The sequence below is a fragment of the Aquarana catesbeiana genome, linkage group LG04, assembly GCF_042186555.1.
Source record: "Aquarana catesbeiana isolate 2022-GZ linkage group LG04, ASM4218655v1, whole genome shotgun sequence".
NCBI classification, from domain to species: domain Eukaryota; kingdom Metazoa; phylum Chordata; class Amphibia; order Anura; family Ranidae; genus Aquarana; species Aquarana catesbeiana.
The window spans coordinates 349,240,856-349,312,944 of record NC_133327.1 but is presented as its reverse complement, the minus strand read 5'-3'; the positions used below and the strand labels follow the sequence as shown (position 1 = coordinate 349,312,944).

Sequence of the window (72,089 nt, the reverse complement as noted above, 5' to 3'; positions counted from 1 at the left end):
TATCACTACCGCAGGCAGCTACATTATTTTAACGTTAGTGTAGTGTGTCCTCTGCACAGTGTTCAGCTAAAGCTATCTGTAGAAGGTTGGTGGTGTTTTCCTGATCCTATCACTACCACAGGCAGCTACATTATTTACACGTTAGTGTAGTGCGACCTCTGCACAGTGTTCACCTAAAGCTACCTGTAGAAGGTTGGTGGTGTTTTCCTGATCCTATTACTACCAGAGGCAGCTACATTATTTTAACGTTAGTGTAGTGCGTCCTCTGCACAGTGTTCAGCTAAAGGTATCTGTAGAAGGTTGGTGGTGTTTTCCTGATCCTATCACTACCGCAGGCAGCTACATTATTTACACGTTAGTGTAGTGCGACCTCTGCACAGTGTTCAGCTAAAGCTACCTGTAGAAGGTTGGTGGTGTTTTCCTGATCCTATCACTACCGCAGGCAGCTACATTATTTACACGTTAGTGTAGTGCGTCCTCTGCACAGTGTTCAGCTAAAGCTTCCTGTAGAAGGTTGGTGGTGTTCTCCTGATCCTATCACTACCGCAGTCAGCTACATTATTTACACGTTAGTCTAGTGCGACCTCTGCACAGTGTTCAGCTAAAGCTACCTGTAGAAGGTTGGTGGTGTTTTCCTGATCCTATCACTACCACAGGCAGTTACATTATTTTAACGCTGGTGTAATGCGTCCTCTGAACAGTGTTCAGCTAAAGCTGCAAGTTAGTGTGGTGCGACCTCTGCACAGTGTTTAGCTAAAGCTACATGTAGAAGGTTGGTGGTGTTTTCCTGATCCTATCACTACCGCAGGCAGCTACATTATTTAATCGTTAGTGTAGTGCGTTCTCTGCACAGTGTTTAGCTAAAGCTACCTGTAGAAGGTTGGTGGTGTTTTCCTGATCCTATCACTACCACAGGCAACTACATTATTTTAACGTTAGTGTAGTGCGTCATCTTCACAGTGTTCAGCTAAAGCTACCTGTAGAAGGTTGGTGGTGTTTTCCCGATCCTATCACTACCGCAGGCAGCTACATTATTTTAACGTTAGTGTAGTGTGTCCTCTGCACAGTGTTCAGCTAAAGCTATCTGTAGAAGGTTGGTGGTGTTTTCCTGATCCTATCACTACCACAGGCAGCTACATTATTTACACGTTAGTGTAGTGCGACCTCTGCACAGTGTTCACCTAAAGCTACCTGTAGAAGGTTGGTGGTGTTTTCCTGATCCTATTACTACCAGAGGCAGCTACATTATTTTAACGTTAGTGTAGTGCGTCCTCTGCACAGTGTTCAGCTAAAGGTATCTGTAGAAGGTTGGTGGTGTTTTCCTGATCCTATCACTACCGCAGGCAGCTACATTATTTACACGTTAGTGTAGTGCGACCTCTGCACAGTGTTCAGCTAAAGCTACCTGTAGAAGGTTGGTGGTGTTTTCCTGATCCTATCACTACCGCAGGCAGCTACATTATTTACACGTTAGTGTAGTGCGTCCTCTGCACAGTGTTCAGCTAAAGCTTCCTGTAGAAGGTTGGTGGTGTTCTCCTGATCCTATCACTACCGCAGTCAGCTACATTATTTACACGTTAGTCTAGTGCGACCTCTGCACAGTGTTCAGCTAAAGCTACCTGTAGAAGGTTGGTGGTGTTTTCCTGATCCTATCACTACCACAGGCAGTTACATTATTTTAACGCTGGTGTAGTGCGTCCTCTGCACAGTGTTCAGCTAAATCTACAAGTTAGTGTAGGGCGACCTCTGCACAGTGTTCATCTAAAGCTACCTGTAGAAGATTGGTGGTGTTCTCATACTACAGGCAGGCAGTTGATTTTGCTAGCTGCAGTATCAGTATAGATGTATATATATATATATATATATATATATATATATATATATATATATATATATATATATATATATATATATATCCCAGCTTAGTGCAGCTACATCTTACTGCAGGCCATTAGTATGTCTGGAAGGCCAACAAGGTGAGGCAGACAGTCACAAGCCAAAAAAGAGGGCAAGCAGGCTCTGTGTCTAGAGGCAACAGTGCTGGTCATGGAGATGGTGCATCCTCATCAGCACGTGGCCGTGGGACACGCTTGGCCTTTTTTTCGGCAGCTGGCAGTGTTGAGCCGCAACATGCGGAAGACTTGGTAGAGTGGATGACCAAGCCGTCCTCATCCTCTCTCACCCATGATCAGGGTACTTTGTCTGGCAACACAGCTGCCAACGCGGCCTCTTCCCTTGGCTCAATGTCATCAGTGACTCCTTCCCTAGCCCCACCATGTCCTCCTGAGGAGTCCCTCGAACTGTTAGACCACAGTGTTGGGTACATGCTCCAGGAGGATGCCCAGCGTTTAGAAGGCTCTGATGATGATACTGAGTTGGATGAAGGCAGTAACGTGAGCACAGACAGAGGGGGTGCCCAAGAAGGACAGCAATCTGGCAGTCATGCTCCCCCTGCTGCAGCATACTGCCAGGTTTGCTCATGTGATGAGGAGGGAGGGGATGATGAGGTCACTGACTCAACGTGGGTGCCTGATAGGAAAGAGGAGAAGGAGGAGGAGGCACATCACCAACGAGGCGGGATGCCCTCCAGGGGCCAGCCTAAGGGCAGCACACTGACTGCATCACACCGCAAAGCTCCACATGTGCAGGGCGCTGCTGTCTCTGTGCATTATTCCAAAAGTTCTTTGGTGTGGGCCTTTTTTGAGATGAGTGCATCAGATCACACCGCTGCTATTTGCGACATATGTCTCAAGCGTATCTTGCATGGCCAAAACATCTCCCACTTGGGCACCACATGCTTGACCAGACATATGTTGACCTGCCATGCAGTTCATTGGCAAGCGTATCTAAAAGACCCACACCAAAGAACAAAGAGGACCTCTCCTTGCTCCTCATCAGCTGAGATCTCCAACCCCACTATACCTTCAGTCCTCTCTGAGACCTGCTCTGAGAGGAATGAAGTTGTAGAATTAGGTGTGTCACAGCCAAGTACTTGTGGGCAATCTGCTTTCGATACACCGACGTCAGATTGTACCAGGCAAATTTCCCTGCCCCAGCTGCTGCACCGCTGAAAGAAGTTCGCTCCCAGCCTTCCACATGCCCAGTGGTTGAATGCTAGCTTGGCAAAATTGCTAGCACTTCAACTGCTACCTTTTCAGTTGGTAGACTCTGCCCCCTTCCGTGAGTTTGTGGAATGTGCGGTTCCTCAGTGGCAGATACCCAAACGCCACTTTTTCTCACGGAAAGCGATTCTGGCTCTCTACCGGCATGTGGAAGGCAATGTCCATGCCTCGCTGGACAGGGCGGTCAGCGGTAAGATGCATATTACCGCTGACTCATGGTCCAGCAGGCATGGACAGGGACATTACCTAAGTTTCACGTCGCATTGGGTGACTCTGCTGGCAGCTGGGAAGGATGCAGGACAAGGTGCAGTAGTGTTGGAGGTTGTTCCACCACCACACCTCCAAAATGTCACTACTAATGATTCTGACACACCTCTCTCCTCCACCCCCTCCTCTTCTTCTTCCTCCATGGCCTCTTCCTGTGCTTTGTCCTCGGAACCAGCGGTGCTCCGTAGGCGTTCAAGGGGCTACTCAAGTATGCAGGCCAAAAGATGCCATGCGGTGCTTGAGCTGGTGTGCTTGGGGGACAGGAGCCACACTGGGGCAGAGGTTCTGTCAGCTCTGCAGGGGCAGGTTCAGAGGTGGTTGACACCACGCAAACTTAAGGCATGAATGGTGGTTTGCGACAATGGCACCAACCTCCTCTCCGCCCTCTGACAGGGACGAATGACCCATGTGCCCTGTTTGGCTCACGTCCTTAACTTGGTGGTGCAGCGGTTCTTGGGCAGGTACCCGGGCTTACAGGATGTCCTGAGGCAGGCCAGGAAAGTCTGTGTGCATTTCCGCCGGTCATATAATGCCAGTGCTCGGCTGGCAGACCTCCAAAAGGAATTTAACATGCCCAAGAACCGCCTAATCTGTGACATGCCCACCAGGTGGAACTCAACGTTGGCCATGCTGCAGTGGCTGCACACACAGCTGAGGGCCATCAATGAGTAGCTGTGTGCGACTATGGCACCAGGACAGGGTCAGGGGAGCTTGTTTTTTTTCCCCACGCCAGTGGGCCATGATCAGGGATGCATGCACTGTCCTGTCACCATTTGAGGAGGCCACGAGGATGGTGAGCAGTGAGTGCATGCATCAGTGACACTGTCCCCCTTGTCCACCTGTTGGAGCACACGCTGCGTGGAATAATGGACCGGGCACTTGAGGCAGAACAGAGGCAGGAAGAGGAGGACTTCCTTAGCTCTCAAGGCCCCCTTTATCCAGACAGTGTTCCTGCATGCCCGCCGATCACACAGGAAGAGGACGAGGAGAAGGAGGAGGAGGATGATTGTGTCAGTATGGAGGTGGAGCCTGGCACTCAGCATCAGCAGCAGTCTTTAAGGGATCATTTATAGTCCCAAGAAACACATGGACTTGTACGTGGCTGGGAGGAGGTGGCTGTGGATCATGTCGTCCTTAGTGACCCAGAGGACTCCGGACCGAATGCCTCAGCAAACCTACACTGCATGGCCTCCCTGATCCTTCAAAGCCTTTGGAAGGATCCTCGTATTGGTGGTATCAAGGAGAAGGAATAATACTGGCTGGCAACCCTCCTTGATCCACTTTACAAGGGTAAGGTTGCGGACCTTATCTTGCCGTTGCAGAGGGAGCAGAGGATGAAATATCTTCGGGAGGCCTTGCAGAAAGGTCTGTGCAACGCGTTCCCAGAGACTGGGAGGTTACAAACTCCTGTTTCTGGACAATGTGTTGCTGAGGCTCCGGTCAGTCAAAGAAGGAGCGGCGGAGAAGGTCGCCGTCTGACCGATGCATTCAGACAATTTTTTAGTCCGCAGCCCCAAGGTATGATCGGTTCCAGCAGCCATCGCCAGCGTCTGTTTTACATAGTGCAGAAATACCTAGGGGCAAGATCTGACTTGGACACCTTTCCCACCGAAAATCCTCTGGGTTACTGGGTCTTGAGGATGGATCACTGGCCAGAGCTTGCACAGTATGCAATTGAGCTACTGGCCTGTCCTGCATCCAGCGTTTTTTCGGAATGCACATTCAGTGCTGCTGGAGGCTTTGTAACTGATCACAGGGTGCGCCTGTCCACCGACTTGGTTGATCGACTGACCTTCATAAAAATGAATCAGTCTTGGATCACCACCAACTACCAAGCACCTGATGCTGATGTAACCGAATACATTTTTTTGAAATGTCAGATCCCTTCAAAGACTGCCTATGCTGATGCTGAGTGACTATCCTGTTATACTGAGTAATTATCCTCTTCCTCCTCAATGATCACGATGATAGCTTGTAAGAACATTTTTGGTTCTGGGCGCCGCCAGTCCTGCCACCAGTCTATCTGTGAGGGGTTGCAGTGTTGTGGCACCAGCACCAGTGCCTAAGGTCCAATTTTTCAGCCCCTCTTTAACAGATGCGTGTAATTACAATTTTTGATGCAATATTTTGCAGCAGGGCTAGTTCCTGCGCTCCAACTAGAGTATCTGTGAGGGGTTGCAGTGTTGTGGCACCAGCACTAGTGCCTAAGGCCCAATTTTTCAGCCCCTGTTTAACAGGGGCGTGTAATTACAATTTTTGATGCAATTCTTTGCAGCAGGGCTAGTTCCTGTGCTCCAACTAGAGTATCTGTGAGGGGTTGCAGTGTTGTGGCACCAGCACCAGTGCCTAAGGCCCAATTTTTCAGCCCCTGTTCAACAGGGACATGTAATTAGAATTCTTGATCTAATATTTCACAGCAGGGCCTGTTTCTGCGCCCACCAAGAGTATCTGTGAGGACTTAGCACCAGCACCACCACCACCACCAAAAGCCCAATTTTTCTGCCCCTGTTCAACAGGGGCATGTAATTACAATTCTAATCTAATATTTCACAGCAGGGCCCTGTGAGGACTTACAGTGTTGTGGCCACAACAACACCTAAGGCCCACATTTCTGCTGAGTATATAGGGCAGGCCCCTACTTTCAAACATCCAACTTACAAACGATTCCTACTTGCAAACGGAAGGAGACAACAGGAAGTGATATGAAATCTACCCCTAGGAAGGGAAATTCTCTCCTGTAAGAGTTAATATGGGAAAAACTTTTCTCCTTTCCACTGATGCTTTATCACCAATCCTTGTTTCACAAAAAAACCCACATTTTCAAAAAACATTTGTCATTGGGACAAAAAGTGAGGTGAAATCTTCTGAAGAGGAGCACAGACAGCAAAACAAATGTCACAGGGGTAATAACCCTTCCCTAGGTTTTCCAAAAAGCTTAAAATAGATTTTTTGGCTGGAGCTAAACACGTTAAAAATGTACCAGTTCAAAATTACAAACAGATTCTACTTAACAACAAACCTACAGTCCCTGTCTTGTTTGCACCGCCTGTATACTGCTGTTCAGAGTATATATGGCCTGGGGGCCCCACACCTTTCCTTTTTTTAATTTGGGTGCTGGGTTCCCCTTAATATCCATACAAGACCCAAAGGGCCTGGTAATGGACTGGGGGGTACCCATGCTGTTTGTCTCACTGATTTTCATCCATATAGCCAGGACCCGACATTACATTAAAGCCGCAAGCAGTTTTAAATGACTTTTTTTCCTTTAAAAATGACATTTTGTGCAGGGACTGTTCTAAGCACGGGAAACACGCGCCACTTTACAGGCATACTATAGACACCCCCCAGGTACGATATTTAAAGGAATATTTAACTTTTTTTTACTTTAAGCATTATTAAAATCACTGCTCCTGAAAAAACGGCCATTTTTAAAAGTTTTTTTTGCATTGATACATGTCCCCTGGGGCAGGACCCAGGTCCCCAAACCCTTTTTAGGACAATACCATGCAAATTAGCCTTTAAAATGAACACTTTTGATTTTGAACATTTGAGTCCCATAGACGTCAATGGGGTTCTAATGTTCGTGCGAATTTTCGGTCCGTTCGCAGGTTCTGGTGCGAACCGAACCGGGGGGTGTTCGGCTCATCCCTAGTGGTCAGTGTCGGCGCCTTTCTTATATTTGTGGTCAGTGCCTGTACTCCCTTACACTGATAGTCAATGTCTGTGGCCCTTACAATGTTGGTAAATGTCTTTAAACCCTTAAATTGGTGGTCAGTGTCTGTGCCCCCTTACATTAGTACTGCATGTCTGTGCCCCCTGATATTGGTGGTTAGTGTCTGCACCCTCCTAACATTGGTGGTCAGTGTCTGTGCCCCATCCCCCTACATTGGTGCCCAGTGTGTTTTATTTATGGTCAATATGCTCCTTGTGTACCTCTTGCTGGTCAGTAGTGGTCAGTGTGCCCCTCCTTGCTGCTCAGTGTGAACCCCTTTTGTTGATGATCCGTGGGAGAAGTGACCCACAGGAGAAGCAGAGTGCCCAAAGAGGAGGAAGGAAAAGGATCACTGCAGAGGAGGAAGGGGAGGGTTGTGCAAATGTAAACACAGGAGTGTTTTCATTTGTGATTGCTGTGATTGGTCATCACAGTGATCACAAGCCACAGAGCCTCTCTGTCTCTTTTTTTGCATGTGATCTGCACTGTCTAATGCATACTCATAGGCACTGTGTGAGCAGTTGAAAGCCAAGGCACCCAGTAGGATATGTGGGCCACTTGACCTGGGCCTCCGACGCTAATGCCCTTGGCTGGCAATAGCTATCCATGGTGCTGAAATCTATAAATTTATGAAAATTGTACAGTTTCAGCACTAAGAGAGATAACAATTTATTTATTTTTTATTTTTTTATGTTAAAATTAAATAAATAAAATAATAACCCTGTGTGCTCCACATTCTAGAACTTATCATCCCTGAATACTAGGCATGTTGACTGGTATCCACATAGCAAGAGAATTGCAAGCATGCAGCCCCCTGCTATGCTGAGCAAGGGGGCAAGTGGGTGATTGCTTCCTTTCCAGTGAACTGGTTTTAGGGGTCCCTAAGATACCCAACCAGTTCACCATGCATGTTGGTGAGCAAAGAATGTAAACACCACACTAAAAATATATTTTAATACATTATTTAGCAATATGTAGCTTTCTAGGTTCCCGCGATGTTCAAAGACGCCCTGGAGTGTCTATGCAGCATCGGCAGGTTAGGTGTAGTGGAACACAGGTCCCCCCTATCTCACTGCCCAAACCCTGATTGACTCATGAAGTTCCAATACTTGGCATGTTTTTATGTACCAAGGGAACTCTGAGAAGGAGTTCCCTGTGACATCATTACCTACAGTATATTCAGACTGATGTACGCTTTTCCAAAGTTCTTTGAGTACATAAAACCATACCAAACATTGGAGTTTGAACAGAGAGCAGGGAGGACCCCTTTCTATACATAGCAGGGGACTGCTTGCTTGCTGGTCCCTTACTTTGGGGATACCAGCTAGCATGCCTGGACTGTCAGAATGGTTAGCTCTGGGTAGGGGAGGAGGGCGACCCCCCAGTTTTTTTTTTTTTGAAAAATTAAACATGGAAGTGTTTAAGCTGTTAACAGGTTCACACTCACCATAGAAATTCATTGCACGTGCAGTAGAAAAACGGGTTTAGGAAATGTCAGGTGAAAGTGTAAGAAAGATAGCAGTCGTTTTTATTACATAGTATGAATATTACAGTAAAGACCTTTTCCTACTGAAAAAAAGCTGAATGTTGGGAAATATAATTTTCATTGCATGAATCTTGAGTGAATTACCACTAATTTGCTTTGGTTCAAAGAATGAATGTACACCATTGAATTTTGGGTGAATCGTCATTGAATGTCAATTGATTGTACCATACTTGTTACCTACCAGCTACTCCTTGTGAAAACAAATGTTCTAGGAAAAATACTACGAAGGGTTTATTTTGAATGTAAAAATATATATATATAATATGATTTTTGCTTTTCAGGAAATGCTTTTCACTAAAAATTATTCAGAAATAACTTCCCCACTATTTTTTTTTGTTTTTTTTTTGTTAACAGATCAGTTTCACTCAGCTATAGCCAGCAGGCTACTAAACACAGGTATGCATAAGCAGGCAAGCATGCATCAATTTGCTGAGAGAGGGAGGGCACTGTTCATTCTCTCTAGCTGAGCTTAAAAAATCCAGTCAAATTATAAACTGACACACTTATGGCCCAAACACACTGTCCGAATATCGTACGAAAACGGTTGTCCGAGGAAGAATCGTATGATTTTCGGATCGTGTGTACACTACTTTCGACAGCAGATCACAACCGTCCATCTGATCTTATTCGATTGGGCATGCACGAAAATTTTCCTCGTACGATTCCAGATTGTACGATTTTCGGTTAGTCGGTATAGTTGTCGTCCGAAAATTCAATACAAATACATTACAACACATGACATCACTTCCGATCTTTTTTTCTGCCGTACGAGAATTTTCGTGACTTTATTTAGCTATTCAATTTCTACTTGCGACTTTTAAGCGAAATCGGCCGTACGATCAGTCGTACGATATTCAGGTCGTGTGTACGGGCCATTACAGTATATTAATGGCCTTCATCATTTTCCACATGTAGGTATTTTGAAGTTCTGTAAGTTACAGAGAGGTCTGAATATGTAAGAACTGTGACCTGTCTCCTTACAGCTTTGTTATAGAGACCTCATTTAGGTCAAAGTGCAAAATGACAGGTTTCCTGTGAGAAGAAGAACCCATACCACCCACTGAGGCACACCTTTACTATAATAATGGAGCTTACAAAGGGCTACTTTCTTTCTCCTCTACCTTAAGTGACTTTGAAGTCTAAACACAGCATCCTGGTAGGAGGTCACATGTTCACCCATGCCTGGAAAAAACAGGTATTTACCGAATGCTCAGACTGAGCAACAGACTGGCAAGGGAATGAGACAAGGGTCAATTTCAGCAGATTCTCTTCAAAGGAAATGAATAGTACAGGCAAATGTGAAAAAAATTGTGAATATTAAGAAAGCTTTCAAAAATAAAACTATTAGGCCAACCATAAACGGCTTGAATATCAGCTGGTTCAGCAGGAACAGACCAAGATTCGAACCGTGTGTGAGCAGGCTGAATGTATTAAGTTGGTTGAATGAACAACTTGGGTAAACCAGCCTGAAATATTCTCTTGTGATTAACGCTAGCGGCTGTTATAGCTGCTAGCAATAATCACTATCTTCTCCTGGCAAGGACGGCTTCCCAAACTTGCCTCCCACCCCCCTACCCCGCTTCCCTGCTGGGAGGGAGGGATTGCCATGTGTGTGGATGTAGGCTGCCTCAAATCCTTCTTTCTCTTCATGTAATCCAAGGTAGACTTGGTGATGGGCTTTGTGAAGGTCAAACTATCACTTCCAAGTTATTTTTTACGCTGAAGATAGTTCTTGATGATATTGGCTGCATGTTTGAGGTTGTTGTCCTGCTGCAGAATTCATTTGGCCAATCACATGCTTTCCTGATGGTATGGCATGATGAATAACTATCCTCCTGTATTTCTATGCATTGAGGACATCATTGATCCTATAAATCTCCAATCTCCGTTTGCTGTGCTCAGTTCAACTTGATGTGGGTGAGTAAAATATTTTTCTTTTATCATTGAACTGCGATAAGTGAAGTTCAAACAGGGATGTGATTCATTATTGGTCCTAAAAAGGTCAATGTGGGAACATTCTATCAATATTGTTCAGATCCCACTAATCCACTCTATATGATGCTGCCTTTATGGTATGATGGTAAGGGGAAGCTGTTAAATTCTGGAATTAGGGGGTACTTATCTCTAGGAATAGACCAATGCTTTTTATTGATGTTATGTACTCAGAGTGGGGATGCTAATGTGAAACAAAAGGTAATATTCTTTCTGTTCCTTCTGTCCGACAGCTACATCTCTTTCCTATTCATCTGCATGGGGTAACCCATCTGTATAATGGGGTGGGGTGAAAAATTCCATAATATAATAACTCATTTGTGATTCGTGGGTTTTGTGTAAAGATCACTGGAAATCACACCATCTTTAATCATTAAGCATGTATCTAAGAACAGAATCTTGTCCTGACTCCTGCTAGTATTAAATTCCAAACCAAGTACCAGATAGTTTAAAAACGCATGAAACAATAGTAGTGTATCATCATGTATCATGTATCATGTCTCCCTCCTATACTGCAAACACATTGTCAATAAAGCGAAACCAGCACCTACAATTTTCTTTAAAGAGAACATTACCATAAAAGAAAGAGTTTTCTATCATATTCATAAATGTGTTTGCATATGGGGGGTGGAGACATTAGAACCCATCCCTGCACCCCTGAATTTCAAATAATTAGTCTCTTTAAACAAAAAAAATTCTCTAATACAATTTTCAATAGCTGCAACAGAAAGGTCATATGTGCATTAAAAAATAATCCTGAAGCAACCAGAGGGCAGCGACAGGCTTTCAATCCTAATTCATGCAAAATCACTGTATATAAAATGGACATACAGAATCACAACTTATTTATGGTCATTGATGAAATACCACATAATAGACGTGAAGGAAATTGAGAATTGAGTCTACAAAAGTTCAATGGACACATCTACAGTTCAATGTATACATCATTTGGATACTTTACAGCCAAGGGGATAGAACTGTGATTTCTATTTACATCTTTTTTCTATAAAAAAATGATCTATTTATTTGTAGAAGGATTATTTATTGAATTTTGTATAAATGAATGATGTGTAAAAGATTTGCAGGGGTATTAGGTGTCACTCTTTGTTTTTTTTTTTTTGTTTCTGTACATGTTTTTTTGTAGTTTGTTAATTAATTATTTATATTCTTTTACCTTTTTGATGATAGGTAAATACTGGAATGTTTGCTATAAGATGATGGAGAGTGAACACATCTTGTTTAGCCTTCACTCTGACTCAGCCACTCTAATGCCCCGTACACACGGTCGGACTTTGTTCGGACATTCCGACAACGAAATCCTAGGATTTTTTCCGACAGATGTTGGCTCAAACTTGTCTTGCATACACACGGTCACACAAAGTTGTTGGAAAATACGGTCGTTCTAAACGCGGTGACGTAAAACATGTCGGGACTATAAATGGGGCAGTGGCCAATAGCTTTCATCTCTTTATTTATTCTGAGCATGCGTGGCACTTTGTCCATCGGATCTGTGTACACACGATCTGAATTTCTGACAACGGATTTTGTTGTCGGAAAATTTTATATCCTGCTCTCAAACTTTGTGTGTCGGAAAATCCGATGGAAAATGTGTGATGGAGCCTACACACGGTCAGAATTTCCGACAACAAGGTCCTATCACACATTTTTCATCGGAAAATCCGACCGTGTGTACAGGGCATTAGCCTTCACTCTGACTCAATATTTACATATATAGATGGTAAATGTTTGTCATTTATTCATGTTTCTACCTGAGGAAGGATGTGGACACTTTAGCCCGAAACTCTTGTAAATGGAACATCTTGCATTTTTTTAAAGATTAATTTGTATATTTTGTATATTTCCTTTTTTTGAATACACTTTAAGTTCAGCAATCCTGGTCCATGGATGAAAAGTAACATTTAAAAATCTTTTTTAAAAATTTTCTTAGTAAAGTTTACATTTGCATATTACGATTTTGTATTTTCATAGGCAGTCAAGCAGGTGGAGCCATTGACACATGATTTCCAGGCTTTTCTTTTGTGATTTCTTAAAAAAATTTAGGACTTGATACTGAGCTCAATAGCTCCAGCTGACGTGACTCAAAGCAGTGTCTTGTTTCCCTTTCTCCTCGTTTTCAGATAATTCAGTACTGGAATTCCATCAAACCAAATGGAGAACTAAAATGATAAGGAAACTAGCCTAATTGTATCCTTCTTTGCTATCCTCCTTGTGTTTGCATACATAAACACAATCCTCAGACTAGAGTTTGTGCAGTCATCAGCACTGCAGCTGAAGCAGGTGCCTGAGCAGCACCTATCATTGCCAAGTAAACTGTTAGCTGTACAGTAGTGTACAGAGACATGGCCTGTCCAAAGACGTATTAGGCTGAGATTTATCTCCGAATTGTTCTAAAATTCTGTTTATGTATAGAAGTGTAGTGAGGAGGGCGAGAAGGAGGGGTGCATTTTGGGGATAGCTTCTATTTAAATTTCAGTATTTCTTTATGCTATACTGTTCTGATGAACAAAATACCGCTTTCTCCTAATAATTTGAAACTTGATGTCCACACCATAGACTGTGGTGTATTATGTTTCATAATTAAATCTGGCTGTCACTAAGTGTTTAAATTTCATTTAAAGTTTATTAAAATTGATCCTAATGGAAAGTCTTCAGCACATTACATTAATTGAGCCCTCTGTGCTTCCGATTATATTTTAAATCAACTTTTCACAGCATTAAAAGTGACAAAAATAACTATTATATAGATTATGTTAAAATCTAAATGATCAAGAATGACATTTGTTGAAATATACTACACTTAAGCCTGACATAAAAATAACCTTATTAGGGAAAGTAAAGGATAGTGTAATTTATGGAGCAGGATGGGTCTCAGCCAATAAAGATTATCAGCAAGGTTGAGGAAGCTTCCGAATGACACACATTCCTTACAAGGACACAGAATTGTTATAAGAACTGCTGCTAGCAACTCCTTAAAAGCAATATAAAGACAATGTGTAGTACACATGAGCAGGCCAAGCACAGAGACTATATATTTACTAGAAATGAAGCGCTCATATTCATTAACTGCATTTTTAGAACGCTGGCAGATATAGTAATAATTGCTAGAAGCCATTTTAAAGCTTTCATTATTTTATAATGTAATACATGCAATTTGATTTGGTGACAAATATACAACAGCCACCATAAAGGGACAGGGTCTCTGAAGCAGACTGGGGGAATTAAGCTATTTTACCTGCAAAATGGGGAAAGTGGGATGCCATTCACCTTCTACTAAAGTATCTGGAACCAAATTGAGCAGAAAAATACCCAAACTCTTCTGATCTCAACCAACAGGGGTGTTGGGCCCTTTATCCTCACCCAGCCACTAAAATAAATTTTAGTGTATTTTTAGGCCTCATGGTTGAGTGAGAATGAAGTACCTGATGCCTCTGGTGGTTGAGATCAGAAGAGCTTGGGTATTTTTGTGTTCAGTTTGGTTCTAGATATTTTAGTAGTAGATGGCTGGCATCCCTTGTTCCCCAGACAGGCTGACACAAGATACTGGTGGTATGCTCCTGTATATGAGCCAGCTTCCACAAAGGGGAGAACATAGCTGCTGACATCTAAGAAACACTTTTAGTGGCAATGTCTGGCCTAATAGAATGAAAAACTATAGCTATGTGGCTGACAGAGGTGGAGATCATGATGAGGTCATGGATTCCCTTCATCTGTGCCTTTTCTGGACTCTTATCCCAGATGAGGGCTTGGTATAATTGTTAATGGGGGGACCCCATGCAAAAAAAAAAACACACACACACAGTTTGTATGGATTTTTAGAGGAAACCCAATGCAAAAAACAAAATGTGGGGCATCCCTCAAAATCCATACCAGACCCTAATCTGAGCATGCATCCTGGTTGGCCAGAAGAGGGGAGACAAGCATAGGTGCTACTGATCTCCTGAAACCTCTTTGCAGGAATTTCCTGTCTACATACTATAAATGTGCTCCAATGATGGTTGCATAGAATTTCTTTGGGCGGGTTTTCTAATACTAAAACAGTAATAGTAAAATAGTAATAGTAAAAAGAGTATGTCTGCATAATGTTTGTTGATATAAAAGAGTTTTATGTTTTATTTGTGAAATTAGATTAAGGCAGTATCAGGGCTGGGCTCAGCCCTTCTTTCTCTGAGCTGGCTGCTCAGCTGTCGGCTAATTGCCAGCTCCTATCTCTCCATAGTGACTCGCCTGTTGATGATATCCTGCCCGTCAGTCCTGCCTACTTAAGCCATATAAATGGAAAAGAACTGCGCTTTAGGGCCTGGCTATAGGATCAGAAAGCGCAGGTTGCTGCCTCCCTTTCCACAAAGTCCCTAATAAGGTACCTTGTACAGTATGTGAAAGTAAAAAGTTAGGGTATATTGGCGCTACCTATAGACATTAAATACTGGGATAGCCTATACATATATCCCCCCTTATTTTTTACAACTTGTAGTGATAAGTCTGTGGGGTATATGAATTATCTAAATTCCCCTTATAGTATGAGTGATACCCCAGCAAACACAAAATATGTCTACTGATCATATAACACACGTCAAATGTCGCACAGCTTAGATAGTTCTACAGCATCTAGAGAAAAAGCCAGAGGCTATATTCCATTATGTGCATTTGCTGAAAGCCATATACCAATGCGATGATGTGCGTATAGGTTATATGTATTAAATGAATACCCTATGCGTTTTGGGTATAACTTAAAATCGCATACAGACAAAACAGCTAATAAAAAACATCCAGCAACTAGATTTCCAACATATATTATGACAGTCCATATACTGATGTTCCTATGGCAATTTCAGATTCCCAATGGTGACTTTGGTGATGAATCAATTTGTCAGGTGACTCTCGTGCTCCCCCTTTTGGTTGCCTACTCACCAGCTTCCAGAACCCCACCAGGGGTATACCGCATATGATGTAATATGTTGGATCACTTCACTGGCTGTTTCATCTGGTAAATCTTGCTGTAATCAGCTCCACAGACCCCACGACGGGGAAATGCTCCTGTATCTTCTAGCTGTTATATATTGCGCTGGATTCCACTCATATATTCAAAAAGAAAGGAAAAGCTTCCATGGCGTAATAAAGTATAAACACTTTATTTAAAATATATATAAAAGCCCACACAGCGAAAAAAACTGGGCTGAAAAATAGTGAATTCAAACAGGCAGGACTAAGTCACAAAAATAATTTGCAGAGTAAAAATTAAAATTAAAAAATAAAAATAAAAAAGAAAGAAAAAAATCAGGCGCTATTGTATGCCTCTGTCCAGATGGATTAGGGCAGCAATAGACCTGAGCAGTACAAACTTTTGTTAAAAAGTCCCTCCTAACAGGCATAGGCAGCGAGGTGGGGGTATGTAACCACCAGCCGCTCACAGCGTCCTCCTCTCTCGTATGCCCTGGAGCTGACTCTGCCTACTTAAGCCATCCAGCCCAGATGATCTCTGCCTTCGCCTTGGTCACATCTCTAGAGACGCTCTCCTGTGTTCCTGTTAAAGCCCTTCTTGGTTGACATTCCTTCTTGCTCCAGATCCTGCTTGCTGTTCTACTACGCTCATCTCTGGCTTCCTGACATTTTGGCTTGTCTGACTATCCGTTCTGGTTCCTGAACTCTGGCTATGTTTTGACTATGTTTACCCTGTTTACATTTTATTATTATTATTATTATTATTATTATTATTAAACAAGTGAGATTTAACTGTACTTCTGTCTCAGTCTGATTCATGGTTTCTGACAGTAGTCGAAGGCCATGAATTCAGAAGATGCAGTCAATCCACTCGTTGGTAATATTTTTTCCAGATTGGATGAGCAGGATCACTGCATGGATCAGTTTGCCATGGTGTTATAAATGCTCCTGAGTCGCATGGCTCACCTGGAATCTCCCACTGTGGCTGCTCCGGTACAACCTGTGTTGCAGGCCATCCCTGCTGCTGTTCGTCTCTTTGCAGGCACCCCCTCAAGTATTACGTCTATAAGAAGTATGTCTGGTTCTGCTCCGCTTCCCCAGCGATTTGGGGGCGATCCAGTCCAATGCAGAGGGTTTCTCAACCAGGTTGAGATATACTTTGAGATGCTGCCCCAGGCATTTCCCACGGACAGAAGCAAAGTAGGTTTAGGATATATTTGCTTTCTGAGAGAGCCTTGGCCTGGGCAAGCCCTCTATGGGAGACCCAAAAATCTCTTGAGTTACCCCGAGTTTGTGGTTTCCTTTAAAGTGCCTCATGTCCATCAAACAGCGTACGAGAACTGTTGCCGATTATGACATGAATTCCGTACTCTGGCAGTAGAGGTTGCTTGGAACAATGAGGCACGTGGCTGCTTTTTCTCATGGTCTCTCAGATACCATCAAGGATGAGATAGCAGCCTGAGATATACCCACTGAGCTGGAGAAGTCTATCACGTTTGCCATCCTCATTGACTCCAGACTCAGAGAAAGACTCTCTTTTAAGGACCGCTTGTGAAAGCCCTCTGTATATTTGTCTTCAAGCTTTGCAGTCCCACCCTTGCCTCCCTCACCTCCCATGCCTCCTGGTACCGAGTCGGTCAATGAAGATGAACCCATGCACTTGAGCTTCACACGTCTCTCTGAGGATGAGAAAACCCTTAGGAGGAGGGATAGATTGTGTCTTTATTGTGGCCAGGCAGGTCACTTTTTGAAGGCTTGTTCTACCCATTCAGGGAACGCCACAACCTTGAGGTCCTGTCAGGGACAGACCTTAGGTGGCATTGTTTCATCCCCAGATATCCAGAAGGATAAGCCCCTGGTTTTGGTTACCCTTTCTTGGGCTGAGTCATCCATCGAGATACAGCCCCCTAATCGACTCTGGGGCTGCAGGCCTGTTCATTGATGCTGCCTTTGTATCGAAGCACTCAATACCGCTGCACCTGCGTGACACTCCACTTGCCATTGAGGCTCTTGACGGGAGACCTCTACAGCCTGCCCATGTGACTCATGAGACTGTTCCATTGTTCATGGCTGTAGGTGCTCTTTACTGTGAGTTAATCCAATTCCAAATTATTTCCTCACCTGTTTCCGCTGGTTTTTGGTTATCCTTGGAGGCACATTCCCTCTTTTGATTGGCTCCATGCTGAGGTTCTCTCCTGGTCGCCACAATGCAGTAAGACATGCTTCCAGAAGGTAGCCAAGGTCCTGTTCACTTTTCTCTCTCCTCCCTGCCGGAGGAGTAGCGCGATTTTAGTGAAGTCTTTAACAAAGGTCAGGCCGGTAGTTTATCTCCACACCAGTCGTATGATTGACCTTCAACCTGGTGCCATACCCCCTCGTGGCCGTGTTTACCCTTTGTTGGTCATGAAGGATAAGGCCATGGAAGAGTATGTTGCAGACGCACTTTCTTGAGATTACATCCGCAAATCCTCATCTCCTGCTGTTGCCGGTTTCTTCTTTGTGAAGAAGAAGAGTGGTGAACTGAGACGACTTGTAGACTTGTATTGATTATTTTGGCCTTTATAATGCCCCGGCAGTTTTCCAGGAATTTATTAACGATGTCCTCCGAGATTTGTTGCAGTTATATGTGGTGGTTTATCTCTACGATATCCTCATATTTTGCAAGTCCGCAGAGAGCCACCACACAGATGTCTGTCGTGTGCTTCAGAAACTAAGAGAGAACAATTTCTATTGTAAATTGGAGAAGTGTGAATTCCATCATGAACAGGTTAAATTCCTGGGTTATTTACACTGCTGGTTTTTCGATGGACCCAGAGAAACTTCCAGCAGTCCTACAGTGGCCCCGACCCATGGGTTTATGGCCTCTGCAGCGTTTTCTTGGCTTTGCCAACTACACCCTGTTTAAAATTATTATGCAAATTCTATTTCAGTGTCACAAAGATTAAATATTTTGTTTTTCAGTTTAACTCATGGATGGCATTGTGTCTCAGGGCTCTTTTGATCACTGAAAACAATCTCGGACACCTGTGATAATTAGATTGCCAGGTGAGCCCAATTAAAGGAAAAACTACTAAAGGAGGGTGTTCCACATTATTAAGCAGAGCACCATGGTCAAGCAATATGGGGAAGAAAAAGGATCTCTCTGCTGCTGAAAAGAGTGAAATAGTTCAATGCCTTGGAAGAGGTATGAAAACATTAGATATTTCACGAAAACGTAAGCGTGATCATCTCACTATTAAGAGATTTGTGGCTGATTTAGAGCACAGATGGGTTTCGTGCAAATAAAGGCACATTGAGGAAGATTTCTGCCAGATCCATGCATCGTATCTAGAGAGCAGCTGCTAAAACACCATTATATAGCAGCAAACAGATATTTGAAGCTGCTAGTGCCTCTGGAGTCCCACAGACATCAAAGTGTAGATTCTTCCAGAGTCTTGCAACTGTGCATAAACCTGCCATTCGGCCACCACTAACCAATGCTCACAAGCAGAAACGGCTGCATTGGGCAGAAAAATACATGAAGACTAATTTTCAAACAGCCCTGTTCACTGATGAGTGCCGTGCAACCCTGGATGGTCCAGATGGATGGAGTAGTGGATGGTTGGTGGATGGCCACCCTGTTCCAACAAGGCTGCAACGTCAGCAAGGCTGTGGTGGAGTCATGTTTTGGACCAGAATCATGGGAAGAGAGCTGGTCGGCCCTTTTAGGATCCCAGAAGGTGTAAAGATGACTTCTGCAAAGTATGTGGAGTTCCTGACTGACCACTTCCTTTCCTGGTACAGTAGGAAGAACTATACTTTCCGTAATAAAATCATCTTCATACATGACAATGCACCATCTCATGCTGCAAAGAATACCTCTGCATCAATGGCTGCTATGGGGATAAAAGGAGATAAAGTCATGGTGTGGCCTCCATCCTCCCCTGACCTCAGTCCTATTGAGAACCTTTGGAGCATCCTCAAGCAAAAGATCTACGAGGGTGGGAGGCAGTTTACATCCAAACAGCAGCTCTTGGAGGCTATTCTGACATCTTGCAAACAAATTCATGCAGAAACTGTCGAAAAACTCACAAGTTCAGTGGATGCAAGACTTGTGAAGCTGCTATCAAATAAGGGATCTTAAGTTAAAATGTAACGTGACCAATTAAAATGTTTAAAAAGTTAAAATGTTGTTCAAAGTTTGATTGAAATAGCTTTTGATTTCAGTAAATATGCTGCAAACACAGGAAATGACAATTTTCAGTTCTTTACAACCTATAAAGTGTTTTGAAACTTACTGTGCGTAATAATTTGGAACAATGCATTGTAAGTTTTTTATTTTGAAAAATAAAAACTGTTATCATTAGGAGGTTTGTTCAATAAAATTTGAATTGTACTCTTAATAGTTGATAACATGAGAATTATGCTGACTGTTGTTTACATCAATTATTTAGGTAAATTAAAAAAATATAATTGGCATAATAATTTGGAGCAGGGTGTATTATAGGACGTTTATTCATAACTTCTCGTCTCTGGTCAAGCCCCTGACTGATATGACCAGAAAGGACGGTAACCCACAGTGTTGCTCTCCGGAGTCCATTAAGGCCTTTGAGAGTCTCAAGGCTGCCTTGGTTTCTGCTCCTGTGTTGGCACATCCTGATCCTACGTTACCTTTTATCCTTGAGGTTGATGCTTCTGAGACTGGAGTTGGCGCCCTTCTTTCTCAACAGAAGGGTGCCAACATTCTACCTCTGAGAGCACTATGCATCCTTGTGCATTACTTTTCCAAGAAATTGTCACCTGCAGAGTGCAATTACGAAATTGGCGACAGAGAGCTATTAGCGGTACGAAGAATGTAAGGGCTGACGCTTTGTCACAACAATTTTCCTCCACTTCCAAGATTCCTCCTGATCGTATTCTGGCTACGGTTCGCATCAGTCTCACTTCTCCTTGTGACCGCTACTTTGTCTCAGAGAGTCTCCATACTGCCGTATTCCATACTTACCATTCTCCCAAGGCTGCTGGGCACCCTGGGAAGAATCAACTCTTTTGGACCATTTCCCAACAATTCTGGTGACCTAGTCTACATGCCTTTGTAGCTGCCTGTTCTGTGTGTACTCAGAGTAAGACTCCATGACACCTTCCAGTGGGCCTCCTACAACCCAAACACAATGGAGGGAGGCCCTGGACCCACCTGTCTATGGATTTCACTGTGGAGTTACCCAACTCCCGGGGCAACACAGTTATCCTTATGGTGGTTGACCGGTTCTTGAAAATGTCTCATTGTATTCCACTTAAGAAGTTGCCCACTTCTAAGGAACTGGCTTCCTTTTTTGCTCGGGAGATCTTTCATACATAGGGCTACCCAAGGTGATTGTCTCGGACAGGGGTAGTCAGTTTGTGTCCCGGTTCTGGTGAGCCTTTTGTGCACAGTTGGAAATTCAGCTTGCCTTCTCCTCTGCGTATCACCCGCAGTCTAATGGGGCAGCAGAACGAGCCAATCAGTCCTTGGAGCAATTCCTACGTTGCTATATTTCTGACCATCATAACAACTGGTCAGACCTCTTATGTAAATAGAAGGGAAGGCTGATTTGCCAAAAGGGGGGGGTTTAAACCATGTACCCCAGGGACTTTTAAGGTGCTATTCAAATAAACAATATGATCAAAAGTCGATAGATCTGTACAATCATTTTATATAAAATCTATGGTTTTTATTTGAAAAGTCATGAATTAAAAACACCTATGCCTCAAATAGATGAGACATCATCGTAAAAAACAGGGTTATACATAAATATAAATCCACCAAAAAAAATCATATTAAAGGTACAACAGGATAGAGCTACTTAATTGATTCCATGACAATTTGCCGCTCGACATGTTTCGCTCTAATACGAGCTTCTTCAGGAGTTTTATGGCAATGATTGTAGTGGACTCTAAACAATAAAAAAATAACAATGATAAATACATATATCATCATGAAGAGTTTTTTTGGCATATTGGTTGGCAAAACACGATATACATCTAATAGTGTTTAATTCAAATGATAACATGAAGATTGTACAGAAAATAAGTATTCATAACACAAAAAAAAAAAAAATGTATATATAGGATAGAGAACCATATAAAGAATTTTTGCTTTATAAATCTTACCAGGCTGTAATACACCAACACTGCACAAGCGTTGAATTAGCTGATAAACTGCTACCGATTTTCAACATGGGGGCTCTCATATGTAAAGGGGTTTCCTTGTCTTGATGTGACCACAGGGGAATATAAAGTTTTAAAGTAGTCCTTTGAATAATGCAAAATAAATTGACAATTAGCCAAAAAAATGAATGCAAAGTGCATCCAGCTTGGTTCATAAGTTATGTGAAAATTCATTACCTTAAATAGAACCGATTTGATAGTGGCTTGAAACAAGAAAGTCTCACAGCAAATGCAGACAATAGAGACCAGGATAGATCGATAGTATAGTGAGCTGGCCACTAGTAAGGACTATAGTTGGTTGTGCAGAGGGAGCGATCCCCTCCCAGCAACAATTTCTAGATAAGAAAGTAAAGTAGAAAAAGCCATTAGAGCAGCTTTGTGAGTGCAGCTAACCTTCAAGAGTGACAGGGCTGCAGATATAGCACTTACTTGTAAAACATCAATTCGGCATCTGGGCTTGAGAACACTCCGTGCCTCCCCTATAGAGAAGCGCCGGTAACAGAGCAGTGTGCGGTGTGTTAGACCACCTTTATATATCCCCCATCCCGGCGGCGTCTGATCTCACCACCGGGATGCGGACGCTAATTGAGAATGCCTGCGTCACAGCACCATGGGAGAACGCGGCGACGTCATTGTGACGTCAGCGGCGTTCGTAATGTCTAGTGCGCATGCTCACACCACTGAAAGCCTGTAGAGCATATAGGCGCCGATGGCGCCATCTTGGATAGGGGAAAAAAGACAGGGCAAACCGATCATTGTCCACATTGGGACATCGTGCCTAGCTACAGATGCTTTAATACACATATTAATACACATATTTTTTCTATGCAGACACATCATCAGATGGCTGTATTGCAGGCTCAATATTAATGGCTGTATTGCAGGCTCAATATTAGTGATTACTTAACATGAAAACCCCCATGTGCCATAACCGGACTCAGTAACGTAAGAAATCATGGAAACCAAATGGAGAAATACTTCTGAATCTAATTTAACCTCTTCCCAAGTCATGGCGTTAAAATCGTTACAACGGAACAAAAACATCATAATTAAGCCTTCAGATAAAGGCGGAAATTTGGTGGTGATGGACAATGGCCAGTACGAATCTATGGTGCTGGCCATTGTCCAAAACCGTGAATGGTACCAGAGAGTATCATCAACTCACTTAACTCTAACGATGAACCGCTATCAATATTTAATTGGCTCAGCCTATCGTAGTGGTCTTATTAACAAGTCCACCTGGGAATTCGTAAATGTTACTTCTCCACAAATACCTACGTTATACGCACTCCCGAAGATTCACAAAAATCAGACCAAACCCCCTGGCCGTCCGATTGTCTCCGGCAATGGCAGTCTCACAGAGACAGCCAGCCAGTTAATTGATGACTTCCTTAGGCCCCACGTCGAGGGTTTGGTGTCCTATCGTCAGGATACCAATGACCTCCTACGCGCCCTCGATGGAGTCTCCATTCCCGAGGGTGTGTGGTTGGTAGCCTTCGACGTGGAGGCCTTATACAATTCCATTCCCCATCAACATGGAGTGGAGGTAGTCAAAGGTTTCATTTCTCAAAATCTAGAGGTATCTCCCCAGTACAATGGATTTATCTTGGACCTGCTGTTGTTTATCCTCTCCAATAACATCTTTCTATTTGGAGGCTCCCACTACCTCCAGATACAGGGAGTGGCTATGGGGACCAAATGTGCCCCCTCCTATGCCAACCTGTATCTGGGGGGGTGGGAGCGTGAACTTTTCTCCAGAGATGACATGCAACAATATATGGAACAAATCCCCCTATGGAGAAAATTTATCAACGATATCTTCTTCATATGGATGGGCACTAAGGACCTACTTTTGTCCTTTTTGGAGAGTTTAAAGATCAACAGTTTCAATCTCAAATTTACATTTGAATTTAGCCAGTCAAATCTAACTATTTTGGACACTCAAATTGTTAATTCGGATGGCAGTGTTGGAACAACCTTATATTGCAAACCATCTGCAGGGAACTCCCTGCTCCATGCCACAAGCTCCCACCCAGTTCCCCTCATCACTAGTGTGCCCTATGGGCAATATTTGCGAGTCAGGCTCAACTGCAGTGATGATTCCGACTTTGAAAAGGAAGCCAACTGTCTACGCTTGCGCTTTCTTAACCGGGGATATAGCAAAAAATGCCAGAAAAAGGCATACCTAAGAGCAAAAAATCAGAATAGTGCTTCTCTTATACACAACACAAGATCTAAGAAAGCTAACCCTGGAGTTAGACTCATCACTACTTTCTCTAGTCAACATAAACAAATACGAGAAATCCTTAAAAAATACTGGTACCTGCTGATGGGGGATGAGAAGGTGGCTAAACATTTAAACCCATACCCAGAGATTACTTTTGAACGATCCCGCTCCTTGAGGGATTCGTTGGTTCATAGTCACTATGAAAGCCATACCAAAAGTGTTAGAGAAGCTGACAAGGGCAGTAGACCGTGCCACCATTGTAACTACTGTAGATACATCCTGGCGGCACGAAATCTACTTTTACCCAATGGGCGTCTGTTCAAACCGAAATTTGCAGCAACATGTCAATCCATCGGCATAGTGTATATTATGCTATGTGAATGCAGAATGTTCTACATTGGGAAGACAAAGAGACCCTTTTTCTGTCGAATAAGGGATCATGTCTCCCTAATATAGAAATAGAAAATGGAGACCCCTATTAGCCGCCATGTCGGCTTACAGCATAATTTTGACAGCAACTGTCTACACTTTTTTGCTTTAGAACACATCCCTCCTGGAGACAGAGGAGGAAATTATGACAGGCTACTCCTTCAAAAGGAAGCACGCTGGATACATGAGTTGTCGGCCCTTAGATACCCAGGCATGAATGATGCATTTAGCTTTAAACCATTCCTCTAAGGACTAAGGCATTTTAGCTTCAGTCCTTTCTCCTTTTTCTTTTTTTTCTTTTTTCCTTTTTTCTTTCGGTCGCTGAATATATTTATTATTTTCAGTGTTCAGATAAGTTGGCATCTTTAGGATGCATTAATTGTATGTAATTATTGTATATAATTATATATGTTTTTGATATTGATATGTTCAATTTCCACTGATTTATTGCTACCCATCTTACAGGCTGACTATGTAACCACACATGCACATTTACGCTTTAATCCATCTAAATTGATCATCATTTGGGTGTTTTCAGTTTTGGGCTACCCTTGTCAATTCAGACCACACGGACACCCGGGGCACCCATACTTGGGAAGTGAACAACCAATCGCTCTCAAGGTGGGGGCCCTAGAGAATTGAGTCCGGTTATGGCACATGGGGGTTTTCATGTTAAGTAATCGCTAATATTGAGCCTGCAATACAGCCATTAATATTGAGCCTGCAATACAGCCATCTGATGATGTGTCTGCATAGAAAATATATGTGTATTAATATGTGTATTAAGGCATCTGTAGCTAGGCACGATGTCCCAATGTGGACAATGATCGGTTTGCCCTGTCTTTTTTCCCCTATCCAAGATGGCGCCATCGGCGCCTATATGCTCTACAGGCTCTCAGTGGTGTGAGCATGCGCACTAGACATTACGAATGCCGCTGACGTCGGAATAACGTTGCCGCGTTCTCCCATGGTGCTGTGACGCAGGCATTCTCAATTAGCATCCGCATCCCGGCGGTGAGATCAGACGCCGCCGGGATGGGGGATATATAAAGGTGGTCTAACACACCGCACACTGCTCTGTTACCGGCGCTTCTCTATAGGGGGGGCACGGAGTGTTCTCAAGCCCAGATGCCGAATTGATGTTTTACAAGTAAGTGCTATATCTGCAGCCCTGTCACTCTTGACGGTTAGCTGCACTCACAAAGCTGCTCTAATGGCTTTTTCTACTTTACTTTCTTATCTAGAAATTGTTGCTGGGAGGGGATCACTCCCTCTGCACAACCAACTATAGTCCTTACTAGTGGCCAGCTCACTATACTATCGATCTATTCTGGTCTCTATTGTCTGCATTTGCTGTGAGACTTTCTTGTTTCAAACCACTATCAAATTGGTTCTATTTAAGGTAATGAATTTTCACATAACTTATGAACCAAGCTGGATGCACTTTGCATTCATTTTTTTGGCTAATTGTCAATTTATTTTGCATTATTTAAAGGACTACTTTAAAACTTTATATTCCCCTGTGGTCACATCAAGACAAGGAAACCCCTTTACATATGAGAGCCCCCATGTTGAAAATCGGTAGCAGTTTATCAGCTAATTCAACGCATGTGCAATGTTGGTGTATTACAGCCTGGTAAGATTTATAAAGCAAAAATTCTTTATATGGTTCTCTATCCTATATATACATTTTTTTTTTTGTGTTATGAATACTTATTTTCTGTACAATCTTCATGTTATCATTTGAATTAAACACTATTAGATGTATATCATGTATTGCCAACCAATATGCCAAAAAACTCTTCATGATGATATATGTATTTTTCATTGTTATTTTATTGTTTAGAGTCCACTACAATCATTGCCATAAAACTCCTGAAGAAGCTCGTATTAGAGCGAAACATGTCGAGCGGCAGATTGTCATGGAATCAATTAAGTAGCTCTATCCTGTTGTACCTTTAATGTGATTTTTTTGGTGGATTTATATTTATGTATAACCCTGTTTTTTACGATGATGTCTCATCTATTTGAGGCCTAGGTGTTTTTAATTCATGACTTTTCAAATAAAAACCATAGATTTTTTATAAAATGATTGTACAGATCTATCGACTTTTGATCATATTGTTTATTTGAATAGCACCTTAAAAGTCCCTGGGGTACATGGTTTAAACCCCCCCCCCTTTTGGCAAATCAGCCTTCCCTTCTATTTACATTCAATTATGGGATGTGGTGCTTTCTGTTGTAAAATACGAGGACTAATGCGCAAAACCACAACCTCATACACAGTAAAATCTAAATGCTAAAATGCGATACTAGATAGAGAAGCTGCCAACATGAATGGGTGCACTCAACACCTAAATACACGAAATAAATAATGCAAGGTATGTGGCGCTAATCTACCCTCCTGTCCCACACTGTGGATAGTAAAGGGACTACTAGAAATGACCGTCAGTGTGTCTAAAGAATTTCTAATCCAGAAGATAATGATAGCACAATACAGGACAATGTGGAAATGACAATACGTAATAATATAAAGCCCCACCACACCACCTGATGTAAAGAATAATAAAGTGACTAGTGCACAATGGATAAACAGATGTACAAGAACCAACAAAATAACATGTGTCGCAAAATAATTTCCAAATGAAAGCAAGATGTAGATGAATAAAAAAGTGGCTGGTGCACAATGAAAAATCTAGTGCAAAGAATCATCAAATAGCATGTATAACAAAATATATCCAAATGAATGACATCAAAAAAGGCTGTCAGTACAGCCCACACCACTAACTAAAATCCAGTACTGAATATATAAATAATAAAAGTGTGGAGATCCTAAAAGAGTGCACATAACACCTCAAACCCAGCGATAAATAAAAATGCAAAGAAATGTCATAAGTGATAATATGCAACTGAAGATGAGGAAAATAACTTTCCGCAGCAATACATATAGAAAAATATAGTGACAAAAGTGCAAAAAATATTAATGAATATAAAATAATGAAAGTTCAAAAAGGTGACAATAGTGCAATAAAAGTCCACACCGATGCTATTGTCATACAAACAGTGACTTCTGGTGTTCACACAAAAGAAAAGTCAATGTATAAAGTGCATATAACAGTGCTTAGTGCTGTTCTTCTTAAATTCTTCTGGTGCACACACCAAATTGTTCCCCCCAGCCTCTCACCTCTAGTAGCGGCCCCCAAATGGGCCGAGTAAGGCAGATGGATAATGCTCAGGTGGAGGGGTTCCTGCAGTGGTAGTCCTTTCTTGGGGGATGTCCGTGGATCTGTCTATTCGTCTCACCTCTCGCCTCTCACAGCACTCCCACAGCGGTAGTTAAAATGAAAGGAGAAACTCCCATAGTGTAGCAGTTTAAAGATGAAATTTATTTAGCAATGTAGTGACTTACAGAAAAAATAAAAACATGCAGTAAAAACCGTCTAATAGCTTCCGGGTTCGGCCGTCCCCGTGAAGCGTCGGCACCTGGTTCCTCCTACCCTGACGCGTTGTGTCACATCACGTGACTTTCTCAAAGGGATGAGGAGTCCGGTGCCTGCTAGCCAGTTAAAATAGCCGCCGCTGTCATGGCAATGGCATATACAAACATTCAAGGCAGTTCTCTGTACAGGTAGAAGACACTAAGTACAGCGCAATATATTGATGCAAGTTGGTAATACATGATCAGTAAATCTAAATTATAATCAATGGTATAGCAAGACAAACTCAAATAAAATATTCTTATCCCATTGACGTGTAAATTTCTGCAATTAATCCACCACCAACGCCATCTAGTGGGGACTAATAAAAATTCACCCAGCAATGCAACATAGCTAGGGAAAAAAAGGGGACAAGCCAGAAGCACAAAAAATATGGAGACCGCAGAGGAAATGACTACTAAAATATTAAAATATCCCTGGTGATTAGTGTCGCTGGAACCTGGGAGGGGGACCAGGGATATTTTAATATTTTAATAGTTTACAACAACTTGCATCAATATATTGCGCTGTACTTAGTGTCTTCTACCTGTACGGAGAACTGCCTTGAATGTTTGTATATGCCGTTGCCATGACAGCGGCGGCTATTTTAACTGGCTAGCAGGCACCGGACTCCTCATCCCTTTGAGAAAGTCACGTGGTGTGACGCAACGCGTCAGAGTAGGAGGAGCCAGGTGCCGACGCTTCACGGGGACGGCCGAACCCGGAAGCTATTACACGGTTTTTACTGCTTGTTTTTATTTTCTCTGTAAGTCACTACATTGCTAAATAAATTTCATCTTTAAACTGCTACACTATGGGAGTTTCTCCTTTCGTTTTAACTACCGCTGTGGGAGTGCTGTGAGAGGCGAGAGGTGAGACGAATAGACAGATCCACGGACATCCCCCAAGAAAGGACTACCACTGCAGGAACCCCTCCACCTGAACATTATCCATCTGCCTTACTCGGCCCATTTGGGGGCCGCTACTAGAGGTGAGAGGCTGGGGGGAACAATTTGGTGTGTGCACCAGAAGAATTTAAGAAGAACAGCACTAAGCACTGTTATATGCACTTTATACATTGACTTTTCTTTTGTGTGAACACCAGAAGTCACTGTTTGTATGACAATAGCATCGGTGTGGACTTTTATTGCACTATTGTCACCTTTTTGAACTTTCATTATTTTATATTCATTAATATTTTTTGCACTTTTGTCACTATATTTTTCTATATGTATTGCTGCGGAAAGTTATTTTCCTCATCTTCAGTTGCATATTATCACTTATGACATTTCTTTGCATTTTTATTTATCGCTGGGTTTGAGGTGTTATGTGCACTTTTTTAGGATCTCCACACTTTTATTATTTATATATTCAGTACTGGATTTTAGTTAGTGGTGTGGGCTGTACTGACAGCCTTTTTTGATGTCATTCATTTGGATATATTTTGTTATACATGCTATTTGATGATTCTTTGCACTAGATTTTTCATTGTGCACCAGCCACTTTTTTATTCATCTACATCTTGCTTTCATTTGGAAATTATTTTGCGACACATGTTATTTTGTTGGTTCTTTTACATCTGTTTATCCATTGTGCACTAGTCACTTTATTATTCTTTACATCAGGTGGTGTGGTGGGGCTTTATATTATTACGTATTGTCATTTCCACATTGTCCTGTATTGTGCTATCATTATCTTCTGGATTAGAAATTCTTTAGACACACTGACGGTCATTTCTAGTAGTCCCTTTACTATCCACAGTGTGGGACAGGAGGGTAGATTAGCGCCACATACCTTGCAATATTTATTTGGTGCTTTCTGTTGACTATCTCTGCCCTCATTAGTTTATTGGTCAGACCTCTTACCGTGGGCGGAGTTTGTTCACAATAGTGCAATGAATTCTGCTTCCCAATTGTCCCCGTTTATGGTGAACTATGGTTTCCAAACTTCCATGTTGCCTGACTCATTTGTTCCGCAGAGTATTCCTGCATTAGAGGAACATCTCCGTGGTCTTCGTTCCACTTGAGCACAAGTCTAGGAGGCTTTGCAACATGCTAATGATAGGTACAGACTCAATGCTGACCGCAGACGCCTGCCTGCGCCTTCCTACCAGGTTGGAGACAGGGTCTGGCTGTCATCTCACAACCTCCAACTTCGTGTTCCCTCTCTGAAGTTCACACCTTGGTTTTTTGGGCCTTTCCGTATTCTTCACAGGATTAACCCAGTGGCTTATGCATTAGACCTTCCTTCTAATATGCGTATCTCAAATTTATTTCATATCTTCTTATTAAAACCTTTGGTCTGCAACCGCTTTACCACCTCTGTGCCTGGTCCTCACCCTGTACAGGTTGAGAACCATGAGGAGTTTGAAGTACAGTCCATTGTTGACTCCCGTAGGTTCCATGGGCAATTACAGTACCTGGTGCATTGGAAAGGAGGAACGCTCTTGGGTCTCATCCTTGGACGTACATGCCCCTGTCCTCCTCCGTGCTTTTCATAGACATTTTCCACTCAAGCCTGGTGGTCCTCTGAGGGGGAGGGGTCATTGAGGAGGGGGTACTGTCAGGGCTGGGCTCAGCCCTTCTTTCTCTGAGCTGACCACTCAGCTGTCGACTATTTGCCAGCTCCTATCTCTCCACAGTGACTCACCTGTTGATGATATCCTGCTTGTCAGTTCTGCCTACTTAAGCCATCCAGCCCAAATGATCTCTTCCTTCGTCTTGGTCATATCTCTAGAGATGCTCTCCTGTGTTCCTGTTAAAGACTGGCTTCGCTGACATTCCTTCTGGCTGCAGATCCTGCTTGCTTTTCTACTACACTCATCTCTGGCTCCCTGACATTTTGGCTTGTCTGACTATCAGAATAAAATGAAGAAATGGTTGCACTCTGAATTTCCAAAAAACTTGCTTGATGTAGCTTTATTGTCACAAGTGTATCAGACAAACACAGGACAAGCAGTTATATAAGTATAAGTTTTAACTGCTTGTCCTGTGTTTGTCTGATACACTTGTGACAATAAAGGTACATCAAGCAAGTTTTTTGGAAATTCAGAGTGCGAGCATTTTTTCATTTTATTCGTATTGGACGGTGGTTAGCCGGGGTCTGCACCTGTCATCCATTTGCACCTGAAGATTTGCCTGGAGCGGTGTGTGCTCTTCTTTTGGTTCTTGTCTGACTATCTGTTCCGGTTCCTGAACTCTGGCTATGTTTTGACTATTAATATGTGTGAGTCACCGGCGCAAAACCTCTATTCGCTCAATTACCTCTATACACCATAACAAAGTTGCTGCATTCAAGAAAACCATTCATTCAAATGGACTAAATGTGACAATTAATGTGTGTGAATGCGCTACTTATATATCTACACCACTCACAGTTTCATATTCCTTGTTCAAATATTATGTCATAAAAAATGTTTCAATAGCAATCCCATGTGTACAAATTTAAAGAAAAAATACAAAAAAACAAAAAGAATCAAAAACTTATATATAAACCAAACCATAAATCAAATTATCTGACATGTGCACATTACATCACAAAGTCCCAGAATTCAAAAAACTTCTATCAATTGTTGTGATAGTATTCTTAACGTGCTCCTGTGTATCTTCTATTTTCACATGTGACTTAGTGACACACCACCACCATGTAGATTGGACACTCACCAGATGCTTCTTAAATGGTGCGCCTTTGGTTCATTCATGGGATAACCACTCCACCTTAGTATCACTCCTCACCGGCTATGCTTTAATTTTCCTCATGTAAAGTATATGGACAAATGATCATTGCGCAATGCGTTTAAAACTTTTATTAAATAAAATCCAAAGAAAGTGTACACTCACATTTAAAAGTGCCCTCCAGCCGGCACTAAGCTATTCCAGCAGTTAAGGACGGGTGTTGAACGATCGCGTGGTCCGTCTGTGTGTAATTGTGTGACCTCCGCGCTCGGCATGCGCTCCGCCCCTCGTTCTCGTTAGTGTTTCCGCCCGCTACGGACGTTTCCGCTCACCTGGTCCAAAGAAATCTCCCAGCAGCCTCTACGCGTTTCGCATCACTGTATGCGTCATCAGGAAGCTGCCGTGTGATTGGTGCGTGTTCTATTTATACTCCGTATAACCGGAAGTATGTTTACCGCCATCTTAACTAAGGGATTCTTTGCCCAATTTCTATGTACTAACTTCCTTTCTCACATCGCCATTTTGACTAAGGGATTTAGCCCACTTTCCGTGTTCTAGGCACATATACCCCGTTTCCATTACTACAACTTTCCTTACTTACTTTATTGGTCCTAGATTAAATGTTTGAATATGTTTTTGTTCCGGGATGTGACCCATCTATATCTGCTGGAGAGGCTTTCACAATATTCTAAACTATTTATGTCATCCTTCCTGTTCCGCAACTTCTTCTAGCTTGCAGACAATATGGAACAGCAAAAACAACAAACAAACCCTATTCAGTACATCCATTTGTTCTAAATCATGTTTGTATTTTGCACCCCTATATATCAAGATCAATATTCATTGAAAAATTAGGGAATTTAGACAATATTTAAAATAATAAAATTAATATATGAGAAATGAAAATGTAAAAATAAAATAAAAACAAAAATAAAAAATAAAATAAAAAAATAATAAAAAATAAAATAAAAATAAAAAAATGAAAAAAATGATAATGAAAAAAATGAAAAAAAATGAAAAAGATGAAACAAATGAAAAAATGAAAAAATGAAAAAATAATAAAAAATAATAAAAAAAATAATAAAAAAATAATAAAAAATATAAATAAAAATAAAAAAATATAAATAAAAATGTATACAATAAAATAAAAAAATATAAAAAAATGAATAAAAATGAAATGAAAAAATGAAAATAAAATAAAAATAAAAATAAAATGAAAATAAATATAAAAATAAAAATAAACATAAAAATAAAATAAAAATAAAAATAAAAATAAAATAAAAATAAAAATTATAATAAAAATAAAAATAATATTAAAATTGAAATAAAAAATGAAAAATGAAAGAATGATGTTAATAATCTTCCAAAAAACAATTGACGTCGAGTTCCACATTCAACCCCAATGGCCTCATCGTGTCCATTTTGAATATCCAATGTGTTTCATTCCTTGACACCTCTCTTTTCATATTGGTGTTCCTCCAGTTTTTCTTTATTCTATATATTCCATAGAACTTCAGATGTTGGGGGTTTCTTCCATGTACATCCCTAAAATGCTTAGATACACTATGATGTTTGAATCCTTTTTTGATATTTCTAACGTGTTCACCTATTCTTACTGACAGGGCTCTGGTGGTTCTTTTATTTTTATTTTTATTTTATTTTTTCATTTTCATTTCTCATATATTAATTTTATTATTTTATATATTGTCTAAGTTCCCTAATTTTTCAATGAATATTGATCTTGATATATAGGGGTGCAAAATACAAACATGATTTAGAACAAATGGGTGTACTGAATAGGGTTTGTTTGTTGTTTTTGCTGTTCCATATTGTCTGCAAGCTAGAAGAAGTTGCGGAACAGGAAGGATGACATAAATAGTTTAGAATATTGTGAAAGCCTCTCCAGCAGATATAGATGGGTCACATCCCGGAACAAAAACATATTCAAACATTTAATCTAGGACCAATAAAGTAAGTAAGGAAAGTTGTAGTAATGGAAACGGGGTATATGTGCCTAGAACATGGAAAGTGGGCTAAATCCCTTAGTCAAAATGGCGATGTGAGAAAGGAAGTTAGTACATAGAAATTGGGCAAAGAATCCCTTAGTTAAGATGGCGGTAAACATACTTCCGGTTATACGGAGTATAAATAGAATACGCACCAATCACACGGCAGCTTCCTGATGACGCATACAGTGATGCGAAACGCGTAGAGGCTGCTGGGACATTTCTTTGGACCAGGTGAGCAGAAACGTCCGTAGCGGGCGGAAACACTAACGAGAACGAGGGGTGGAGCGCAAGCCGAGCGTGGAGGTCACACAATTACACACAGGCGGACCACGCGATCGTTCAACACCCGTCCTTAACTGCTGGAATAGCTTAGTGCCGGCTCGAGGGCACTTTTAAATGTGAGTGTACACTTTCTTTGGATTTTATTTAATAAAAGTTTTAAACGCATTGCGCAATGATCATTTGTCCATATACTTTACATGAGGAAAATTAAAGCATAGCCGGTGAGGAGTGATACTAAGGTGGAGTGGTTATCCCATGAATGAACCGAAGGCGCACCATTTAAGAAGCATTTGGTGAGTGGCCAATCTACATGGTGGTGGTGTGTCACTAAGTCACATGTGAAAATAGAAGATACACAGGAGCACGTTAAGAATACTATCACAACAATTGATAGAAGTTTTTTGAATTCTGGGACTTTGTGATGTAATGTGCACATGTCAGATAATTTGATTTATGGTTTGGTTTATATATAAGTTTTTGATTCTTTTTGTTTTTTTGTATTTTTTCTTTAAATTTGTACACATGGGATTGCTATTGAAACATTTTTTATGACATAATATTTGAACAAGGAATATGAAACTGTGAGTGGTGTAGATATATAAGTAGCGCATTCACACACATTAATTGTCACATTTAGTCCATTCGAATGAATGGTTTTCTTGAATGCAGAAACTTTGTTATGGTGTATAGAGGTAATTGAGCGAATAGAGGTTTTGCGCCGGTGACTCACACATATTAATTTATTTTATATTTTATATATAATTTTTTTCACGGGCAGCACAACATGGAGGTTTTCTCATTTCTGGCAAACCGCAAGCTAGACTTGGGTGAACTATTCCAGAGTTATGATAACACCACGGCACTTAATTTGGAACAAAGTTTTAAACACTTAAAAAATGCAATGGACAGACAAATCAGAATATGGTGGGATATTAACACATTAGATCAGTATAGAGAAGCCAAAATCACCCCGAGAAGGCTCAGATGGGATTTAGGCCCCAACGATGGGTTAATGGATGAAAATCTATCAAGAACTTGGTTTGATTTTTTTAATAGCTGTGAAAATAAACTATTAGACACCATAATTGAAAGAAGGAGAATCAAACTAAAAAAGATAGAATCCACCATTAGTAACATTAGAGATAACATGGTACCACATGTAGAGACGAATGAATATAAAACTAGAGCGGCTAAATTACAAGAATTTTTAATTAAATTGGACAACGAAGTAAAGAATAAAAAGGTTAAGAAATACCAAAGGGATAAAAAGAATTATTTGGAGGGGAAAGTGTACAGGTGGCAGGAAGAGGAAACAACAACCAATTCTGCAAACACATCCCTGGATGAAGAGATGGATATTAGGGATGTGGTTGCAGACACAAGAAATAGTAGAACACCAGGCACCCCAATCGCCAACCCAACAAGAAGATACACCAGGACGCCAGCACATACCTCAAGTAACAACCAGAAAAAAGTGAATATTCAGAAACCCGAGCAAGGGAATAACATTACAAATGCACCTCCTTATCAACCACCAATGGGACAGTACCCCAGACCCTGGAGAGGGGGGTATAGAGGTAGGGGTAGGGGCTATTACAATTACAACCAAAATTATGGTCCACACATGTGGCAGGGGGAATGGCGGGATTGGAGGGAACCCTACAAACCATCCATGACAGTATTCCAGACCAGCAGAGGGGGCTGGAGCAGGGGCCCCCAGGAAGCTGGAGGAAGTATAAACCAACAAGAAAAAGAGGCTGTAGAGGGGGAGGCAAAAAGAAAAAGGGAAAATTAGGGGAGGGAATTTTTAATTTAACGGATATAGTATACACCCAGGAAGAACTATTGGTACTAGATAGTGGAATCAAATATGCACCTAGCGCAACTTTCAACCAGTTTGAAGCATTTATTGACTTGCAGAAGTTCATTAGAAAATTAAATTTAAAGAAGTATTTTTTGGAAAAGGGAGAACCCCAACAACAATCTAATGATACAGGGTACAAACAAAGTCAGTTGAGGAACAGGTCCACATTCAACCCCAAATCTAACACTAACCAACATATAGAAGTGTTCAAAAGGATAGTAGAGAAGGAAATGAGAAGTATCTGTCACGGAACGCCCCACACTCCGCTTGAGTGCTTCCGTCAGTATACCGTTTCCTAAGTTCTGGAACACGAGTCCAATGGATCTGGCTATAGGAACCCCCAAGAACTAGACAACACCAGTCTTGGAGTACATCAGAACTGCCTTTATTTTGAGATCTCACAGACCTTTATACAGCAGGGATGACTCAAAGCTAACCTAATTAACATGACCTAATTTACTACAAAATGTACCCAGACCAGATGACAGTCTTGTGGGCACCGAGCTTCACACATTAATACAATTAACAATACAAACAACAATCTCCCCCCTCCTCAGCCTAGACCATTCGTCTATTAGCCAGGGCTGGTGGCTAATGTGATCAGCTCTCTCAATTAACATAAACACATGTTGATAACACCAGCATCTCCTCACAGGATGTGTCCCAGCAGAATGAATCAGTCTTATCAGCAGGGGGCTGCTGGAGGAATCCCCCCTTCCTCTTCAGGGACACAAATATACAGTAAGGAGTCCCCATACAATATATACATGACTGAGTCCGATTAATACAGTTCAGACTGGATTTCTCATTCACCTCAAATGCTAGGGCCCATAATCGGTGGGCAACAGGCTTGCACACAGTCCTCTCCAACAGCCTCCGCTCTGGCCATGCCCGTGACATTTCTCCCCTTTCGGCAGGAGACTAACACAGGAGGAGACCCCAGACGGGTTGACTCCGAAGTTAGTCCACAGCTCCAGTCCTCTACTGCCTGTACCCACACAGTCCCCCAAACAAATTATCCCAAACAGTGCATTACTCACCCAGCCATCCTCTGCCTCTCTCAGAGAACATATCTGCCGCTGGAGAGAAGACAGGGTGACTGGGCTCACTCTGTCATGCTGTTGGGGATCTGGGCCCACTGCCCAGCATCCCTGGGGTATACAGGTGGAGACGGAAGTTCCATCCACCTTCACAGGAAATCCATCCTCTGTTAGTTGAGGGCAGAGTCCAGCAGTCCTCGGCCCTGTTGCCAGCCCTTCTGCTGGAAACCCCACACCATCTGTTCCGGCTAACTGTTGGAGAGGGAGGCCGACTGCCCCGCCTCCCTGGAACTCTGTAGTTGTTGCCGGTGCTGGGCAGAGGTTGGTAGCACTCTGCCCTGTTGCCAGCACTTCTGCTGGGGACTCCGCATCCTCTGCTCCGGCTAACTGTTGGGGCAGGCAGCTGGCTTCCTCCACTCCCAAACTGTGTAGCTGCCATTGGGGAGGTGAGCCGGCTGCTTCCTTTTCCATTCCCTCATCTGGCTGCTGGGACGACATGTCGATGGTACTGTCTCCCAGGTACACGGATCTTTGCTGGGGAGGAAAGCCCACTCCCTCCACCCTGGCCAACTGTTGGGGAGGGACAACACACACCTCCTCTCCCTTCTCCCCCTGTATCTGCTGCTGGGAAGTGATTGCCATCTTCTCACCCTGAGCCTCCACAATTGCTGCAGGTGTGGGGCAGAGGTCTTGGACCCTGTGTCCGGTTGCCAGCACTTCTGCTGGGGGTTTGCTAGGTGGTTCCTCCTCTACAGAAATGTCTATTAAATCCCCAGTCTCTGGAAGTGGTAAAAGTGTGGGACAGAGGTCTTGGACCCTCTGTTCAGTTACCAGATCTTCAGCTGGAGAAGTTTGTTTTAACTCCATAGATGCTGCTGGCAGAAAATCACATGTCCCTGTCAGTGTTGTGGGAGAAAGGCCGACTACCTCTTCTCTCAGGAAGGCCGAAGCCACTGTTGGTGCTGGGCAGAACACAGTGAACTTTGGCCCTGATAGCAGCTCTTCTGCTGGAGGCTCATCAGGTTGTTCTTCCTCAGCAGAAAAGTCTATCAAATCCCATGTCTCTGCAACTGATGTCGGGGAATAGGGGTTCACCATCTCCTGTCCATGGAACCCAGAAGATGTTATCATTTCTGGACAGAGGTTAGCAGAGCTCTGCCCTGTTGTCAGCACTTCAGGTTTGGGGACGGCAATCTCCGGATTTTCCACTGCCGATTCTCTGGCATGCTGCTGAACTTGTTCTAGCAGTTTCCTGTATGCCCTTTCCAGATGCTGCTCCTTCCTTAGCAAATGGTCCAGATCAGGTTTGAGCTCTGAGACCCCTGCAAGACCGAGCATAGACTCTCTATAGTCTCTCATGTCCTCAAAGTCAGGTTCCCCTTCATCGCCAAACATAAAAAGATCTGTAAGGTTCTCCCACAGCAATCCAGGGCCGCCAAAGTCATATCCCTCCGGAGAGCATTCTGTTGTCTCCCCTAAATATCCCTCCTCTGCGTGCCATTGCAGAGCCCGATATCGATTGTCCAGCTCTATCTCCTGCTGGACCAACCTGTCCAACTCAGTCACCCATTGCTCCTGGGGCTGCTCTCCCAGGAATGCCATCCGCAATGCCCGTTGGTCACTGGCCCGTTGCTCTTGGGTTGGAAAGCACTTGCCCTGTTTTATACCAGCGAGACGGAGGGCTGCGATCCAGAGCTCCACCCGAATCAGCTGCCTGAGCTCCAGGTATTCATCCTCAGACACAGTCCTGGTGTACGTTGAAAGGATGATCCGCAGCAGCCCCGGGAATTCTGATGCCAGGTCCATATCTCCGCTGGGGTGACTGAAGTCTGCTATGCTGATCTTGGATCCAGTTGGAGGTTTGGATGTCCCAGACTTCAGACTTCAGGAAGCTTTCCCGCTGCTTGCCACCAATGTCACGGAACGCCCCACACTCCGCTTGATTGCTTCCGTCAGTATACCGCTTCCTAAGTTCTGGAACACGAGTCCAATGGATCTGGCTATAGGAACCCCCAAGAACTAGACAACACCAGTCTTGGAGTACATCAAAACTGCCTTTATTTTGAGATCTCACAGACCTTTATACAGCAGGGATGACTCAAAGCTAACCTAATTAACATGACCTAATTTACTACAAAATGTACCCAGACCAGATGACAGTCTTGTGGGCACCGAGCTTCACACATTAATACAATTAACAATACAAACAACAATCTCCCCCCTCCTCAGCCTAGACCATTCGTCTATTAGCCAGGGCTGGTGGCTAATGTGATCAGCTCTCTCAATTAACATAAACACATGTTGATAACACCAGCATCTCCTCACAGGATGTGTCCCAGCAGAATGAATCAGTCTTATCAGCAGGGGGCTGCTGGAGGAATCCCCCCTCCCTCTTCAGGGACACAAATATACAGTAAGGAGTCCCCATACAATATATACATGACTGAGTCCGATTAATACAGTTCAGACTGGATTTCTCATTCACCTCAAATGCTAGGGCCCATAATCGGTGGGCAACAGGCTTGCACACAGTCCTCTCCAACAGCCTCCGCTCTGGCCATGCCCGTGACAGTATCAAACCGGAAAAGTGCAATAAAGATAGAATATGGCAAGGTCTGAAAAAATTGGAAAAAAGGAAAAACATAGTAATCAGACCAGCAGACAAAGGGGGAGGGGTAGTGGTCCTAACCAAACAGGACTACTACGCAGAGTTGGAAAGATTAGTAAAAAACAGTAGTACATACCAACCCCTAAAAAAGAATCCTAATAGAGAACTTAAAAAGAAATTGAAAGAGTATTTAAACAAGGGCATAGCAGATAAAATTATTAATAAAAAAGAGGGTAGATATTTTTTGACAGAGGCACCGAGAATACCAGTAATATACCAGGTCCCAAAAATTCATAAACACAAAACCAAACCACCAGGGAGGCCCATAATCAGTGGCATTGAATCTGTTTATTCTAGATTAGGGGAATATTTGGATATATTCCTCCAGCCAATAGCAGGAGAGGGCAAGGCATTTCTTAAAGACAGCAAAGATGTAATCAACAATTTAAAAGATATACAGGTGGACGACTCTACACTACTGGTAACACTGGATGTGGAGTCGTTGTACACTAACATAAAACAAACAGACGCCCTGGCAGCTGTAGCATGGGGAATGAAGAATTTATCAGACTTAAAATTGAAACAAAGAAGGTTTATCCTGGAGGGACTAAGAATGGCTATGGGAAACAACTTTTTCTGGCATGACCATAATTACTACAGACAAATTAAAGGGGTGGGAATGGGCAACAAGTATGCACCGAGTGTGGCCAACATCTTCCTGAGTAAGTGGGAGGAGGAAGAAATCTTCGGGAGATGCTGGCCACACTTGCTGTTATACAAACGCTACATCGATGATATTTTGATAGTGTGGAAGGGAAGCCAAGAACAGTTGGAACAGTTTATCCAACATATTGGCTATAATCAGTATGATATTAAATTCACAGCTACAATAAATCAACAAAAAATAAATTTTTTGAATTTAGAAATATTCAAAAATCAGAATAAACTTGGGACTAGAACACATTTTAAAGAAACGGATCGGAATGGGTACATACCGATGGGGAGTTGTCATCATCCTCAGTGGAAAAAGGCCATTCCCAAGAGCCAGTTTATCAGGATATGACGGAACTGTGACTTGATAGAAGATTATTTTCAACAGACTGACATCCTGATAGAGAGATTTATGGACAAGGGCTATAAAAGAAATGCACTGGAGGAAACACGCCTGAAGGTAGCCAATATGGATAGGGAACTGATTCTAAAAAACAAAACTAAAAATCATAGCCAGAGTAACAAAATACCATTCATAACAGGATTCAATAAACAATATAAAGTATTAGAGAATATTATAAAAAAACATTGGCCTATAATCAGTAATGACCCACAACTAAGTAAGGTATTACCAAAAAAAACAACATTTGTATACAGACGAGCTAGAAGGATCCGTGATAAGATAGTAAAAAATGTGCCAGATCCCCCTAAAACTATGTCAACATTTTTTAGCCAGAAGGGTTTCTTCAGATGTGGGAAATGTAAGGCTTGTAGATCAACCAACAAAAAGGATAGAAAGATGACGAACTTTGTGTCAAATACCAATGCACAAACATACACAATAGAGAAATTGATAACATGCTGTAGCACACATGTCACCTACGTACTGGAGTGCAATTGTGGGCTACAGTACGTAGGCAGAACCACCAGAGCCCTGTCAGTAAGAATAGGTGAACACGTTAGAAATATCAAAAAAGGATTCAAACATCATAGTGTATCTAAGCATTTTAGGGATGTACATGGAAGAAACCCCAACATCTGAGGTTCTATGGAATATATAGAATAGAGAAAAACTGAAGGAACACCAATATGAAAAGAGAGGTGTCAAGGAATGAAACACATTGGATATTCAAAATGGACACGATGAGGCCATTGGGGTTGAATGTGGAACTCGACATCAATTGTTTTTTGGAAGATTATTAACATCATTCATTTTTCATTTTTTATTTCAATTTTAATTTTATTTTTATTTTTATTATAATTTTTATTTTTATTTTTATTTTTACTTTTATTTTTATTTTTATTTTATTTTTATTTTATTTTATTTTTAAGTTTATTTTTATATTTATTTTCATTTTATTTTTATTTTCATTTTTTCATTTCATTTTTATTCATTTTTTTATATTTTTTTATTTTATTGCATACATTTTTATTTATATTTTTTTATTTATATTTTTTATTATTTTTTTATTATATTTTTTTATTTTATTTTTTATTATTTTTTCATTTTTTCATTTTTTCATTTGTTTCATCTTTTTCATTTTTTTCATTTTTTCATTTTTTTCATTTTCATTTTTTTCATTTTTTTATTTTTATTTTATTTTTTATTATTTTTTTTATTTTATTTTTTATTTTTATTTTTATTTTATTTTTTCATTTTTATTTCTCATATATTAATTTTATTATTTTATATATTGTCTAAATTCCCTAATTTTTCAATGAATATTGATCTTGATATATAGGGGTGCAAAATACAAACATGATTTAGAACAAATGGGTGTACTGAATAGGGTTTGTTTGTTGTTTTTGCTGTTCCATATTGTCTGCAAGCTAGAAGAAGTTGCGGAACAGGAAGGATGACATAAATAGTTTAGAATATTGTGAAAGCCTCTCCAGCAGATATAGATGGGTCACATCCCGGAACAAAAACATATTCAAACATTTAATCTAGGACCAATAAAGTAAGTAAGGAAAGTTGTAGTAATGGAAACGGGGTATATGTGCCTAGAACACGGAAAGTGGGCTAAATCCCTTAGTCAAAATGGCGATGTGAGAAAGGAAGTTAGTACATAGAAATTGGGCAAAGAATCCCTTAGTTAAGATGGCGGTAAACATACTTCCGGTTATACTGAGTATAAATAGAACACGCACCAATCACACGGCAGCTTCCTGATGACGCATACAGTGATGCGAAACACGTAGAGGTTGTTGGGAGATTTCTTTGGACCAGGTGAGCGGAAACGTCCGTAGCGGGCGGAAACACTAATGAGAACGAGGGGTGGAGCGCAAGCCGAGCGCGGAGGTCACACAATTACACACAGGCGGACCACGCGATCGTTCAACACCCGTCCTTAACTGCTGGAATAGCTTAGTGCCGGCTCGAGGGCACTTTTAAATGTGAGTGTACACTTTCTTTGGATTTTATTTAATAAAAGTTTTAAACGCATTGCGCAATGATCATTTGTCCATATACTTTACATGAGGAAAATTAAAGCATAGCCGGTGAGGAGTGATACTAAGGTGGAGTGGTTATCCCATGAATGAACCAATGGCGCACCATTTAAGAAGCATCTGGTGAGTGGCCAATCTACATGGTGGTGGTGTGTCACTAAGTCACATGTGAAAATAGAAGATACACAGGAGCACGTTAAGAATACTATCACAACAATTGATAGAAGTTTTTTTGAATTCTGGGACTTTGTGATGTAATGTGCACATGTCAGATAATTTGATTTATGGTTTGGTTTATATATAAGTTTTTGATTCTTTTTGTTTTTTTGTATTTTTTCTTTAAATTGGCACACATGGGATTGCTATTGAAAAATTTTTTATGACATAATATTTGAACAAGGAATATGAAACTGTGAGTGGTGTAGATATATAAGTAGCGCATTCACACACATTAATTGTCACATGTTTTGACTATGTTAACTCTGTTTACCTTTTATTAATATTATTAAACAAGTGAGATTTAACTGTACTTCTGTCTCAGTCTGATTCATGGTTTCTGACAGGCAGAAGTTTAATCAATTTATTTTTTACCTTTCTTGCACCCCCTCCCCACCCCATTAACATGCTAATGAAAGTGTGAAATAAAACTTTTTTGTTTCAATTACATACCCTATTTTAGACCAAGTGATGTCACTCTGTGCTTCGCTGTGCAATGAAAGCAGATCATAGCTGGTGTGGGGGAATGGTAGGGTACTGCTGTATTTAGCTTCCTGAAAACCTCACAGCACCCTGCCTAGGTTATCCTATCAAGTCTTGGTTCATGCAACAGGCGGGCTCTTGGAATGAGTTATGCAAATATTAAAATGACTTAATAGGTGGTTGTCAGCCTGGAGGAATGTGATGCTGATATTGAAAGAACAGAAATCCAGTTAGTTAAGGAGAGGAGTCTGCACAAGGCTGAAGGTAAGGCTAGAGTTCAGCTTTAACATGTTGCAGTGTAGATTTTAGTGGTTGTAGATTTTAGTGGTTGGGTTAAAACACTCTTTAAAATTCAGTTTCTATTACCTGTTTTGATTTGGATATATTTATTTCTAGCTAGAAAACATAGTCTGAAATATCTAGCATTGCCTGATACACATACCTTTGCAGTTTCAACAAGTCACAATGTATGCAAAAGCAAAATGCAACCACAATTATTCTGCTATTGTTGTGACCTATTTGTGGCTGAATTTTGAGTTTTGCCTGTAGTCATGTTCTCATTTAAAAAAAAAATAACCTCTTGAGGCTCAATGATTTCCCTGAAGGGGGAATTTTTGCCAGCACAGTTGTTCTACATTTACTTTTACACTTTAGTCAGATCATGTTTGAAATACAAAGGGTTCTGATGGTTTTCACTGTTTGAGCGCTGTTTTTTGTAGAGATCAGCTGGTCGCTGTGACAAAAGTATGATGTGGACACCTAACTGTGTTTGTGTACCTACATTATTTCACCTAGGGCTTACAGGGTAAGTGTACCTCTACAGTGGCACTAAACTCCGTTTAATTCAACCATGAATTGAACCAACTATTCAATTCAACCATGAGTTCTTAACTCAAAAATGTTCCTTCTATTGCCCTCAGCATCCTCCAAATCTTCAAATTCAAATATTTTGCTGCTGGGATCTGACTTCCTGTTAGATGTTCATTCTCCATGGTCCACGGTATGTAGAAGTGTAGCCAACCCCTATTATTTGCTTCCAGGATGAATTAGGGACTCTGGACTATAGGATTTATAGTGTGCACAGAGTAGTGGACATGACCGCAATTAACCTTTGCTGCTCATTCCAAACAAACAAAAGTAAGAGGGAAAGAGAGCTCATAGAGAACATTACTGTGACGGAAGTCACTTTGGGCGGGGGACTTGTGGAACCCAGCTTACCTTAGAGAGGTTGGGAAACTCCTTGTTCAGCACCCCAGGCCCCTCCTATGTGTAAGTGTCCCTGTGTCTATTAGGGGCACAGGGTGACCAAGAAGCCCAGTCTGGTCTGCCCTAAGCAGACTCACAGTATAACCACACCAGGCCCAGCATTTCATTTTACCCCTGTTATCCTGTACTGTTAGTACACAGGCATTCTGTGTACCAACAGTACAGAACACCTCCAGGTAGCCATATTGCAATGAGTATTACAGAACAAATACAGCTGCAGACTGAGGAGACGTAATTTTAGTAACATTAAATTACAATATGGTTTGTGTAGCAACTGTACAAAGTATATACTATGTTATTATTATTTTTTATTTTCTATAGTTTTTTTGCGGAGTTACAATTTAATAAAGCACATAATCATATAAATATGGGTTTGTTTTACAAATATAAATAGGTTAGTGCTCAACAGATGTGGACAAATATACATTAGGACAAATCTGACTATGGTGCAAAAATGTAATCTATATGTGGTCTTTTTTCTTGTACAACATGTTAAATGAAATAGGTTGTTTTTGTTTTTGCTGTTTTTGAGGAAAGAACGTCTCTTATTGATGAATTCATATTCATACAGTATTTCTCTTTAAAACAATGAAAAGCCAAATGGTCATGAAAATGTGTTCATGAATCTAAGGCCATAGAGACTTATAAAAGTCAATAATCACTAGGAATGAGCTTTGGGTTCAAATGCAACCGTTCTCCACCATAGCAACCAATTATCAGTCATGTATTTTCTAACCTTTGGTCAGGTGATGTAGAAGGCTAATCATGGAGGCTTTCAAATGTGCCACATTTCTCCTTAGGGTCAGGGTTCCCAGCAGCCTTTTGTCAGTGTTTGGAGAATGAGACAGCTGACAGATTCTGGTTTATTTACTAAAACTGGAGAGTGCAAAATCTGGTGCAGCTCTACACAGAAACCAATCAGCTTCAAGGCTTTTTTTTCACAAAGCTTAATTGAACAAGCTAAAGTTAGAAGCTGATTGGCTACCATCCATCTCTGCACCAGATTTTGCACTCTCCAGTTTTAGTAAATCAACCCCAGTGTTTTCAGGGAGAGATAATTACTGCTTTATATGGCTAAATGCAAAGCTTTACTGTACATTTCAGTGCTTTATCTAATGATGTATTTGATTTATTACAGATATGTAGCGTCAACAATTTACACTAAGCTTACAATCTACAGTGATGGATGAGTAAGTGGATGCGTGTAACACACCTGTGAATTCCTGCGCTAAATGAGTGACTTTAAATAAAGGTAAGCTGACAAATGAATAAATATGTGAACATTAACTAAGTGGGTTCCTGCTCCCAAAGTGCGTGTGTCTTTAAATGTGTGATCAGAATAAGAGCGCTACCATATAGAATAGGAGCGCTAGCATAACACGAGATAGCGCTCTACAATCTACAGTGTATTGTGATGCAGTACAATTAATTGCAGTGCGGTAAGCTACATAGTGTGTAGTGTACTACCCCTCCATTGTGAATTGCATTGTAGTGGGTAACATATTACTATGTCCCACCCTTTGTGTTCATAATGCAAAAACCCAATAGTCCTTTTTAAGACCTTTTTGTGTGTGACAGCCACAACTACTGCTACTGTTTAGCTGCTGCCATCCTGGATTTTTTTGTTATTGGGGTCTTTTTTTATTTTTAAGGTGGGTATTCCATAATTCCATAATTCCTAGGTGGGTATTCCATAATGTACTAGTATGCACAGAATATTAGAATATTATGGCAGACTTACCTATCATATGGTGTCCTCCAGCACAGTGCTAGGACCGATTCGGCGGGCCCGCGGAGCTTCCATCTTCACCCAGTCATCCTTCCGGGTCCCGTGCCTTCTGCTACTTGATAGGCCAGGCCACGATGACGCCACTCCCGTGTATGTGCACAGGGATCACATCGCCGCGGCACAGATTGGGGGCCGATCGGGGCTGTAAATGTTTGCTGAGCTGCGTATGCGCGGCTCAGTGAACATGACAGTTGACAGGCAGAAGGATGCATTTATGGCAGAGATGAATAGGGTCTCTTCTGTCTTCATAAATACCCTGCCTGTCAGCCATTTAATTAAAAAACAACTTTACTTCCACTTTAAATACTTTTTCTGATAGGATTTATTTGTATTTAAGGAAGGTTTATTTTCTTTCAATATAATTTTGCTACCATCTTTTATTTTTTTTTCATGGCGTCAGTAACGTGAACTTGTTGCTGACACAGGCAAAACTGCTCTTTGTTTGCAGCACATCACCACATGGTGCAGTACAGTACAGTTTAGTGCACCAAATCACCACATGCTCTGTCCCTATATTTCCTTAGCTGTTAGTTTGGCAATCCTGTATAATTATCATGACTGGGAGGCCTTAAGGTAGAGGCAAAGATTATTCACATTCAGCTAGTAGCGGTGTGCTTGAGCCATACCTTTTGAGAGGCAAAGCGTGCTTTTCTTTCTGGCAGTGGGCATGCAACACAACCAGAGCATGTGGAAGAGGTCATGGAGTGGATAACCAAACCTTCCTCATCCTCCTTCCTCCAGGTGCAGAGCTACACATTTTCATCAATAGCTGCAAATGCACCCTCTTCTGCCTCCTCCTCTACAGCTAATCCTGCCATTACCCTACAAATTGACATGGAAGAGTCTGTTTAATTATTTTAGCACACCATCTACAACTTGTGCTGGAAGATGCACAGGAATGCATTTTATCTGATGTTGAGTAACAGAGAGAGAGAGCCATAGAGAAAGGACAACAGTAGGAAATAGTCATTTAAAACAACAATGGACTAAGAAGGCTTAAGGCTTTGAGCCTGACAGCATGGTCTTGCGGCCGCTCCCTGGCTAATAAAAAAAAAACATATATATATTATAAAAGGGTAAGGTCCCTTTAAGAAGTTTTAAAGGGATTTGGGATGGGAAAAACAAGGTCACATGACATGAGGGAATTTCCCAGAATGTCATGTGACCCCTTGGAATGTTCTGGAAAAGGGGCATTGGCCCACTCACAGGAATCTTCCCGCCAGTGTCAGTCAGTCAGTGTCGGTGCAACAAGCTCCCTCAGTAGAGCTATAATACTTTAGGGGTTGCTACTGACCTGACTATAAAATACCCCAGAACAGCGGCGGGGAAGACTGGCTTAGGAGAAACAATAGAAGAACAATCGGTGCAGGGAACCAAGCACACGCTGGGAAGTTCCCAGGGTAGAGGCAGACCAGCTACAAGAAGCCCGCAACAGCGCAGACAACACCAGCAAGGCCCGCCGACACGACTGTTCACTAACCCGGAGCTAGAAGATGCCAGCATGGCGCTGACGGAAGAAGTGGCTACTAACATGAGCCAGCCTTAGGGACAAGAAGAAGAGGAGGATTTTGTCCCCATCGCCACCCAAAAGCAGAGGTGGGCAGGCGAGAAGAGTGGCATCAAGGAGAAAGGCAGAGGCGGTGTCAGCTGTAGGAGGCTTGGATAGGCTAGCTCCGCCCAGCGCTTTAGTAACACAGCAAGAAGCTCAAGTCTGTGTGAATGTTCAAGACATCCCGATGGAGTCCACTGGAGGCAATAGAGAGCAGCAAATGCTGCTTCAGTTTAAATCAATGCTCCGCCGCCACCTGGTGGTCTAGGTGAGTTATCACATGCACTTAGCAACATTATGGAGTCCAAAAATGGGCTGATAGTATTAATACACCAGTAAATGATAATAGTAATTATCTAAATGTATGGTCTAATGAGACAAGAATACTGTTAATATGCAAAATGTATGCAATAGTAATAGTGTTTCTTCCCCAATGGCTAATGGTAATCCTAAGACTTCATTACTGGTCAAACGTAATATGACTAGCTCATCAGTTCCTGAGGCATGTTTAAAGGAAACATTGCCATGTGAAATGTCACCGGTAGGGTATTACCTCTCTCCTCAGATTAAAAACAAAATTTGGAATGGTCAATTTGTGGACATTTTGGCTTTACTCCCTTCTGTTAACGAGTATATCAACAGATCTGACAACAAAATCAGATAAAAAAAGGATGATAGGAGAAAGCCAGTGGTGAGATCTTTCCATAACTGGTTACAGGCATTCGCTATATACGCTAGTGTGTTAGGTGGAAAACACCACAAGTATTGCAGTGGGCTTTTTCAACATATGGAACATGTACTAGAGGCCTATAAGAGTTTTGGAGGACCAGGATGGTTCCAGTATGATAAATCCTTTAGACAAAAGTTATCAATATATCCATCATTAAATGGGGTAATAAAGATGTTGGGTTGTGGCTTAATATGATATTGCCAAAGAAAACAGGATATACTAGGCAGCAGCCCCAATCTACTGTGTCCCCGTATAAAAGAGGATAATGCTTTGTTTACAATGAGAACCAGTGTAAATGGGGGGTTCTTGTAAATACAAGCATGAATGCTCACAATGTTCAGGAACCCACCCTTAACTCAGGTGTTTCAAAAGGAATACCAATTTTCAAGGCCCACAGAGAGATAACTCTACAAAAAGCATACACACCAGTGAAATTAACAAGCATGCAGCGATGGTTGGAAATATATCCAGACCAGGAGACAGCCAAGTTTTTAACTGAAGTTTTCTCCAAAGGTTTCCCTATGCCAGTATTTCAGGGTGAGGGGTGCAAATTGGTTAACAATTTAAAGTTGGTGGCTAATTACACACTAATAGTTAAGGACAAATTATATAAAGAAATCAAAGAAGGTAGAATAGCTGGTCCATTCATCTACCCCCCCTCCTTTTGTAAATTTTAGAATATTTCCTTTAAGGATCATATTTAAGAAGGAGCCAAATTCTTTTTGCCTAATACACCACCTATTATTCCCAAAAGGAACCTTTTTAAATGATGAAATTGAAGCTAGCATGTCCAGTGGTGTATTTAGGTTTGTTCTGCCCTAGGCCTGACTAAACTCATGCACCCCTTAATGTAAATATGACACACCCCTTCCTGCCAATGACACACTTCTTCCTGTTTAAGACCCACCCTGTCATCTGTAAAACCACACCCCTTCCTCTTTAGGCTCCACCTTTTCCTCTCTGTACATTAAATGTGGGTACCAAGTGCAGCTTCATAAGTGCCCATCAATGCAGCCTGATCAGCGCCCCTCAGTGCAGCCTCACCAGTGCCCTTCAGCGCAGCCTCACCAGTGCCCTTCAGCGCAGCCTCACCAGTGCCCTTCAGCGCAGCCTCACCAATGCCCATCAAAGCAGCCCCACCATTGCCCATCAAAGCAGCCTCACCAATGCCTGTCAGTGCAGCCTGATCAGTTCCCATCAATGCAGCTTCACCAGTGCCCATCAATGCAGCCTCACCAGTGCCCATTAGTGCAGTTTCACCAGTGCCCATCAGTGTAGCCTCACCAGAGCCCATCAGTGCAGCCCCACCAGTGCCCATCAATGCAGCTTCACCAGTGCCCATCAAAGCAGCCTCACCAGTGCACTTACCTGTCCAGGGAGCCAGTGATGTCAGCACCCCAGCCGATCTTCGGATTGGCTGTTGGGTGCATCCACCGCCATTACTGTTAAGGGAACCCGGCAGTGAAGCCTTTTGGCTTCACAGCTGGTTCCCTACTGTGCATGCGTGAAGTACGCTGCGCTTTCTAATTGGCCTGGTGGCGTAGGAAGGAGGAGGGGGCCAAACTTCTGAGAGACAGGGCCACAGCCCCATCTCCCAGAAGTGGGGCCAGGTTCCTGTCAAAAACAGGTACCTGTTCCACCCTCCCCCCCTGAAAGGTGCCAAATGTGGCACCTGGGGGGGTATGGATAAACAGAAGTTCCACTTTTTTCTGCTTTAAAATACAGACAGAAAGTGTGTCTTTGTGCGCATCAGAGGGTGGAGTATGGACGCAGCCGATGAAGCAGACACAACAGAGATTGGATAGATCAAAAGGAGGCAGAATCATTGGCCTTTTCAGCAAACTGCGCTGTTCACTCCGAATAGAGACATGTGTAGGTAAAAAAACACAGAAAAAGTAAAAAAAATATCTGTCAGTCTTAAATGTAGACAGCAGGATGGACACTAAAATCCAGACTGATCTATAATGAGCAATTACACTTTCCTTTATCTGTCAGAAGGCAGCATTAACATACAGGTAGCTATGAAAGGTTACCAATATAAACAAGCAGACACTAAGGTGTTTTTAAATAGCATTTATACCAGAAGCACTAGCTTGCAGATATTGAGATGTAAAGAGTTAACCATTTAGGGAAGCAGCAGTGTACATAAGTTCATTGTAGCAGCGAAAAGAAGCACAGTCCTCTCATAGCAAGGACACTGAGGGTTAATTACCAGAGTTGTATTTCAGATAACAGGGGATAGGAGAAAGTTGGAAAGCTGGAGCACAGATAAGTGGCATGAGGTTTGGAGAGACAGATTGTGAGGATCGGTATTTTACTCTCACCCCCTCAAAGATATACACTATGTAACTAGGTCCATCTGCTGAAGCCACAATCCGATCTGTCCTGATGTGATTCCATGTGCACCTGGAGAAGCTGACCAGCTCACTTTTTCTCTGCTCTCCTGTCTGTGCAGAGGGGAGGGGGAACTGTCATGTTCTATGCTTCACGAGAGAGACACTCTCTGAACGCTGAAGCCAGCAGCCACAACAGTGAATGAGCTGACTCGGGAGGAGGGGAGGGCCTTTTTCTTTTAGTAGGAGGTGGGGGGGAGTGGCTTTTTTGCCACCCCCCAAAGTGCCGCCCTAGGCCCAGGCCTTGTCGGCCTAGGCCAAGACACAGCACTGAGCATGTCCTCTGTCTCTTATTGCATGTTTGAGGATGCCATTCAGCAGATCAGGAAATTTGGGAAAGGTATACTGCTTGCTAAATCAGACATAAAGTCTGTTTTTAGGCTACTACCTATTGATCCAGTATTCAATTCCCTAGGTATGTATTTTGAGGGCAATTATTATTTTGATATGTGCTTCTCTATGGGATGTTCTATATCCGCTGCCTATTTAGAGAAATTTGCTTAATGTTTTCAATGGGTGGTATTTTTTGAAGCAGGTTATGAAGGTATATTACACTACCTTAATAACTTCTTATTCATCGGCCCGGCTCATTTCCCACTTTGTTTCTTGATGCTACAACTGTTTAGTGCATTCACCCAGCATTTTGGTATTCCACTAGCTAGTGAGAAAACCGTTCTTCCATCCTCATCTATAGAATTCTTAGGTACAAAAATAGATACCGAGTTATTTGAATTTCAGTTAACTGTGTCACAAATTGACAAAATTAAGATTTATTGGTCTGTTGGCAAAAAAAAAAAAAAAGTTTTATTAAAGGAACTACAATCATTATTAGGACTATTGGCATTCGCGAGAAAAATCATGACTGTTGGCAGGATATTCTCTTGTCGCCTATATTTAGCTATGTCCAGCCTGAAATCTCCTTTTTTGCATATCAGATTGACAGCTGACCTCAAAGAGGACCCGTTAGTTTGGATGAAATTCTTTGATATATACAATGGTTGATCATTTTTTCAGGAGAAATTTGTGTTTTCATCAGACCTTAAATTATATACAGATGCTGCAGGTTCTTGCGGATTCCCAGCGATTTGGGAGACTCACTGGTGCTGTGGTAAGTGGCCAGATAGATGGGTGACAATTAAAGCCACCAAAAGCATAGTAGTATTGGAAGTATTCCCTTTAGTAGTAGCTCTAGAAATATGGGGTGAGCAATTTGCCAATAAAAGGATCCTGATTAAGTCTGATAAAAAAGTAGTTATATATGCTGTGAATTGCTTGTCAGCTAAATCCATATTTGGGGTCAAACTGCTTAGATACTTAGTAATTCTTTGCTTAAGATTTAACATTTGGCTAAAAGCCAGACATGTTCTAGGAAAAGAATATCAAATTGCAGATGCCTTGTCTTGATTGCAGGTATGCAGATTCCGTCAACTTTTGCCCAATGTGAACAAGGAAGGTCACGCGTGTCCAGAACATCTGTTGAGCCTAATTTAGAAGTTCTAGCAAATTCAATCAGACATTCTGTTGCGGATAGTAAATGTGCTGAATAATCAGCTGCATGGCACAAGTGGACCAACTTTGCTAAAGAACTTGACATACAATTTGATTCTCCTTCTGAAACAGATATTCAAATGTTCCTATGCACTTTAATGCAGTCAGAGCTATCTTATAGTCACATTACCAAAATCTTGGTGGGGGTATCATTTTTCTTTAAGTTAAGAAACTTATCTCCATGTACAGCATTCTTTTCCATTCACCAGGCTCTTAAAGGATATAAGAAGAGTCATTCTTTCCCTGACGATAGGAGACCTATTTAGATTCCGTTACTAATAAAGTTGTGTATAACTACTACCTTGGTATGTTCTTCAGAGTTCGAGGTTGTGCTATTTAATACTGCTTTTGTTTTAGCTTTCTTTGGCGCCCTTCAAATATCAGAATTAGTACCAAAAAAAAAAAATCTGTTTCTGGTCTGCTAAAACAGCATGTTATGGTCTCTGAGACAGGGATACGATTATTGTTTATTCCTGTTTCAAAGACAGATAGGACAGGTAAGGGTATTTGGATCTCTCTATTCTACTGTGGAGACGTGGATATTTGTCCAGTAAGATCTGTGAACACATGTAAGTAAGGTCCTTTGCTCTATCAAAGTGAATGTATAATATAGTACTCTGATAAATGGCAGCTAGATCTAAAGTGTATGAGTGCACTAAATTGGTATAAAATAAATAAGTGATCAACGCAACTTAATATTATAAATATAGATAATTTAGCACTGTGCGATAATCTGTGCAAAAATTGCTATAAAATGCGACTGTGCAAAAAAACCGCTAAAGATGCTGTGCAAAATTGCTAAGTGCAAATATGAGCTTGTGCTCAAATAAATCAATGCCAATGAACGCTCATACTATAAATAAATGTAGATGATTTAGCACTGTGCGATAATCTGTGCAAAAATTGCTAAAAAATGCGACTGTGCAAAAAAAACGCTAAAGATGCTGTGCAAAATTGCTAGGTGCAAATATGAGCTTGTGTTCAAATAAATCTATACCAATGAACGCTCATGGCGCTGTGCAAAATACAAATATGAATCTGTGCACATAAGATGATTTCAGTGCAAAAAAAAAAAATATATATATATAAATATCAATAATAAAATTCCTATGCATATGCAATATATCAATGAGACACATGTAATTTATATAGATGAATGTAGCAATAATCCGTATAATCTCTCTTTATCACACTGTTGACACAACAAATAGTGGTGCTGCAATAGTTCATGAAGTGAAGATAAATAAAGTCTATGATAAAACAAAGTGCAGACAGTGCTTCAATAAGTGCTCTTCAATAAAATCGCTGGTGTGTCACTGGATAGTGAAAAGCAGTGGCGATGGGTATAGCTGGAGACCTTTCCAAGATGTTGTGATGGTAGATGGCCCTCTCCAGGTATTGTATATTAGATGGTGGCTCCGGCTTAGTCCATACGGACGTTCATTCCTAGCGGATATTTACAGGGGATAAAGAAGAATCTCCCATAGTGCAGAATGTATAAACTGATTGATTTATTTAAAAGCCAAGTGGAAACTTACAACAGAGAAGTGAAAAAACAGCAGATCTGTCTATGTCGATCTATGAACACATACCCACCATTCAGGCCAGTTTGTGAGGGTGTCTTTCTGGTTCATTCAGATGGGTCCGCTCTTACGAGGTATCAGTTGAATTCCATTCTAAAAGCATGTATAGAAATTGAACTTACAACAATTTAAATTTACCTCTCATTCTTTCAGAATTGGGGCTGCTACGGAAGCCACCAAGATGGGCTTCGATGATGCAATTATCAAAAGGTTAGGGAGATGGGAATCGCAACATTTTCAGATTCATGTCAGACCTGATCTCTCTCTTTAATTTTAGGCACTAGGAGATATATTTGGATCCTGGGTCATTCTTTTGTGTACTGAGCAAATAAAAGAGCTGCAAAGCGCTGCTATACACATAATTTGTCTTTGGATCTGGAAAAATTTTAAGTATACTGGAAAGGAATTTGAGGTCTTCAATGGTCTAATTTGTGTTTCTATCTCTCCAGGTTGCTTGAGTTATGGCCGGATCCTCGATGTATTAATTGGGCATCTGGGGGGAATGATGTTGGTTAAGTAGGAACACTGAATCTTATGTTCATGATGAAACGGGACCTTCATCGATTCAAAATAGCATCCTCGAATACTCTAAATAGTACCTCGGCTCATATGGCTGCAGGATGCCCGATAAAAAAATTTCGAAAAAATTAGACGACGATTAAACAAAGCTATGGAAAAAATTATGCCACGCATAGGTGGTTTTTCCTACAGACATAGAGGATTTAGAGGGAAGTTTTGCTTGGTTATATAGATCAGATGGCGTCCATCTGTCTGATGTAGGGTTGCAAAGCAGCAATGAATTGGCCGTGGTTGTGGGGTAGGCCGGGCTTGAAATTTCAAACCCGACGTGTGGGGACTTATTTAAATAGGTATTAGCTTTTGTGGTTTTTGGGGAGGGTAAGGTGCGGCCTGCATTCCCATGGAAGATTGCGCTAATAAAATCTAAACAAACTAGATTTCAGCAGCTGGTATTGAGGATTGGTATATAAATCCACCAAATGTCGGGAAGTAAATATAGACCAAATTCCCAGATCATGTATAAATATAATGACAGCCCACACAGTGATCTTCTTGGTGAACTTTTTCTGTACCAGAAACACTCTTCTTCTTAAAACACTCTTGCTCTGTGTAAAACAAGTGCTCTCCCAAGTTATTGTCACGAGGTGAAGTTGGGAGAGCACTTATTTTGTGCACTGCATAAGGTATATGTTATTGCAAGATCAGCCTACAAGAGACGTCATTATACGTCAGTATAATATTGCCTTTTTTTTTTAATTGTTTTTTGGCCCTCAAAAGCTGCAGGTTTGTGATTTTGCAAATGCAACCTATAAGAGATTGTCAAAATACTGTTTAATGCAGTCTGTACAATATCACTTCTTATTTAATGTGAAAATAAGCACTTTATTATGTTTTTTTTTTTTTTCTCAAAAGCTGCATGGGGTTTGTGATTTTGCAAATACAGAGATTGTTGAAATGCTGCCCATGCAGTATGTATGTAGTATGTATAATTTTCCTTTATTTTTTAGTGTCACGGAAACAATTGAGTACTGTCTGTGATACTTTTTTTATTTGAACTAACAGAATTTTTCAGGACAAGCTTTCGGGGTATGTCCCCTTCTTCAAGGTCTTAGCAGAACTGCTAGGACCTTGAAGAAGGGGACATACCCCGAAAGCTTGTCCTGAAAAATTGTATGTTAGTGCAAATAAAAAAGCATCACAGGCAGTATGCAATTGTTTCCATCGCAAGTGCACTAAGGTTACAATCACCTGAAGCATTTTTAGTGTCAGAAATACATCTTATTTTTTTTCACTAAAAGTTCCATGAGGTATGGAAGTTTGCAAACATGACCTACAAAAGATTGTTTAAATGCTGTTTATGCATGTAGGCAGGGGGTAGTGGGGTGGTTGTCACATCCTCCATGTTTCCCTCCTCGGGTGCCAATTAAGGGACACATAAGATTCCTACCCTGGGGTGGGTTCTTCTGGGCTACACTAGGCATTTTGGATAGGGTCACTGGCTTACACATAGAGTTCCTTTAATTGCATAGGTGACTGAACTCTTGTTAACTCTCTTGATGTTAATATGCACCACCACTGTTGCATAAGAAGGGACACGCAGATCCAATGCCCTCTCCACCTGTCCAGCGTATCACCACTACCTTACTCCCATTAATGGTATGGGGTCCCGCTATGCACCTAACACGGACTCCATAAGTGCACTGACTTAACTCTTCCTGGGCTGAGGACCACTGTGATGCTGATCTGCCCCTGTTGCTATGGGAGACAGACCTGCTCACGGAAAGAGTGCTGACAACAACTCCTTCCTGCAAGAGGCTATCCTACCTGTCACATGTACACGCTTACGTCAGGCTGCTTGAGAAAGCTTTGTTACCCTTGGTACCTACTTTTATATTCACACTGTATAAACTCTTACACTGCTGTCTTCATACCTCAATGTGCTTAGCTGACCCAAGCTGTAGACTTTGTGTGCCAGTTACTTGCATTGCACCCCTTGAGTAACTTCAGAATAGACAAAGTTTCAAAAGCTTTACTTAAATAACTTGGCATGACAGTCAAGCAAAGGCAACAGACTTTATCTAAACTAATCCCTAAGTCAGGCTTGTGGCTGCCCCAGCATACCTGCACAGGATAGAGTCCATAACTGGTTGAGTCCATAATGGTGTTGTCCAGGATTGGCATCTTCAGGGTGGACTGCCGGTCTCAGCAATCCCCCTATGCTGTAGAGGGCTCTTGAAGCCAGATGCTCACTAGTAGGCACTCCGGTCTCAGCATACTTCAGCAGGCTGGCGGGACAGACTCCAGCAACAGTACCATGAACAAAAGTAATGAACATCCAACAGCAACGGCCGTGGACCGCCTCGGGTCTGGACCCCTGTCTCTTTTATAATACACAGAATTAGTGGGTCGTACCCAAAAAAAGCCATTCAAAAAAGAACAAGAAAACACAATTAACACTAACCCTCCTGGCTGGAGCAGCATAAATCTCTACTACTTACATGCAGTTTGTCCAAAATTCTATAAACACTTTTTGTGTTTTTTTATCCCCCAAAGCTCCATGAGGTATGGTATTTTGATATGTGACCTACAAAAGGTAGTTGTAATACTTTTTATGCAGTCTGCACAATGTTCCTTCTTTTTTAATGTAAAAAATATACACTTTTTGTGCCCTCAAAAACTACATGAGCTATTTTGCAGAGGCAGCCTACGTAAGATTGTTAAAATACTGTGTATGCAGTCTGTACAATATTCATTTGTTTCTAATGTGGAAAGGCTACACATTATGTTGTTTTTTTGTCTTCATAAGGTGTATGAGGTATGTGACTTTGCAAATGCGGCCTACAAAAAATTGTTGAACTATTGTCTATGCAGTCTGTATAATATTTTTTTGTTTTTACGTTACAAATATACACTTTGATGTGTTTTCCTGTCCTCAGAAAAAGCATCAGGTATGTGATTTTGTAAATGCAGCCTAAAGGAATTATTGAAAAATGTTGTTTGCAGTCTGCACAATATTCTTTCCTTTTCTATAGTAAAATATATACTTTTTTTGGTGGATGTTTGGCATGTGGTGTATCATTATTAACATTTCAGCCTACTTGAACTTCTGAAAACTGTCTATTGACTATACAAAATATCTTTTAAATGTTTTTTGGGGATGAAAAGCTGCATGTTGTGTGTACTTTTCAAAATTCTGCCTGCTTCTACTCTTTCAATGCTGACTAACAAGTCTGTACAATATTTCTAGCTGTTGTCTCTGAAATAATACACTAGAGTTTTGATTTCATGATAAAACCTGCCTGATCTCTGCCGCTGAAATTGCAATATACTAAAAAGGCTTATACAGTATAGTGTTCATGGAATCTATGCAATACTTCTGGCTTTCGTCTCTGAAATAATTCATATTTTTACCAGTAAAACTTGTCTTTTCCATTTCAGTTGCATCCTTGTAAAACTGTCTGTCTGTTTTTTTGAAGTAATAAACTCTAATTTGTATTTCACAATAAAATCTGCCTCTTCTCTCCTTCTTCAATTGAGGTTTACTAAAACTGATTACATATTATGCAGCAAGTCTGTACAATCCTTCTGTGTCTGAAATAATAAACTCTGATTTTTATATAATGAAAAAATGTTTTGTCTCTCCCTGTTACGTTGCAGCCCAATCAAACTACCTTATATACTTAACAACCACTGTACTATATGTGTTGTTTTCTCTGAAACATGGCACTGTAATTTGTTAATATTTTGTTAATAAATTTGTTATATTCTGTGAAAGAGAACATCACAAGCTATACTATGTGCCACTGTTTGGAAATGTGTATATAGTTTAGAGCAGGGGTAGGCAACCTAATGCCGCGTACACATGATCGGAAATTCGGCCAGCAAAAGACCGATGAGAGCTTTTGGTCGGAAAATGCGACCGTGGGTATGCTCCATCGAACTTTTGCTGGCGGAATTCCAGCCAGCAAAAGATTGAGAGCATGTTCTCAATTTTTCGGTCGGAAAAAGTTCTGATCGGAAATTCCGATCGTCTGTACCAATTCCGATGTGCAAAATTTCCTACGCATGCTCGGAAACAATTTGACACATGCTCGGAAGCATTGAACTTCATTTTCTTGGCTCGTCGTAGTGCTGTACCTCACTGCGTTCTTGACGGTCGAAAGTTCAGCAAACTTTTGTGTGACCGTGTGTATGCAAGCCAAGCTTGAGCGGAATTCAGTCGGAAAAAACATCAAAAATTTTTCCGACAGAAATTCCTCTCATGTGTACGCAGCATTAGAGAGATGGAGATCTACTTGAACAACAATGATGAAGTCAAAGATCATTGGGCACAGTGTCCTGTTGTTTGGGCCAGTTCACACCAGAAGTGATGCCAAAAAGGCATGTTCCATGTGTGTTTCCTGCATAGTATTCAAAATGTACTGCCCTTGTGATCTACTGCGGGTGATGATACATTGTTAACCCAAAAATAGATCCCAAATGCAGTGGACACAAAAAAGGTATTACAAGAGAGTGCAGTGTTTAGGAGTGCGTTAAGCTCAAAATGCAGGGTTCAGGAGTGCGTTACGCTCAAAATGCAGGGTTTAAGAATGTGTTATGCTCAGAACACAGGGTTAAGGAGTGTGTTGAGCTCAAAATGCAGGGTTCAGGGATCAGGAGTGTGTTATGCTCAAAATGCAGGGATCAGGGATCAGGCGTGCATTACGCTCATAATGCAGGGATAAGGGATCAGGAGTGCGTTATGCTGAGAATGCAGGGATCATGAGTGCATTACGCTCAGAGTGTGCAGGGATCAGGAGTGCGTTGCGCTCAGAGTGCAGGGATTGGGGGGATGATGTGAGATGTGGTAGAGGACAGAGCTATGGGGGTGGCCCTGCCCATAGCAGTGTCCTCTGCCCCTTCACATCACACACACACACACGCACACACACACACACACTAGTGTCCTCTTCCCTCCCATAGCAGAGGAGGCTGGGGGCAGAAGGAGAAGGACCGGCACTAGCAGTAGCGGGGTTGGCAACAAAGACCCGTTCCCGGTCTACCTGTCACCTACTCGCAGTCGACAAGTAGTCAGTGATCGAAGGGTTGCCGGGTTTAGAGCTTTAGCTTTATTCTTTGGGGATCGTAAAAGTTATTATAGCTTTTAGATCTGTTGTGACAACTTCCATTGCTTAATTTTTAGCCTATTAGACAATATTCTGGCTTAATAAAATAAGAGACAAAATCAGGCGTTGCAACCAAAACTACCTTTAAACTTTTATTTCAAGTTGAAAAGAATCAGCTTGGGGTGCTACTTTAAGTATTTAAGTCAAGCTAAATATACATAAAAAAAATGAAAAACAGATTCAAAATATGTGATGTCCCTGACGCTGTCCATGAGAGCTGTCATGTTCTTCAATACTGCATACAAATTAAAGGCATCTCTCAAGGATGTATTAGCCCTCAAAGTTGCACAAAAATGAGGACCCTCTGCTTGCTGAACAGTATTTAGGTAAAATAATGTTTTGCATTGGTACCACATGCCCAGCTCTTCATGCCCTTTGCCTTACAATCTTTTCATTTTTAGCCTTAAAAATGCTTTGACATCAATAGGGTTCAGATTCAAGTTTGCAATTTCTAAAATGTAGGATGATGGACCCACAAATTCAATCTAAGCACATTTCCTCATCACTAATAATCATCTTCCTGTTTTGAAAAGAGTGTATTTTTGTGCCAAATCTGACAGTTTATATTTACACACAAAAAAGAAGACAGTAAATAAAGTAAATGTAGTGGATAGTTTAGCTTCAGTGATATCTTACATTGGTTTCTTGACAATCCTATAGGTATTTCTCCCAGTTTGATTGCTATGTTATTATTATTTTTTTTTAAGAACTAAAATGAAGCTCTTGTCAAACTCTTTACCAGAAGCATCCGACTATCACATCCTGATGTTGGATGGCAACAATCTGCTTTCATCTTGCTACAAGTTAACACTCATCAGTTTCTATTCTACTTCGACAACTTGACAAGCTAATTCAGGTAGTCATAAGATGTGGATTCTCTTTGTAGGGCTGTAAAAAAGCGTAATAAAATGTACTGACACTTTTATTAAGACTAGTGCTTTCTTTTTATTTAATTGAACTTTGGCTTTTAACGTTTTTCAACTTTTTGTTTTGGAAAAAAATAACAATACTGACAATTATCAGAAATGTAAGCTTGTTATATTTAATAGGTACAGGTACAGTATATGAACTTTAAGGGTTAAAGCAAAGAAGAACAAAAAATGCAATATATTGCACCTTACTCTTTTTACCTTTTTCACCTGGAGTCATTTACAGTGGGACACTTCTTGTTCTATGGTGACAGTGCTCATTCATTGCACTGTATCTATGAAGAAGCAGTGTTGTCACTCAGAGACAAGAAGTTTTTCAGGACTTCAGAATACTCCCTCACCTCTTCTCCATTACACTGGGGGGGGGATTTTGTAGTCCACAGAGAGAACTGGGAACAGTGTCAACTGATTACAGTCAGCAGAGACAGAGGGAGCACATGGAATTCTGACATAAGATATCTGACAGGATCAACAGATATTATTGCACTTATTGAACAGATTTAGCAAAAAGCTTACTGATAAGAATTTAGCATAGGTAGAAAGCACAGGAAGGTATATGCATACAAGATTTCTGAAGGGATCAACAGGTATTTTTTGCACTTATTCAACAAATAAAACAAACATTTTACTTTGGTATACTAAACAGATAATGAGGAAGTAAAAAGGAGACACTTAATATGTCCCCACAGCAGCCAGGGTCAAGTGCGGTTCACTGAGTATAACTGGCAAACAATGAATTATGGTATAGAGCACCATTGTTTAAACTTGTAAGACTTCTATGCTATTAAAACTAAAAGCTCTTCAACTCATCATTGCATTCAGTTTGTAAATTAAACTCTTATTTAGCTGCTGAAACAAATTCATATTTTTTATGAACTAATGCTGTAAAAGTTTATTTAATTAGTGATAACACAGCCTTTTGTATGATAAATGTGAGGGAAAACATAGTGGACATGGAGATGGTCATTATGCCCACATATAAGAATGATCTAGGACTTGACCTAAGCATTGGTAACATAAATCTTTAAAGGGTTACTAAACGTTTGTTTAAAAAAAAACAAAAACAAACATATCATACTTACCTCTACTGTGCAGTTGGTTAAGCACAGAGTGGCCCCAATCCTCCTCTTCTGGGGTCCCTTAGTGGCGCTGGTAGCTCCTCCTCTTCTTGAGTGCCCCATCGGAGAAGTGCTCTTCCTTCGGGACACCTGTGTGGGCAGCCTCCCGTGTCCTGCTTCTGTGTCTATTGATACAGAAAGCAGGACTCGGCCCTGCCCCCAGCGTCCGCATTATTGGATTTGATTGACAGCAGCGGGAGCCAATGGCTGCGCTGCCATCAATCTATCCAATCAGGACACAAGACACCAGCTAGAGATGGTGTGCTCATCCCTGGGGAAAAAAAACCCGGGTTCAGGTAAGTAAAATGGGGGCACTGGGGGGCTGCAGCATAAGAGGAGGTTTTTCACCTCAATGCATAGAATGCATTAAGGTGAAAAACCATGAGGGTTTACAACCCCTTTGAGGCCTAAATGAACCTTCAGTTTAAAACCATTCCAGATGCATAAAAAAAGGTATGGCTGTGACTCAGCATGTCGGACCTCAGCAGAGAGACCCCTACTACTCCACAGGGAGCAAGGGCTCCATTCTGCAGCATGCTGTAGCATTGTGGCAGGATACAAGCTATAGGACTATGGGATTTCTAAAACATTTAGTTTTAATGCACCTAAAATGCATTTAGCTGAAAATTCAATTGTGCTTATACCGCTTGGAACCGGCCGTACGCATATATGCGGCCGCTCGGTGGGTGGGCCACAACGCCAAGCGGCTGCATATATGTGGCCCTGTTAAAACCACTTACTGTGCTGAGAGCGCTCTCCCACCATGGTAGCTGTTGGGAATGGGTAAGCTCCTGATGTGTACTTACAATCAGGAGCTTTCTGATCATATGACCGCTGTGACAGCCAATCACAGCGATCACATGACCTGAATGCCCACCTCCCAGCTTTTAGAACTCTGAGGCTGGGCTCACACTGAAGGATGGAGTGGCTCCCAGCAGGGGGTCCGGTTCATCCCCATGAACCATTTCAGGTCTGATTTCAGCCTGAATTTTTGGCTGAATTCGGACCTGAAATGAACCAAAAGACGTACAGGGCTCCTGTGAAATTTACAGAGCCACGACGGAGATGTGTGAACTGACTCTATAGAGAGCTGGTCACAATCTCCTGTCATGCAAATTGGATGCGGGGAAAGCTGCATTCCAATTCGCACTAGTGTGTACCCGGCCTTAAAGGGTCAGGAGGTGGTCAACACGAAGGGGTTAAAGTATACCTGTACTGAGTAAAATACAAAGGCTGCCATTGCTAAACTTCTAAAAATGCTATATGCCTGGTTGTCTTTGCCCTTACTACTTTTTAAGTTGCTAACTAGAAAAAAAAATGCAACTATTGAAGTCAGAAGTGAGACAGAAGAACTAATCAAGAGAGACAATAGAACTAATAGATCATTGACTCAAAAAAAAAGTTAAAGCTGGGGGATCAGCCTGACCCACAGGCAACCAGCACCTTTAAAAGCTAATTTAAGCAATGGTAGTCTACATATAAACGCAGTAAAGGTTTGACAGCTTGTATGATCAAATAAGAAATCTATTAATTATACAGGGCTCCAGCAATGACTTCATGTACTCCTGGCAGTACATTACATGAACATACAGTGATCTGCCGTTAGGGGTGCTGAAATTAATCGCTGCATCGATGGATCGCGATTCGGGTGTCCCCGATGTGTCATCGATGCATATGACCATAAAGTTCGATTGTCTGACTTGCCCCGCCCCTCCTGGGAAAGTGCTCTGTACAATAGATGCCGCTCATGTGACTGCCCGCCCGACTCGCCTCCCTGCTGATCTGATAGCTACGAGAGATGGGCGGGGCTGAGTGGCATGTATTGTACAGTCACACAATGAGGAATGAGGTATGAAGCTGGGTATATTTTATAAGAGAAAAAAGACTGCATTCCCATTGCATCCCACCGTTATATTTGTACAAAGAAATCCAGAGCAGGGCCTGTCTGCTGACAATGTGCTCACAACTAGGGATAGGCCGAACACCCTCCTGTTCGATTTGCATCCAGAACATGCGAACAGGCAAAAAATTTGTTCGAACACGCAAACACCATTAAAGTCTATGGGACACGAACATGAAAAATCAGAAGTGCAAATTTTAAAGGTTAATATGCAAGTTATTGTCATAAAAAGTGTTTGGGACCCGGGTCCTGCCCCAGGGGACATGTATCAATGCAAAAAAAAGTTTTAGAAATGGCCGTTTTTTTCGGGAGCAGTGATTTTAACAATGCTTAAAGTGAAACAATAAAAGTGAAATATTCCTTTAAATTTAGTGCCTGGGGGGTGTCTATAGTATGCCTATAAAGTAGCGCATGTTTCCTGTGTTTATAACAGTCCGAGAGCAAAATGACATTTCTAAAGGAAAAAAAGTCATTTAAAAGTACTAGCGCTAGTGCTGGTATCAGGCTCCTACTTACCAGACCAGCGAGTCCTGTCGGGCAGAGAGTAGGCTCCCTTACCCTCCGACTATCGGCCCCCTGGTAGAGTAAACAGGGGGTGCGACAGTACGGAGTGGTATGAAGGCCTGTATGGCTGTCCTGGTATTGCAGTCCGGGTGTCACAGGGTTAACAGCTGGAAAGACTGGAGTAGGCTGGAGCACCTTCACTGAGCAGAGCAGGCTGGTGTGGACAACAGGCAGGAAGTCTGCAGACAGGCTGATAGGATCCCAGGGAGCAGGCAGATGGATGGTCAGGAGGCAGGCCGGGTTTGGCAACAGGCAGACGGCAGAGGTACAGTGGAAAAGGCAAGCGGATGGTCAGACAAGCAAAGGTCGGTGCAGGCAGAGTTCAGAGAGAGGTCGGGGGACAAGGCCGACGCACCCTGACGCACACCACCGCGGGCGCCCCGCCTGCCGAGGTAAGGACCCTGACAGTGCCCCCCCCTCAAGGGCAGCCTCCAGATGCCCAACTGGGCCAGCCTGGGTGCATGGGAGTTCTTGAAGGCTCGTAGCAATTCGTTGGCATGTAGGTTACCTTCGGGTTCCCAAGAATTATCCTCGGGTCCATACCCCTTCCACTTAATGAGGTACTGGAGCTGATTCTGCCTCTTCCTACAATCCAAGATTGCCTCGACTTCGAACTCCTCCTCATTGTTGACCAAAACAGCCTCCGGTGGCTTGGCCTTACGGTCAGGAAAAGGATCGTGGATAACTGGTTTCAGTAACGAAACGTGGAAGACCGGGTGGATTCTAAGGGACTCTGGCAGACTAAGTTCAAAGGCAACATCATTCACCTTTCTTTTCACCCGAAACGGGCCCAGAAACTTAGGTCCCAACTTCCTGGAGGGACAAGCCAACTTTAGGTTAGTTGTAGAGAGCCACACTTGGTTGCCAGGCTCAAGGACGAGTTCTCCTCGCCTTTTCTTGTCGAACATCCTCTTGAAGGAAGCCTGGGATTGGGCCATGGTTTCCTGCAAGATCTTACAGTTACTAGAAAAGAACTCCATTGTTTCCGTTACTGCGGGTAGAGAACATTCCGGGATAGAACTGGGAAGGAAAGAAGGGTTGAATCCATAATTCGCAAAGAAAGGAGTCTGGTTGATGGCAGAGTGTAGGGAGTTGTTATATGAGAATTCAGCGACTGGTAACAAGGACACCCAGTTGTCTTGCGTAAATACAGAAAAACAACGGAGGTATTGCTCCAGCGTCTGGTTAGTTCTTTCTGTCTGGCCGTTCGTCTGAGGGTGGTAGGCCGAGGAGAACGCCAATTCAATTTCCAAAGCGGCACACAGTGCTCTCCAAAACCGGGAGGTAAATTGAACACCCTGGTCGGATACAATATTCGCGGGCACCCCATGTAACCTTACTACTTCCTTGACGAATATCTTCGCCGTTTCTACGGCTGTGGGAGTACCCTTCATAGGGATGAAGTGTGCCATCTTGGATAGCCTATCGATCACCACAAAGATGGTTGAGAAACCTTCAGAGGGGGGTAACTCCACAATGAAGTCCATTGATAGCATTCTCCAAGGTCTGTCAGGAATCGGTAAGGGTCTCAATAAACCCCAGGCCTTTGAGCGGTTGCATTTATTCCGGGCACAAGTGCGGCAAGAACCCACATACCTCTTACAGTCCTCCAGGAGACAAGGCCACCAAAAGGTGCGTAGCACCAATTCTGAGGTTTTCCGGGCTCCGAAGTGACCCGCCAGCTTGTGGTCATGACATAGTTCCAGTACCAGTACCCTACATCTTTCAGGTACAAAAATCTTGCCTTCATGCCAGAGCAACCCATCGCTTAAACTGGTTCCAGTAGGTAGAGGAATTTCAGAGGAGGCCTGTTTAATCCTGGAAATTAAATCTCCCTGGAGAAGTAAGAAACTACCTGCAGGCAAAATAGTATCAGGAGGAGTACTTTCCTTGGAGTCGTGAAACATTCATGATAGGGCATCAGGTTTTCCATTCTTGGATCCGGGCCTGTACGTGATATGAAAGGAGAAGCGGGAAAAAAAAAGTGCCCATCTAGCCTGTCGTGGTCTGAGTCGCTTGGCTGCTCTTAGGTATTCCAAGTTCTTGTGGTCGGTAAAGATGAGAACCGGAAGTACCGCACCCTCTAGTAGATAGCGCCATTCTTCCAAAGCCGCTTTGATGGCCAACAGTTCCCGGTCTCCGACATCATAATTTTTCTCAGATGACGAGAGTTTACGGGTAAAGAATGCTACAGGAAACAAGAGGGCCTTGGGGCCCTGACGTTGAGAAAGTACTGCCCCCACTGCGATCTCAGAAGCATCCACTTCCAGCACAAACGGAAAGGCAGGGTCCGGGTGCTTGAGAATAGAAGCAGAAGTAAACAGTCCCTTTAATTTCTCGAACGCTGCCTGTGCTCGGGACGACCAACAGAATCGTGCCCCCTGTCTAGTAAGTTCCGTTATTGGTGCAATGATCTTAGAGAAGTCTTTAATAAATTTCCTGTAGGAGTTGGAAAATCCTACGAAACGTTGGACCCCTTTCTTGTCTGTAGGAGCAGGCCAGTCCAGGATGGCCGATACTTTTTGTGGGTCCATCTTGATTCCTTCAACAGAAATAATGAGTCCCAAGAACTGGATATTCTGGCGTTCGAACTCACATTTATCCAGTTTAGCGTATAAGCCATGTTGCCTGAGCCGGACGAGAACATTCCTGACGTGCCTGCGATGAACCGCCAAAGAAGAGGAGAAGATGAGTATGTCGTCCAGATAAACGATGACGTAGAGGTCCAGGATATCTCTAAAGATGTCGTTCACAAAGTGCTGGAACGTAGCTGGGGCATTACAAAGACCGAAGGGCATGACCTGGTACTCGAAATGCCCGAAACGAGTGCGAAACGCAGTTTTCCACTCGTCACCCTCTCGGATGCGGATTAGGTTGTAAGCACCCGGAGATCCAATTTAGTAAAGATTCTGGCAGTGCCCAGCCTTTGGAATAACTCAGGTACCAGAGGGAGCGGGTAGCGATTTTTAATCGTTATCTTATTCAATTCGCGGTAATCAATACATGGCCGCAGGGAATGATCCTTCTTTTCCACAAAAAATAAGCCCGCACCGGCCGGGGAGGTGGACGGGCGGATAAATTTCTTTTTCAGATTTTCATCTAAGTACTGCTTCAGGGTGCCCAGCTCCTGCTCAGTCAGGGGGAAGATCCGGCCAAAAGGTACCTCGGTTCCAGGAAGCAATTCGATTGGGCAGTCGTAGGGCCTGTGTGGGGGTAGCAATTCTGCCCCCTTTTTGCTAAACACATCCGCAAAGTCTCGGTAAGGCTCAGGGATAGCTTGAAGCAGATCAACATCTGGATGTAGACAGAGGAGTTGGGTAACCTCACGGCCTGTCCCTTGCATACAGTGTTGAAGACAATATCCAGAGAGGAACTCGACATTACCTGAAGCCCAGTTGATTTGGGGGTTGTGCACCTGTAGCCAAGGTATTCCAAGAATGACTGGAAAGAGGGGGGACGAGATGGCGTCCAGACAGAGATATTCATGGTGTTGCTGGCCCATGATGGCTTCTAAGGGGACGGTCTCCTGAGTGACCGGGCCGGAGCGGAGAGCAGAACCGTCAGCAAGATGAACAGCAAGGCTTTGAGTTTTGGTTTGGAGAGGAATGGCATGTTGAGAGGCAAAGGTCCGGTCGATAAAACAGCTGCAGGCTCCAGAATCAATGATAGCTGGGACTTGGATGGCCTTTCCGGGAAGCTGTAAAGTGACAGAAATGGTTAGGTGCGTGCCCATAGTGGGTACAATAGTAGCACAGGTACGAACATCAGAACGACACTTACGCATCTTGTTGGGGCAACCGCTGGCGTAGTGCCCCGATTCCCCGCAGTAGAGGCAGAGGTTGTGTGCCCACCTACGTGTCTTCTCCTCTGGGGTCAAAGAAGGACGGAATAGACCAAGCTGCATTGGTTCAGGAGCATCATAGGTCGAGGCAGGTGGTGGAGCGGGAGATCTGCTGGGAGGACAGGGTACTTGTGGAATCATCCAGGTGGGACGAAAGGTACTGGTGGTTCTTTCAGTACGTCGTTCTCGCAGTCTACGTTCTATTTGGATGGACAGATTGATAAGCTCTTCCAAGGTCTGTGGTACCCCTACTCGTGCCAACTCATCTTTGAGGGGTTCTGACAACCCCATCCTGAACTGATGGCGCAACGCAGCGTCATTCCACGCCGTGTCAGAACTCCAGCGTCTGAACTCGACGGTATAGTCTTCAGCTGCTCGACGGCCTTGACGAAGGGCCTGTAAGGTGGCTTCCGCGGTGGCAGTGAGCTGGGGGTCTTCGTATAGTTGGGACATGGCTCCAAAGAAGGCCTCCAGACTATCCAAGGCGATTGATTTTTGCTCCAAGAGTCGGTGGGCCCATGTTTGTGGTTCACCAGAAAGTAAGGAAATAACAAAGCCCACCTTAGTGGCTTCCAGGGAGAACGTGCGTGGCAGTAGGGCGAAGTAAAGGTTGCAAGCATTCCGGAAGGCACGATACCTACTTCGGTCTCCGAGAAATCTTTCGGGTACTGGTACTTTTGGCTCAGGAGGTAACATGACCACAGAAGGTGTTGAGGTGGCTGCTGCGGACCCTGGTGGACCGGAAGGTGCGGACAAGGCCTGTACACGTTCTTCCAAGCTGGAATATCCCTCTTGTAGGCTTTTCACAGCCTGGGTTAGACCCGCCAGATGTCGGCAAAGTTCATCCATGGGGGAGGCCCCCTGCCCGGACTCGGTCATGGCTGCCTAATACTATCAGGCTCCTACTTACCAGACCGGCGAGTCCTGTCGGGCAGAGAGTAGGCTCCCTTACCCTCCGACTATCGGCCCCCTGGTAGAGTAAACAGGGGGTGCGACAGTACGGAGTGGTATGAAGGCCTGTATGGCTGTCCTGGTATTGCAGTCCGGGTGTCACAGGGTTAACAGCTGGAAAGACTGGAGTAGGCTGGAGCACCTTCACTGAGCAGAGCAGGCTGGTGTGGACAACAGGCAGGAAGTCTGCAGACAGGCTGATAGGATCCCAGGGAGCAGGCAGATGGATGGTCAGGAGGCAGGCCGGGTTTGGCAACAGGCAGACGGCAGAGGTACAGTGGAACAGGTAAGCGGATGGTCAGACAAGCAAAGGTCGGTGCAGGCAGAGTTCAGAGAGAGGTCGGGGGACAAGGCCGGGTCAACAGGTATAGCAGGAACAGACAAGGTACACGGTCAGGCTCTGGAACGACTAGCTGTTGATTAGGCAGCACTGGTCACCAGAACTCACTGGCTTAAATAGGGCTTTTGGCGCCAAACGACGTGCACGCGCGCGCCCCGGCACACACAGGCACGCGCGCCCGCCAACGCCCGCGCGCGCGCCCCCGCACACCGGCGTGCACAGTGGAACGATCCTGGACACACACACCGGCGCTGCGAGGAGCCCGCACGGCGAGGTCCGCAGGAACGCGCGCACCAACGCGCGCCGACGCACCCTGACGCACACCACCGCGGGCGCCCCGCCTGCCGAGGTAAGGACCCTGACAGCTGGCTATTAATGAATTGTCGGTCTCGACAATACACATAAAAAGTCATTGAAAGTCATTGAAAAAAAAAATGCGTGGGGGTCCCCCAAAATTCCATTACCAGGCCCTTCAGGTCTGGTATGGATATTAGGGGGAACACCACGCCAAAATTAAAAAAAAATGGCGTTGCCCAAAAATCCACACCGGACCCTTATCCGAGCACGCAACCTGGCAAGCCGCAGGAAAAGAGGGGGGACGAGAGAGCGCCCTCCCTCCTGAACCGTACCAGGCCACATGCCCTCAATATGGGGAGGATGTCCCCATGTTGATGGGGACAAGGGCCTCATCCCCACAACCCTTGCCGATGGTTGTGGGGGTTTGCAGGCGGGGGGCTTATCGGAATCTGGAAGCCCCCTTTAAGAAAGGGGACACTCAGATCCCGGCCCCCCCATGTGAATTGGTAAGGGGTACATTGTACCCCTACCATTTCACAAAAAGAAAGTGTCAGAATGTTAAAAAACCACAGGAGACGGCTTGGGACAAGTCCTTTATTAAAAATAAAAAAATAAAAAAGATTCCAGCGATGTAATCCAATAAATCCATGCTCCTACTCCAGCGATGTAATCCAATTCTCGATCTCCAGTAATGGATAATCTCCAGCGACTCCAGCGAGGAACACGCACAGGATCCTGCCTCCACCAGAGGCACCCAGCCAATGACGTGGTGCCAGCTTGACAGCTCTTATGTAGCTGAGGGCGGGGCCACCCATCATGTGACCCCACCCCCCTCTGACAAGGGGAAACGCCGGGGTTTCCCAGTGACGTGTATGGGTGACCCTTGCCCCCCTGTGATGCAACAGGAATCCTGCATTGCATCAGAGGGGGGTGGGGTCACCCGTACACATCACTGGGAAACCCCGGCATTTCCCCTTGTCAGAGGGGGACGGGGTCACGTGACGGGTCCCACCCTCAGCTACATAAGAGCTGTCAAGCTGGTGCGTGTCATTGGCTGGGTGCCTCCTGTGTTCCTCGCTGGAGTCGCTGGAGATCATCCATCGCTGGAGTCTCTTTTTTATTTTTTATTTTTTTATTTTTAATAAAGGACTTGTCCCAAGCCGTCTCCTGTTTTTTTTAACATTTTGACACTTTCTTTTTTGTGAAATGGTAGGGGTACAATGTACCCCTTACCAATTCACATGGGGGGCTGGGATCTGGGTGTCCCCTTTGTTAAAGGGGGCTTCCAGATTCTGATAAGCCCCCCGCCCGCAGACCCCCACAACCACCGAGCAAGGGTTGTGGGGATGAGGCCCTTGTCCCCATCAACATGGGGACACCCTCCCCATGTTGAGGGCATGTGGCCTGGTATGGTTCAGGAGGGGGGTCGCTCTCTCGTCCCCCCTTTTTTCCTGCTGCCTGCCATGTTGCATGCTGGGATAAGGGTCTAGTGTGGATTTTTGGGGGAACCCCATGCCATTTTTTTTAAATATTGGCGCAAATTTTCTCTTAATATATATACCAAACCTGAAGGGCCTGGTAATGGAATTTTGGGGGACCCCCACGCATTTTTTTTTCAATGACTTTCAATGACTTTTATGTGTATTGTCGGGACCGACAATTCATTAATAGCCGCCACCAGTGCTAGTACTTTTAAATGACTTTTTTTTTCCTTTAGAAATGTCATTTTGCTCTCGGACTGTTATAAACACAGAAAACATGCCCTACTTTACCGGCATACTATAGACACCCCCCAGGTACGAAATTTAAAGGAATATTTCACTTTTATTGTTTCACTTTAGGCATATTTAATATCACTGCTCCCGAAAAAACTGCCATTTTTAAAACTTTTTTTGCATTGATACATGTCCCCTGGGGCAGGACCCCGGTCCCCAAACACTTTTTATGACAATAACGTGCATATTAACCTTTAAAATGAGCACTTTAGTTTTCTCCCATAGAGTTTTAAAGGGTGTTCCGCGGCTTTTAGAATTTGCCGCAAACACCCCAATTGTTCGTTGTTCAGCCAATGTTCGAGTCAAACTCATGTTCGACTCGAACAGATAGCCCATCCCTACTCTCAACCTATAAACTGGCACACCAATGATTGGCTGACCTCCCACATTTGACAGAATCAGCAGTTCTGTGTAGGTAATTGAGGGCTAAAAATGTATTTTCTTATGTGATTACCATGTTGGGAGAAGATGTGGGAGAAGCACAGGATTTTCTGCCCACGTCTAATAAATTCAGAGCCTTTGGTAAATACATGTGCCGACACCCACTGGGCTAAACTTAAATAGCCGCACTGCCCATT

The 72,089-nt window shown here is 42.6% G+C and overlaps 1 long non-coding RNA gene across 2 annotated transcripts; it reads left to right on the top strand.

The window, feature by feature from the left end:
- The first annotated feature begins 25,371 nt into the window (after positions 1-25,371).
- LOC141140129 (uncharacterized) lies at positions 25,372-53,821 on the top strand. Of its 2 annotated transcripts, XR_012243899.1 has the most exons (5): positions 25,372-25,590; positions 25,685-25,842; positions 25,936-26,076; positions 45,659-45,772; positions 52,392-53,821. It is a non-coding gene; the product is annotated as an uncharacterized lncRNA (long non-coding RNA). The 2 variants fall into 2 exon arrangements; XR_012243898.1 differs by lacking the exons at positions 45,659-45,772; positions 52,392-53,821 and adding an exon at positions 26,287-26,507 and having other exon boundaries at positions 25,376-25,590.
- Positions 53,822-72,089: the final 18,268 nt, after the last annotated feature.